The following is a 72,089-nucleotide window of genomic DNA, read 5'->3' as shown; positions in this document are numbered from 1 at the left end:
GGCCAAGTTTCACTGTTTGTTCCAGCTGGGACATGCGCTTCCTCCAACACCTTCATTAGAGTCTGGCGGCGTTGAGGTGAACTTTGCAGCAATGCCAGCACTGATATTTGGGTCGGTGTCTTCTTTAAATGCTCAACAATGAAGTATTCTTTCGGCTGCATTCGACGCCAAAATCTTCGGCTTCACCTTCAGTGATAGTCTTTTTCTGATTTCCCTCCCTTCAGGGTACTCCTTGGGTCAGGTCTTCAGGAGTATAACATCTTTCTGATCTTGTGATATCATGTGCGGCGAAAACTTGGACTACAAACTCTTTGCGAGGTGGCGCTGGAGCTACTTGAGCAATGTGTGTTGTCACCGATATCGGGATTAATACCTTAAATTGGGGGCGCTCTTGCAGGGACAGTGACGCTACTGTGCGTTCAAGTTCTTTCACAAAATCGCGGATTGTGGGCCTTCCTGCGACCCGGTCTTCTTCTCTCTCAATCATGTGAATCAGTTGCCATGGTTTGGCAAAGGATTGGTGTTCACATTTGGAGAGGCCGGTTGGAGCACAATTTCTTTTTGGTCAATCAGATCATGTATCTTGTACTTGAGATTAATGCAATCCTTCTGTGTTGTGCCCTATGCCATTGGAGTGATAGGCATATGTTTGGTCAGCTCGGTAAAATCGGTTCTTTGGATCGACGGCCTTTGGCGGAAGCACTTGAATCATCCCAGCCGCACTTAATCTTTTAAACAAATCAATCCGAGATTCCATCAGTGGAGTGAATACCTGAGGGGGTTTCTTCTCAATATTAGGGTGTGGTGCATTATTAGAATTTGGTGGGGGTTGATTCTGATAGGTATTGGGTTGGTTATTTTGTGGGGTACGGTAAATGGGTGAGGGAGTTCGATAATTTAGCTGTGGAGCTTGGTAATTTAAGGGAGGTGATTGGAAGGCATTTGGTGGAGCTTGGTAGTTTTGGGGTGGTGATTGGAAGGTCGGTTGCGCGTAATATACGGGCACCGTGTTGTGGGGGGTAGGTACATAGGTATGTGGAGGAGGTGAAGCATATGCTTCCATCAGGATCTTCCCTTCTTTTGGGTTTAGGGGTGTGGGATATGCTAGCCACGTCTTCTTTCTTCTTGTGTGCGAACCCGGTAGAGCCTGACCCAACAGGTTTTCTAGTCATGCTTATAATTCGGCCAATTTTGTAGAACGTCTTCTATGGCCTCGCCCATTTTGACCAATTCAGAGAAAGGTCTCCCCGCCATTGAAAACATTCTATCATAGAAAAATGTTTCTTGTGAACGGATGAAAACAGACACAAGTTCTTCTTCACCCAATGGAGGTTGTACTCAGGCAGTTTCTGTTCTCCACATGCTTGCGTATTCGCGGAAGTTCTCGGTGGACTTCTGTTTTACTTTCTCCAAATAGTATTTATCTGGCACTGTCTCCATGTTAAAGTAGAATCTTTCCATGAAAGCAGCAGCCATGTCCTCCCATGTGACCCAACAGCGTATATCTTACGTCGTGAACTATTCTGAGGCTTCTCCTGTCAAACCCCGGCTGAACAACCTCATGATGAGCGCTTAATTGTCTCAGACAACGACCAATTGGTCGCAATAGGCCCGCAAATGCGCTTTAGGATTGCCCGTCCCTTTAAAAAATTCGAAGCTGGGTACTTTAAAGCCCTCGGGTAAATCCAATTGGGATGCATGCACAAATCGTCGTAGCTTAGACCTGTGCCAGTAAGAGTAGTCCTCATAGATCATTCCAACATTGCGGTCATCTTCCGCTCAAGCCTTTCTTCCCGTTTCTCTTGTTCAGCTTTCCATGCTTTTTCCATCTCCTCATAGTGGTCAATTTCCTGCTCGGGCAAGAAGGTACCTGGTGTGATAGGTATGTGGAAATAAACAACAGGGCGAATTCGGGTAATAGGGGTGCTTTTGTCAGTTGGTAGTGAGGTGATGCTAGGGTGGGTATTTTGTGGTGTTGAGTAAGAAAGGATAGAGTGGGCGATCTCGGGAATTTGGTTGGTATTAAGTGGTGGTGGGATGTGGCTTGAGGCACCAATGTGTCCATCTATCTGGGTAAATGTCATGGTGGTCATAACGGACCTAGTGGAAAAGTGGTCAGGTAATGGTGAATTCAGAGAATGAAAAAATGACGGAGGCCTTCTTTCTTCAGCAGGGGCCTCTCGGGCAGCATTAGCAGCTTTGTTTCGCGCTACTTCTTCTTGAAGATAGCCGATTTTTTCAAACTTCATTTACATGACGTCTTTAGTAGGTGATGATTCGGGCAGCTCGCGCAGAGGCGATTATCTGAGAGAGATATCAGTAGGGGTAGTTTTGTTCTCCGAAGTACCAGTCATTTTCTCTTTGCGTTTGTCTTATAGGGATAAGGATGCTATTGCAGCTTTAGACCTTGTGAAGTATGCCAGTGTGAATACGAATCAACTTCTATTTCTATAAAAAAAAGAATAACTCAAAGGCAAACAAAGTTAGTTCCTTCAGATAATGGAAAGAAAAGCAAGATATCGCACATAAATGGCGGTTTAACATTTAGCACATAAATGGTCATATGTTTGATTTAAATGCTCAATTGATCTCTTGTACCAGGTTTTGGGTACTTGGGCTTCGTATGAGTGAGGGGGATATAATATTTAATTTATAGGGACCGAGTCTTACATAGACTGCCTATGTATCCCTCCGCGGGAAGTCAGGCCCTTCCGTAGTTCGGTCTGCATAAAAATAAACTTAAACTTACACGTGACCAGGCCTGATAGAGGCTTCCTGCGTATCCGTTCTTGGGACATCAGGTCAGCGCAGTTCCGTTACACAAAATGGGGGGGGGGGGGGGGGGGGGGGGACAAATTTGTGTTAAATACAAAAAATGGGATCCCCCTAAAACTACCAAAAGCGACCTTTCTTTTGAGGTCAATACAGGTTGTTTGTCCGTTCAACCTTTCCTGGCCCTAAGGCTCCCAAATCCTAATACTGAGAAGGGAGCACCAACCAAAGGGCGCCCTTGTGGACCAAATTTTCCAACACAAACTTGAACGCATCGCATTCTTCTATGTGATGCCCTAAAGCTCCAGAATGATACAGACACATTTTGCGGCGGCCAACTCTTTCAGTTTGGGCGCTCCTGGTTCTGATGGGGCTAATCTTCCTAATACTGACCAATTTCTGGAAGATGTTGGCATAAGAGTCCCCAAATACTATGAAGTCGTAATGCCAAATACGAGTGTTCCGGGTAATCCCTTCAGCTGGAATGTTGTTGTTATGGACTAATAATGAATGTGGCCCCCACATCTTGGTGATGTTTTTCTTATCTATCAACCTGATGAGTCTCCTTTTGAAGTCTAAGAATTCATTGAGGGTATGCCCTGCCTGATCTTGGTGATAAGAGCATCTCTTATGTGCGAAGACCAGAGAGCAAGACAGCAACATGTCGAAGCAAACACTAACTATTCCTTTGCTTCGAAACTTGGTCATCATCTCCTCATTCGTAACCTGCTTAGGTGAGACTCAATAGGGACAATCCAATGCCTTGACTGAAATAGCCCACCATTCGGGTGAAGCTGGTCGAGCATACTCCATTTGTTCCATAGGCTCCTCCCTAGGGCTCGGTAATGCAGCAGAAGCTCCTTCCTTTTTAGGACTCGACGGTGCAGCATAGGTTTCGTTCTTTTTTATGTTTGAGGGTGCAGCGGAGGCAGCACCCTTTGTTGGCCATGTGGGCTCCTATGGGTCCGACTCCATTTCTTCTTCCTCGGACTCTTCCATTATTGGGATGTACTCGGGACGGATTTCTTTTCCCTTGTCAAGGATATTTTCTCCTTGAGCTTCGACAGGTTTTTCAAGTGAGCTTTCTGTCGAATCCAATAACTCATCCGCCTCCTTAATCTTGGCCTTACTATCCTGATCTACTTTTCGAGATCTTGAATCTTTCATCTTAGTCAAACCTCATTCGTACTCATGACCCCGAGCTCAGGTGCAGTCTTGTTGTTCATCTTCAGGTTCTGAGAAAATCGTTAGGCTTAGTGCGGGTATTTTTTGTTCATTATTTTCCTTTGGGTGAGTGGACAGTACTTGAGACCAACTGAGCATTTAAACGAAACATATGGAAGAAAATAAAGTCACACAAAGCAGTTTATAAGATTATACTACGCGCGTTCTTAAGCATACTAAACGTTTGAAACATAAATGTGCCATTTGAATCAAACTATTGCCCCATAATCATTAATAATAATATTTTTCCCCGCAGGGGTACAAAAGATAAAGCAAAGACAGTGCATAAAAATAAATCAGCAGAAATGTCCTCTAGTAATGGATGATAAAGCCCGATCCCTATCAGTCTTGACTTTCTTTGCTTTCCGGAGGGTAGTCTGGATATGAAGTTGGGCTGACGTCAAAGTCGCCTCCATAAGAAACCCTTTTTGTGTGAAGCTCAGGGGAGCGACGTCGTTGAAAATATTTTTCATTCAGTCGTCTAGCTTAACTAAACAATCATTGGTAAGCTCTAATTTGTGCCTCAGACTATCTATGACGGCCTTGTCATGCTCAATTTTCTCCAAATACTTAGCATCCCTGTCGTCGGCTCTCTTTTGAATCAAACGGGCTCGGATCTCGGCTTGCGAATCCTTATCTTGGACACAGGTGTAGAGAATAGGCCTAGGAGAAAGTGTGCCTTGCAAATTGGCCCTCAACCAATCCTTATATGCCACGACACAACCCGGACGGAACCTATCTTCGGCTAAGGCATTGGGACCCCAAATCATGCAACCCTTCCATTCTCGGACATAATCTAAAGCCCTCGGTGGTCTATCAATGTCGTAGTCGATGATGAAATCTCCCATGCCTCTAATCTGGGGAACGACTTGAATTTTCCCAATTGTCTCAGAACCCGAGCAGGAGCATAAGGGCGAATCCCTCGAATTCCCATAAGCGGCAAAAATGGATACTTTCTTCCCTTAACAACAACTTCAGTGGATACGAAGTCATGAAACATCCATTGAATGCTTTCTTCCATCAATCTGGAGAAGGTGAATGTCCAACTTTGTCAGTTTTGTTCTCTGAAGTTCGGGCGAAAATCTCGAAGGTTGTCTCTTTCTGCCGGCTTACTTAAGTGTTGTTCACCCCTAACCTTGACCATATGTTTGAGGATCCACCATTGCAGGAGTAAATTACTACCTTGGAAGTATTTTTAATGATTACGGCAGAGACTCAGGGCTCGGTACAAATCGGCTAGTATGATCGGGGTTATGTCAAAGTATTTGTTTTTTTCTTTTTGGGTTATACCGTAAAAGATGGCATGGCTGACTGAAATGACTCGGGTATTTATGGCTAAGGACCAATCTTTGGGAAAGACCATAGTTCCTAAAAAGCAAATGGCGAAATCCAAGGGTTTGGTGGTCGTCCAGTCGACATAAGTCTTAAATTATCCGGGATGTTCCACAAATCCATCCGGGCTTCCAAACCTTCTGTACAACTCCCTAAAGGATATAGTGGGACCATGGGCTCAATTGGCATAGTTTAAAGAAAGCATCCCACAAATTTGGGAGTGGGTGGGTTTTTTCGGGATCAAAGCATTTTGGTCAGGTTTCTTTCTTCTTTTCAACCTGAGCTTACGCTAGTCAGTACGTCCCTAAGCTCCTCCAGTGTTGGTGTTATTTTAATGTCATTCCCAAATCTAAAAACCATCCGGTCTCTATCCCAGAATCCGATAATTACTTCCATCAGTTCCTTGCAACTGATCAGAGTCATTATGGATGTCAAATTTCCTAGATGACATAAAATTCCTCTTTTCTCCTCCGGGGAAATTTGGCCCCACCAAATCCGCAGCAACTCAGGTGAAGTCAGGACCATATCGAAACTCAAATTGATCGACATCTACAAGACAAAACGCAAGGTTAATTGGCCCCACTAGGCAATGGTTTCATTCATAGGCACATTTAAATGTTTCCAAATAGCACATAATATGATATGCGGTGTTTTTCGGGTCATAGACCGTACTTGACACGGGGTAGTCTCCTTATCGGGTTTGGATATGTCTAAAATATCCAAACCACCCAGTCTACTTCTCATTTGGATTTGGCTTAGCTCTAATCTTAGGCTTATACAAGAGTGGGTTTTTTCAAATTGACCTTGGACCAGAGCGGACTACTCGGGGTGAACCGTTGTCGGCCGTTGGGTGACCGCACACCAACTTAACGTTCAACGTGTTCCAAAGAAAAGGTGTTTTGGGTTTTTAGTGAAGGCTAGACCGCGATCCCGCGTGTCCCCTTTGAAACCATGCATTTTGCCAGGAGTGACAGAGTTTATGATATGATGCATGCTAATTTAAATTGCAAAAAGTAACACATAAACAAATAATTGTAAAATAAACGCTATTATAGTGAAACCCTTATTGTTAGAACCTAAGTATATCCCTAGTGGTGTCGTCATATGTTACGGTTTGCTTTTACGCGGGTTAAGGCATAAAAGTAATCGGAGGTTGTTGGTACTCTAAATTGGATATTTTATGTTTTTAGAGTCGCCAGTTAATTTATTCAAAAGGAAAATTACGAAAACGGGTTTAAGAGTTTTTCAGACTGAGAAAAAAAATCTTATTTGGACCAGAGATCGAGGTAAGGGTTCTGGTGATCCCCCAGGGAAAGTTTTACGCACCCTGGTATTAAGGATCAGTAGAATACGGCTGACCTACGAGCTTCACTGTAAGTTTATTTATTTGCTTATGTGTTATAAAAAAATTTCGCAAATTTTAGAGTTTTAGCATCATATGAGTATAGTTTTAGAAAATTTCGGCAAAATATCCCGTTATAAATAAGGGGTTTTTGGTTTAAAAATCCGCGCAAGTGTTCAACTCACTTCGTTTTCGGACTAGGACACACCCGGAATCGCTCCCGAGTAGAGTTGCTACTATTCTAGTCCTAACGAAATGTGTTTAGTACTTATGATTTTTTATCATACTAAATATACAAAATATGGGATATATTCCCTTTTTTCTACATATATATATATATATATATAAACACATGTCTTTTTATTATTTGATCCAAATTTCAAAGTGAAGCCTATGGTTAGTATTGTATTCTAAACCCAAAGTCCATCAAACCCCCAACAGGTCCAAATTAATCTCTTTCGGTCCAATATGTCCAAGTTTTTGGTCCAATCATCCCAGTTCATAAAAATGTCACAGTTTAGCCCAATTACTCAGACGGACTTCCTGGTCCAAACCATTGTACATTTAAAGCATAACTTATGTCCTTTGGCCCAAAACTTTCACCAGTCAATATGTACTTAAGCCCAGAAAATCATACTCGAATTAACTTGAAAAAATTCCCGATTTCTTTTATCATTTAAAAACCTGCATTTAGTTTCCTTATACAAAGAAGCTTTACAGTTGAGTTACCTTATATCCTATTTTTCTCAGAAATGCTCTTAAGTTTTTGTTCAAAGCCGTGTGCCATTTTGATTAAAAAACAAACCCATTTTTACAAGTATCATCCTGTTATCAGAAAATCCATTTGTTAATCTCAGAAGAAAATTGTTTTTTTTTATTAGTTTTAAACTAAGCTAAGATTTTTGAAAATAAGGAATTTGAACTCATTTTAGATTGGTTACCTAGTTTAAACCAAGTGTTAATCCTAATTTATACATCCGCAGGGTTTCACTATTGATAAAGTTTAAGTTTTACAAACCATACAACAAATGAATCAAGTAGAGGAAAGAAAAAAAATATTTTTTGACTAATGGGCTACCCACCCCATTAGTGCTATTTTCACCATAGCTAGGCCTTCACCATTTTTTACCCATGGTTGGGCCTTTAATAATATTTGCTTCCCTTTCGCTTCACGTACTGCCTTGGCCAGAAATGGGATTGGGTGAGAAGGGTTGACCCAGAAATGCAAAGAGGAGGTTTCCAAATGAAAGGGATAAAATTTAATATCATGTATACTCATAAGAATATATAAGTCAATAACTCAATTTTAAGCAGAATGGGCCAAGGCCCAACAGTCAACAATTTAGCTTTCAAAACCCAAGACACATAATGAATCATATACATGCCATGCATACTTGGGTATACTTAGTATACACATTTATAAGGATGTTTAGAGGGTCAATATTGGAAAGCTTTTACCCCCATCTTCCCGATGCCGCAAAAGATCCAAGAAGCTTCTTTGAACCCTAGGCATGGCAGACACCAGGGAGGACTTAAGCTTGATTCATAATGACCAACTAACCTCCTACTAATGTGTTGCACCCCCTTTGGGAGGATGCCACTTACGAAACAAAAACAAATTTCATACTTCAACGTTCAGAAGAAATTTATTGGATAAGATATTCACGATAATTTAGTAGTGGAAAGAGGTCCATGTAAACAAGTTTCAACAATGCATACCTAAGTGTGTCACATTGATCACGTACAAGTTCCCAAAAGTATGCAAAATGAACATGCTCATGCAAATGTGATCTTCATCCAAGCTTCCAAATAGTCTACCTCAGTTGGCCATCCTTAAGTCTTCCTCGGAACATCACCTACGATAGTAACAAACTATCGCTAAGCATAAATCTTAGTGGCACATAAACTTAACTAACGTTTCATATCAAAAGGAGTAGGATATGTAAGGAGTACAACAATAAATTCTAGGAATGAGCATATCCAAAATCATCGTCAAGCACTTAACGAAGGTACCATGGTTTCAAGAGAACAAAATATCAAACAAGAACTAAATGAAGGTACAATCCTTTCAAGAGAATAAATATCATATAATAAAATAGTTCAAGATATCAAGAAGCTTTCCAAAGCAAATTCAAGAATTTCACCATTTGGTTCATTTAATCATGAGCTATGAATCAAATATAAGTGCAAGAAATGAGTTCAAGACATAAGCTTATCCGCTTTACAACCAAGTACTTAATCAAAGAATCACCAAACCATAAAATAGTTCAAGATACTAATATTTCAAATACCAAGTGTCAAGAAAGCCTTCGGAGCTTCAAATACCAAGTGTCAAGAAAGCTTTCAAAACTTCAAACACCAAGTGCCAAGAAAGCCTTCGAAGCTTCAAATACCAAGTGTCAAGAAAGCTTTCGAAGCTAATTCATGAAACACCATTTAGTTAGTTAATTTCGCCCAACACATACGTTATGCCATCACATCAAGCACTATCAAATATCAAGAAGGACCGAAGACTCTATCAAGAAGGACCGAAGCCCCTATCAAGAAGGGTCGTCACCCAATAATCAAGAGAATCAAGAGCCATGTTAAAAGTGGCTTTCCACTCATACTCAAGAATGGACAAAAGTCCATCATCAAGACGAAATGCAAATCCAAAGTCAAGATGGGCAAGATCCGAAATCAAGAAGGGTCGTCACCCCATAATCAAGAATGCAATAATGCTCAAGCAATCCGTAAATGTGGGCGAATTAAGTCATCTTACAAAAATGCTTCATATAACACCAATGTAATTTTAGCATACTCATAACTCAATTTACAAAATCATATTCTCAATGATAAAGTTATCATATTGAAGTGTCTCAATATATTCTTTCTCAACCCTCAAAGCAAGTAAACTATCAAAGTAGCAACAGAATCAATATGACAACAATTTAAAGTATATATTATTTCACCAAGATTCAAGCTTCTCACAATATCTCAAACCAAATAAATTGAAAGCGAAGTTCAAGTTTAGGTGCAAACCTTGGAGATTTAGAGCTTCTAAAGCTGACACAACCATCAAGAAGTTATAAATCCCCAAAGCAACGATCAAGTAAATATGTCAACTTCCTTAGCCAATTTACCTTAGCTTGTACAAGGGTATACATATGTACTCAAATACACCATCAAATATCTAATTAAGTTCAATGGTTTCAGCACGTCAAAAATAAACACGATATCAGTGAAAATCACCCTGAACTAGCAAAACAGAAATTTTGGACAGTGCTACTGTCTTGTGTTGTAACTCAGTTTCAAAGGGGTAAACGGCAAAAATAGACTTTATGGCCTTAATGAAAGTTGTAGATATATGTCTTGTGGTTTCAAAGAAATATAAATAACTCCTATAGCAGTTGTGTACAAAAAGATATGCTCAAAATACTAACAGTGGTACATGTAGGGTTTGCAAACAGAAATCTGGGCAGCACCTGTCCTGTACTTCATCACCCCTTTTCCAGTAAATAAAAGCAAAACTGGGTTTGGGAGCCTGAACGAAAGTTGTAGGGATATGAAGTGTCTTTCTAGAACATCTTGGATCACTTAAAACTAAATTCTATACAAGGAGATATATTGAAAACACTAACAACTGACCAGTTCAAAAACGGGTTCGGGACTTACTTCAATCGGGTGGAGTAGTTTATGGCTCAACCAATGATTAATTTAGTGGATGAATATTATGAGTGGAGAGAAGATTTGGGGTCTTATTTTGATGGAGGAAACGAAATTGGAGGTGGTGGAGATGATAAGAGCCCCAAAAAGGTATATATCTTACTAGATAAGGATGAAAAAAAAAGGGCTGCCCACTTTTATATATATCTATCTAATCCATTTAATAATTTACTAAGATAATAATAGTAGGAGTAGTTTACATAACTACACCATAACACTTCAAACAAGTTCCAAATATCACCAAATTCATGTTCAAGAAGCGCGAAATAAAATATATTCCAACTATCAAGATATGGTCAATCGAAAATTCAAGTGTTAGTTTAAAAATTTCGAGGTGTTACACAATGTACTAACTAAAGTATACTTGCCATATACACTCACATATACAATCAAGACAGCCTTAAACAATGTATGTAAAGAGACATCCAAAACTGGCCATACAAAGGGCAGTAATAGCATAAGAAACATGGGACACTAAACACATAACCAGTGGTTTCATTAAGATGCGTCACAATTTTACAGAGTTTGCAAAGACAGCACATGATTTCTTTAAGCTACAGTTACAGAGCAATATAGCAAGAATGCAAATTCAAGTTATGAACATAGGGACATGTTTTAAGTGAAAGAAGTGAAAGAGTTTCAGTTAGGATAGCTAATCACACACTTAAGAAGGCTTAAGATTATCATGAAGGAAGGAGATACATCACAACTAGAACTCTCAAGGTCATTTGCCTTACCTAAGCAGAGATTTCCCCATACTTCAATTCTAGGCATGGCTCAAAGTAAAATATCATGCTATTTTCCTTTAAAGAAACTCAGAATCATGTCTCATCAAGTTAGCATAATGAAAAGCCAGTCCTTAACCAAACAGTCTAGTTTCATGCAGTTTTAGACAATAACTTCCCTTCACATGTTCAATCCAAGTAAAATAACCTTGACAACACATCACACAAGCAGCCATGTGAACTCAAAACCAGATAATGTAAGTACAGAGTCCATGTTGTTTTATTATAAGATACTCAGTTAAGTCAACATGGTCCAAGGAACAGGAAAACGGGTCACATGATGAGTACATATCACAGAACTCCTCATTTACATGCTTCATTAACCAATTTGCGTACAAAGCCTGTGGGCTTGTCTAAGTGGAATCATATATGACGGGACCTAGATGTATAAGCACCTATTACAGTTTAACGATAGCATTTTTGTGACCCACCAAACATATTGGAGTTAAAATAATAACCTCAGGCTGTTCAAACTTAGGTAACGACCTTAAGTTCACTCAATCAACATTACATGATACGACTTTCTAACAAGCCCTATAGGCCATTTACATTTTGATTAGGCATGAGAGTACATAGAGATTAACATCAACTAGTCAAGCCAAACAAACTAAATCCTTCAAATCTATTGAACAACGAATAGTATAACCAGGCTAAAGCATGTTGAACTAAACCAAAACAGGAAGGTAGCTATCAGAAACTGATCATAATAAACTGAACAAACAGAGAATTAATTACCACAAATTGTACATAATAAACTTAAATAAAACAGGAAACTGACCACCCTAACCTAAACATGATAAGCTAAACAAGAATAGGGAACTGATTTCCATGGAATAAACATCATAAGCTGAATAAAACAAGAAAATTAATCACTATAGACATGATTTTTTTTTTGGTAAATAAGTTGACTTTATTACCAAGTGAACATTATAGAACAGGAAAAAACAGAACTAGACAGCCCCCAGTTCTGTAGCAAACTACTACATCTATTTCAACCTCCTACCTTATTACATAAGCTTCGAACATCATGATAACAACTTTACTACAGAACAACTATACTAAGGATAGAAGTTCAGGTTAGCTAGCAGCATAGCCAATCTTGGCCTCATTCTTCCTCTGATATGAACTTCCTGCACAATCTTCCTCACAAGTATTGGTGTTTCTCTACTCTGCCCTTTGAAAATTCTGTGGTTCCTCTCTTGCCATATGTAATACACGGTTGTAGCAAGAGCCATTCTATAAACTTCTACCCTTAGCTGCTTCCCTTTGCAGTGAGTTATAGCCCACCTTGTTTCATCTTCCCAACTATATGTTTGCCTTTGAATGTTTAACCAGTGCAGAATTTTGTGCTATAGCTGGGTTGAGAAGGAGCAACTGAAAAACAGGTGGCTGTTACTCTCCACCTCAGTCTCACATAACACACAATCAACATCATCTGCACATCCCCATCCAGCCAATCTATCCTTTGTGAGCAGCCTACAATTAAGTGTTAGATATAGTATGAAGAGCCACTTAGGACACGAAGCATTGTTACACACCAATTTCCTTCACTCCACTTTCTGGTAGTCACCCCTAAGCTTCTGGTATATCTTCTTTGTTGAGAACTTGTCAATTTGAAGGACATGGTTCTCATTCCAGCCAACATTTTCAAAGTACACAGATGCTTGGAGAATTTTCCTGACCATCCAAGATGCTTGGGGTGCCTTAACACCCCATATTGTTCCTTGCTTCCCATAGTACATATGTATCCACTGCACCCACATCTTATCCTTCTTTTTACTCAAATTCCACAACAATTTGCATATAGAAGCTCTATTCCAAGTCTGCACATCCAAAAAATTGAGCCCACCTGCGGTTTTAGGGCTGCATAGATGTTCCCATGCAATAAGTGCTTTTTTTGATAAGTCTACCCCCCCCCCCCCCCCCCCATCCACAGAAATCTTCTACACAAGCCCTCAATGCACTCAATCACTTTTTTGGGCAGTATGAACACCTGAGAGTAGAAAACTTGGACTGAGAATAAAACACTTTTGATTAGTTGGGTCCTCTCTGCATAGGACAAGAACCTAGAAGTCCAGTTTTGAATTCTACCCATTATCTTGTCAATCAAGGGTTGGAACTGTAGGATTGAAACTCTTTTAGTGCTAAGGGGTACCCCTAAATATCTGAATGGGAGATACCCTTGTGTGAATCCCAACTCTTAAAGGATTTCCTCCTGAACTTCACTGGGGACACCTCCAAAATAAATATCAGTATTAGCAACTAAACCAGAGGCTGCTGAGAATTCCAAGAACATTCCATAGAGCAACTTAACAAATCCAGCATCACCTCTATTGAAAAGCAGTAGGTCATCAGCAAAACTCAATTGAACAATATGCATTCTTTCACATTTGGGACGGTGGTTAAAATCAGGAATATGTCTCAATTGTTTGATCATTCTAGTAAGATATTCCATAGCTAGGACTAACAAGAAAGGGGACATTGGGTCACCCTGTCTTAAGCCTTTCTTAGCATGGAAAGGAGTACTAGGCTGGCCATTGAGGAGAATTGAGTATGACACTGTGCTTATACACTGAATAATCCAATTTACAAACTTAGCAGGGAGTTGTAAATGCACTAGTACCTGCTTTAGTTACTCCCACTCAACAAAGTCATAGGCTTTCTTCATGTCCACTTTTAACATGTATCTAGGGGACACATTCTTCCTACCATAACTTTTAACTAACTTATTACTCAGAATGATGTTGTCATTAATTAGTCTACTTGGCACAAAAGCATACTGGTTCTTATCTATCAACCCATCCATTACTAGTTATAGTCTATTAGTTAAAACTTTGGAGATGATTTTGTATAATAGGGTACAACAGGAAATAGCTCTATACTCAGAGATTTTGGTTGGGTGTTCAATCTTAGGGATCAGGGTCACTGTTGTGTAATTGATAGCTTTATGGAGCTTACCTAATGAAAAGAAATATAATACAACATCTGTTATTTCCTTTCCCACAGTTGGCCAAGTTTTCTTGAAGAAAAAAGCATTAAATCCATCACAGCATGGAGTTTTATCATCACTGATGCCCTTCAAAGCTAATACCACTTCTTGTCTTGAAACCTCCTCTATCAGTTGTAATTGTTAAGGTCTATTCAGAACTGGACCATCTTTCATTATCACTGACTTAACAGCAGGTAATTGAGAGGCATTTGATCCCAGTAATTTCTTGTAGAATTCAAGTATTTCAACCTCTATGGCAGTGCTGGCAGAAGCAAGTGTACCAGCTGAAGTTCATAAATGTAGGTTGTATTCCCATTCCTAACTGCAGCCATTGCACCCTTGATTTTTGCTTGACTATGCTCTCTTCAATTAGCAACCATTCTCTAGATTTAGCTTGATTTCCTTTTTTGTGTCTAATAGAACTTGAGGTTCGCCTGGCACCCTCTTGGAGCTCTGCAGCTTCTGTAATTGTTGTCTATAAAGCTTGATTCTATCCTTCACTCCTTGAAACTCTATGATATTCAATTGTTTCGCAGCTTGCTTTACATCCTTTAGTTTTTGCCAAATCCCTGACATTTTAGAAGCCTTTTGCCTCTGTTGCCATGCTACATTAACTATCTCTTGTAACTTCACATGAGCAGCTAGATGATTCAAGAACTTGAAAGGTCTAGAGTTTCTTTTCTCTTCCTGATTCATAGCAATACTCAAGGGAGAATGATCAGACCATCCTGGCTCCATTATGAGCACTTCCAGTAAGGGCATCTCAAGCATCCATCTAGCATTGACTAAAGCCCAATCAATACTACTATAAGTATGTCCATTTCTCCAAGTGTACTCCCTTCCACTACACTTCAAAATAGTCATCCCAGTATCCTCCAAGAAGGACTCAAAGTCCCTCATTTTAGCAACAGTAACAGCTACACCTACCAGTCTATCATCAGCTCTGGAGATAGCATTATAATTACCCATGGATAACCAAGGCCCCTGTTGATTATTATTAATCTGTCTAAGTCCCAACCATAAGCTCCTTCTATCTTCAATGTTGTGTAACCCATAGATGGCAGTGAAGTTAAAACTGAGATTCAAAGCATTAATCCTTATTATTGAGTGGATGTATTGCTCTGTAGTCTCCAATGGGCTGCAGGTGATGATCTGAGGGTCCCACATAATCCATATTCTTCCTCTAGCACTATATTGATAATTGTTCAGACAGGCCCAACCAGGTGCTATTTTCCCCAATACTTGTGTGGCATGATGTTCTTTCACTTTATGTTCTAAGATAGCTATAAGACTAACATTACTGGTTCTAATAAACAAAGCTACTTCCTTCTGTTTATGAGCCTTATTCAAGCCCTTAATGTTCTAAGTTACTAATTTCATTGAGGATGAGTTAAAACAGCCCCTCTTCCAGTCCCTCTACCTACACCACCTTATCCTCTACCAACCCCTGCAATGTGTCTTGTAACATGGTCATGCAGGATGCCAAATTCATTTGCAGTATTGAGTTAGGGCCTGGGAGTAGCTTGCTTCTGTCCACCTTTTGCTGCAGATTTCCCTCTCACTTCTTGCCAGTTATCAGGTTGCCCCTGCTGGTCTTGAGCAGGTTTTAGGTTCATTTCATTACTGGCCTGATTAGCTGTGATGTTCCCCACCTGATGGCCCTGTACTAACTCTGTATTCCTCTTGGCTTGCTCAATTATGTTAGTAGTGACCTGGTTGTCCACTACTTTTGAGAGTTGGCTAGCCTTTCTGGCATTTTCCTCAAGTAATGTAACTTCCTTGACATTAAATTGAATGTTATTCTTCTGTGCACCACTGTGCTCGGGTATGTCATTGGGGATTACCACTGTCCCCACCTGAGAAGTAGTAGTAGTTTTATGGTGCCACGCCTGTTGCAGTTTCCTAACTTTTGCCTTAGTTTTAGGTACATCACCCTCCTTTGGTTTACATTTGTGCCCTAAGGTCAAGCAGGCTGGATAGTACAATGGTATCCATTCATAGTCAATCTTCTGCACAAAAACTCTACCATTAGAATCCTCCACCTTCATCTCAGTAGGCATTGTCCTAGTAATATCCATCTCAATCAACATTCTAGCATAAGAGACCCTGTCAATTTGGGTTGTACACTCATCTGCATATAATGGAATTCCCAGCCCGCTACCAATTCTACCCAAAGACTGGGCACCCCAGCAATTCAGTGGAAGTTTTGGAAACTTAACCCACACAGGGATGGTTTGAATTACCTCCTTGCTAAGGTCAAACTCAGGTGACCAAATCTTCACAATAATCGGTTTGTTATTTATCATATGGGGCCCTGAATAGAGAACTTCATCCCTGTCTTTAAAACTAGTAAATATAACCAGGAAGTAGCCATCATTATGATAGTATACCTTCGGTTTCGCAATGTAATTCCATTTGGTTGCAATATATCTTTCAATAGATGTTATGGTGGGCTCAGCACCTACCACATACAGTATCAAGGCATGTTTCCATCGTTTTGTCTCGACCTCAACTTCCTATTTGCATAGTTCAACAATTGTTTTGCCATTCTGATGGTTGGGGAAACATACAGTAGTTTCATCCCTTGCGATGCCAATCGATTTCCTTGAAAGAGAGTCGACCATTTCTGTTTCGCTGGTTCCCCTGTATCTGCTTTAGCCAATTTTGGAAACAACTCAGTTGGGGTTTTCTTTGATTTTGGCGATGCTTGAGCCACCTGCATATCCTCCCCCACCATAGCATCGTCAATCAGCGGTGGGGTTTGAGCATCCAAAATTGGGGTTTTTGGCAAACCTGGCCACTATTCCGATGAAGCTGGGACTACCACCGTTGGGATTACTCCCAACTTCATGTTAGGAGTTGTGTTTCCTGTACTCACCTTGCCTCCAGCGTTGGTAGCTACCTTCCTCTGCCATCCTCTTGCCATTGCAGGCTAGGGCGCACTTTAGCTCACCTATCCATAGACATGATACACCATACAAACAGGAAACTAAGCACTATAAACTAAACATGATGAGCTAAACAAAACAACATACAACTAATTACTAGAAATTAAACACATAAATGCAAAAATAAAAGGGAAAGGGGAATTACCTTTTGAAGGTGCAGCTTGGAAGAGATTGGACTTGGAAAAAGCTTATTTCCCCACCAAAACTCAATTTACAAGCAATAAACCACACAAACAAAAATAAACCTTTTAAAATTTAAACTTAACTCAGAAAAATTAAAGGTCTCAAGTATAGAAAACCCAGGTATTTCGAGTTTTTTAGCCTTGTAAGTGAAAGAATATCAGATTACAAGTCTCAAAGTGTGTCAAATAGTGAGAAATAAGACCATATTTATAGAATCTCCACACCCTTAAAACCCTAAATAATCCGATATGGGACAATCCTCAAAATTGGGATTTTTCCTCACACTCAAGAGTTGAAGTGCCAAGAACGGGTCAACTATACATCAAGGATCAAGGTTTGACTAACAAAGATCAAATCTCAAAAGTTCATCATGAACCAATAGAACCCCAAGATTCAAAATCGCAAACAAACAAGAACCATTAAAGGATTTCAGTGTTAGACCATTTAAAAAGCAATAATAATACGAAAAATCAAATAAATAAGATTATTAGCACCTTGTTTGGTTGATTCGCGGTGGTAACGGGTGAAAACATTGAATGCTTTGCCTCTTAAGGCCATGCAAGCCTGTAGAAAGAAAAAAGCTTCTACCATTTTGCCAAATATGGCTTCACTGACAATGAAAGAGAAAGAAGAATGTGAAGGCGGTGAAGGTTTCAAACCCTTTTGGAGAGAGAGAGGGGAGGGGGGGAGAGGAGCTGGGGTGTGTTTGGAGTGAGAATGAAGGGTATTACCCCTGTTAATAATGGAAATGGGCCGGGTCTGGTCCTATTTGGACTGGGCCTGGCCATTTTTTTAAAAAGGAAATGGGGCTGGGCTGAATATATATGTATATACACGATATACGTGTATTCTTACATGTATATCTGTGTATATACGTGTATATATGCCGGATTTTAATACTCAATTTAATAAATAACAAAATTTAGATGATGAGCAATCAATTTAAATCCTAAATATGGTTAAACAAGATTAGTTTTAATATCCAAGAATTAATTTTTACGTAATCTATCCTTTAATTGACTTGATCCAAAAACCAGCTATTTCAATCATAGCCTCGTTTGGTCCAATTGGTCTTTTTAAAGTGATTACTTGCAAAAATAGCCCCTGATAGGACTAGTTTTACAATAATTACCCCAATTACGAGAAATTCTTTCTAATTGGGCCACCATTGGGCTATTAATTGATTATTTCAATTATAGCCAATAAATGAGCAATTTTTTAGAATTAATCATAATTAAATACTTACTTAATTATGATAAATTCTAATAATTTGACTAAATGGTGATTGAGGGGTGAAAGGATTAATTTATTTAATTAATCAAATTCCTTGAATTTTAAACAGAGTCCAATAACTTACAATTTTGTCAATTTTACCAATTAAGCAATTAAATAAATAATTGTTGCAATTTTATAAAATGTCCAAATTAATTTATAAATGATTTGTAATGTTTATAGAAATTATTTTACCAATTATAATGGTAAAATATTTTCCTGAATAACTTTTATAAAATCATTTTAGCTTCAAAAAATAGGTATTTTACTATGTTTGGGATTCAAGGACTCTAAATGACTAAATGAATCCTGCGAGGTAAAAAATTAGGTGTCAACAGAGTGCATAAGCCACTTTAGGGATAACTGTTGACACCCAATTTTGTCCCTCTTTTATTTAATTTACTCGGGCTTCTAAATTTATTGACGAGCTAAATACTTTATTTTTTACAATATTTTATTGTCACTACTACTAATATCATTACTTTTATTTTCAACATTACAAGTATTACTTTACCACAAATTTTAGATGATTCGTCATCATTTCATTTTTCGGGTTTGGACTCGTTAAATTAATTACAAGACAACACTTTGCAAAATATTTTTTTTTATTGTCTTTACATAATATATATTATACCAGTTATTAAATTAGAAGCCCAAAAATAATTAAATAGCGGAGGAAGGATCAACAATTTTCAACCAAATTAATGGCCCAAAATACCAATACAATATTATTTCCCTACCCAAGTAAATAACCTACATTTTAATACCCAACCCACATTTTTAACCCAACTAAAATACTAAACGGACCAGCCCATTTTCTACCCTACCTGATCCAGCCCAATTCTATTTTTTCTTTACCCTAAGCCCTCACTCTCCTCTCTTTCTTTTCCCCCATTTTTCTCCGCCTCCCCCAGCCCCTTCAGCTCTCTCTCTTCTCTCCAACCCTACCCGTTTCACCTGCTCCTCTTTTCCTCACACCCCCTCCACTCACCGCTGTCCCCCACACTCCCTGCCACTCCCACTCGCCGCTGCCCCCCACGCTTGTCCCCCACTCCTTCGTCTCTATCATACGCTCCTCTCTTTTCTTAAACCAAACGAAACCCTATAAATTCGGGGCGAATTGTTCTGTTAAGGGGAAAAAGGGAGGAATCCTAACATCGACAAAGATCTTGGAACCACGACAATCTCCTACAAAACACAAGTTTTAATCAACAAAAAAAAAAACAGCCAACAATTACTCTATTTTCCTATCCTTTTCTGTTTAAAACTCTAGTTATCTTAATCGGGTTCAGGTTCGGATTCTTCGAGTTCGAGTGTAGATTCGAGACTCGACGCTCCATTTCACTGCACCCACAAAAGGTCAGTGTGTTCTCTTCATTTCGAAGATAAAGTCTATGATATGTTCGTGTATGTTGTCGTTTTCAGTTTGGTTGAATTTCAGTTTAGCAGCCTAGTAGTATTATGTATGTTCAAGTTTCAGTTAATATAATTTCGGTTTAATAATGAATAATGTTTATATATTCGGGTCTTAGTTCGGTTTAATTTCTGGTCAATAGTTGAATAGTATTCTGTATGTTCCTGTTAATCGGTCTACTTTCGGTTTGTTAGTTGATAACATTTATAGGTTCATGTGTTAGTTTGGTTTAGCTTAATCTCGTCTTGTTGAGTTCTGTAGTTGTTTAGCTTTAGGTGCAGTTGGATGAATGGTTATGTAGATTTTAAACTTGTTTGTGTATTTTTGATGAAGTCATAAGCCAGTTTCATATCAGCATCCTCCTTATCTCAACTCACTTAAGCTTAGTATGAACGTAAGGGCATGTCTAGCCTTGAAAATGTCAATGTGTTTGTTAGTGTTGGTCTGTATAATTACGTAATGTCCTCCTGTACCCCCTGAATCTATCACTGACTTGTTCAAGCCATTCCGATTGGTCTGTATGTTGTCATATCCTTGTAGGATTTGATAATGACTCTGCTCTAATATTTGTTTATTTTGAATCAAAGTACCTGTGTCTTAGTCTGAGTATATGATTACTGGATTTATGAAACTGAAAATGATAGGAAATCTGTATTAGTTCTTCATATGAGAACCATGTCCACTTTGCACTTCATGTTAATGTTTGAAAATGTCTTTAAGGCCTACTGTCAACTTTATGCATCTAATGTGTTTTAATAATAAACAGAAGATCAGCTATGTCCATTTATGCCTTCTTTATAGTGGTGAATGAAATGTTTATCATGAACCAAAAGGGTGATCCTGCAATGCTTGCATTACACTGCCCTCAGATCTGCCCTGTTCCTGCCTCATACTTTCGAACTTCAGTAAAGAGAACTTATCTAATCTGCTGGGATTGTTGATAATCTGTTAAAACTCTTGGAGTATAAACATATAAAAGGAATCATGTTTTTGATGTCTCATTGTTACCATTTCCCTCAAAATTTGTTCCTACTGTTACTGTTAGATTGGTTTAGATATTAGCACATCTTCAATGTTTGTCATTACTGTATGTCCTTGTTTTAGCATATGTTGCATGTTTTTTTTTATTGATGTTTTAGGTTGAATTTTAAGTATGAAGTCATATTTCATCATTCTTGTCTCGTCGAATTAGTTTAGCATGAATCTATGTATGTGTTTGGCTTCTGTTTGATTAGTAGATATCAAGCATGTCATTTAGGCTTAGGACTGGTCCATTGGTTTTGTTTAAATTCGATATGAGCTTAAGGCTCGGCACGTTCTGTTTAAGTTGGGTTTGAATTCCTACAGTTGGGTTTCGAGATAATACAATCTATGGAATATTACATTTGAAAGTTCCTGCATTTTCTAATAGTGGGCAGAATGCATTAAATCATTAACTGGTGCATTTTGAAAGGCTAGCTGGCGTGTTTCTTGAGAGGAATGACTGCTGCATTGTTGCTGAAATTAAGCTACTGTGTTAGGCTGTGAACTAATTATTTCTACCTTTAAACCGATTCTTGCTTTTGTTGCGGGAAGTTTAGAGCAGATCATTACCACTTTCTTGAGGATATTTGCTGCTTTCTAAAACTATATGAGGTGGATATAGAATTGTTTCTCTGTTAGTTATTGTTTGTTGCCTTCTTACCTTCGGAACTGTCATGAAATCCTTAGAATTTCCAATATAATCTTGTATATACATCTTTATGAATGTATAAGATATGTCGAAATATACGCGATATATACACAATCTACTGATATGTTTTTTGAATGTATATTTTGTGTGTTTAGTCTTATTCGTTGATCGTATACTAATCCTTTTCTTTTCATTTTTTTTGCATGATATCTCGCATACGAGTCCAAATGACTCGTCATCTCCCGCATTCGGTGTTGGGCTAAAAGCCCAACAAAATTCTTCTCGAATCAGCCCATCCGCGACAATATATGTTGAGCAGCTTTACTTGTCTGAAGCCCAGTAGCAACAGTCTGCAACATTTGTTAAAATTTCGCTGGGCCGAAGCCCAACAGTAGCGGATAGCAGCATTTCTAAATGGGCTGAGCCCATTTAAATGACTTTACGCCTCCGTTTTATTTTATTTATCTTTCTTTTATGCAATTAACTCTTATTGTATGATTGACACTTTATTTGTTAATTTAGACGCCTTAGAAAAATTTAAGGGGTTTAGTTAGTAATGGGTAGTTAAACCACCAATTAACTCTACAGGCTTTTTTTTTACATCGAAATGATTTTTAATATTTTACCTCTAGAACAATTTGTTTTAATTAGCATGACTATATGTTTTAAAGCTAAAGAATCGAGATTTACTCTTACTATCTTAGAACACTCGAAATACATATTTGTCAAAACATTAATATTAATCTTGCAATAACTTTACAAATACAATTTAATTTGCTAGTTGGCGTAATTCATATTCCAAATATATATAAACATTACTCATTTCATTTCTTTCGGTTTATTTATAGCTAAATTCTTTTATGCATTCACTACTTTCTACAAGTTTTACTTTAAACAACATCCTACTTCTATCTATAACTTTAGTAATACTTTCAAAATATTTTCTTAAATATTAAAAACACTATATTTACACTTAGCCTAACTAATTATAAGTCCGGTCGGTTAACCATTGTTAATGGGTCTTAAAGGATGACTAATACCTTCCCTTTAGACTAATTGAACTCTTACCTAAAATCTTAAGTTTCGCAGACCTTAAACAGAGTTAACTTTAAAAAATAACTTTAAATAACCTTTAGGTGTCCTAATTCACCATAAATAATTAGGTGGCGACTCCTTAACACAAACAAAGAACAGGAATCTCCAATATGTTGTACTTCTAATTTAACCCGGTTAAAATGGGGTATAACAGCTTGGCGACTCTGTTGGGTATCACTTAGGTTCTAACCATAACGGACTTAGTTCAAATAGGCTTTGTGTGCTTATTTTAATTACTTTATTTATTTGTTAACAGTTTTTACATGCTATTAATTGTGTGTTTGATATAAATTGTTTATGTGTTACTTGCTTTGATAAAACTGTCATTCCGTTCATATTTCTTCCACTCCTGGAATACTCGCACATATTCACACACTTAAAACGGCTTCGCGGTTCGCGCCCGTGCACTACTAAATTACCCCTTTTAGTTGGATTGATCTTGTGGATTTAGTCGATCGGCGGTGCAGTCGACGGCCACGGACTTTTCACTCCCAAGTTGTCCACTTGGGGGAACCTTGTGTCATAGGAAGCCAACTCTTAGTCAGCCTAAGATAGAGCTAAACCAACACCTTTATTAGGAGCATACATCTCATGACCTAGGAGGTTTAATACCCTTGGTGTATTAAACCCATTAGACGACTTTACCCAAACGTCCAAGCGGGTTCACGACCCCGAGTGACACAAACCATACTTTATGTGCATGTTTGAAGGATAACTGTGCCTAAATATTGACTATTTGCTCTAATTAATTAAACTTTAGGAGGGACGGAATGACTAACGTTTCTATGACAGGTATGGATTTGCATTGGAGTACAATGAATGACGAAGATCAATGACATCACAAAACGGAGCTGATATTTAGACATAGGAAATTGTATTTACTTTACTTAGATTAGGAAACACTTTGTGTTTTATTCATTTGACATGTAAAATATATTACACTGCTTTTGTACTTTATATTGGGGAAATAGAATTTGTTTAATTAATCAAAGCAACGGGATGACGTATTATGGCACACTTTACCCTTCAAACAAACGTTAGGCCTACCTCTGGCATAAAGAGGTCACATGCATATTAGGACGCGTTATTATTATAATCATTTACATTTGTTTGACAACTTGTTTGACTTTATTTGACGAATTATTTGCTACATGATCATGACTTTACCTAGATATGTTGTGAGACTAACACCATTTACACTATTGTGTTTCTTTTTATTTTTATTCCCAACAAAAGAGTTGATTCGTGTTGACTCTCGATGGCCGACCATCCTTACATCACAAGGTCAAAGACGTCATCGTTACCTGAACGTAGTTGGGTTGTTCAAGGAAATGAAATTACTATGTCTGATCCGGCTGCACCTATTTCAACTGGTGTGGAAAACATCGTGATCTCTGGTGATCCCCCCGAGACTTCCGAACATGGAACTACTATTCAACGCGATGAACATATCGCCCGCCTGACTCAAGAAATTGAGGATCTACGTGGAGAACTGAATCGGGTTAGGGACTTGACCAATTTATCCCTCACACTCCAAAGTCCACCCCCTGAACCTAGAAATACTGCACCAAACCCACCTCGTTTCCCATCACTCGAATCTCCAGTTCGTGAGCATTTTCCTCCACAAAACAATGCACCTACCAACAACAACTTACCTCCGATCACCCCCGCAAATCCACCAAATCCATCATCCCTCTATACCCCTCCACAAAATCAACCACCCACCTATACTACCTATGCTACTCCTAATCCACCACCCGTCAACCCACCAAATCAATCGCTAGTTCACACTCCCTATGTTACTTTGCCCACCAACACTAATCCACCACCTGCAACTACTCCGCTAAATCTACCAAATCAACCACCTACAAACACCACTTATAACACACCACCTCCAGTCCAAAACACTCCCACCGTCCAAACTTATCCAACCCAGCATCTACAAGGGACACATTTTGTCACTCCAAATACACAGTATGTGCCTCCGGTATATGCAGCAGAAACACAAGCCTTTACCAACCCAGTAACGGTCAGGTTCCAACCCGAGGTGGATCAATACGAGGAAATGGAAAAAGATGCAAAAGAAGGGGCAGATAACATATTGCTAAAAGAGATCCACAGTCTCAAAGAAGCGATGAGAAACCTTCAAGTCACCAGGGGAAGCAAAAGTGTAGAATACGAAGATCTGTGTGTTCAGCCTGACGTCGATTTGCCCGTAGGCTACAAGCCGCCGAAATTTGATACATTTAATGGGACAGGCGACCCTCATATGCATTTAAGGGCTTATTGCGACAAACTGGTTGGAGTAGGTAGAGACCAGAACATAAGGATGAAGCTCTTCATAAGAAGCTTGTCTGGTGAGGCTCTTACTTGGTATACACAACAGGACGTCCGTAAATGGCGTGGCTGGAGTGACATGGCACAAGACTTTATGGACAGATTCAGTTTTAACACCGATATCACGCCAGATAGAGTCTACATGACTAAGTTAACCAAGAAGTCAACTGAGACGTTCCGCGAGTATGCGTTACGTTGGAGGTCAGAAGCGGCCAGGGTTCAACCTCCGATGAATGATAGAGAAATGACTGCTACCTTCATTGAATGCCAGGCTGGCGTATTTTATGAGAAAATGATAGGTATGATGGGACAAAAATTCACAGAAGTTGTCCGAATGGGAGAAGCCTTAGAAGAAGGAATCAAATCGGGAAACATTCAAGATCTTATTGCTTTGCAAGCATTAAACAAAGCTATTCAATCTGGTTCTGTCGGCGGGGTTAAAAAGAAGAAGGAAGATGTCGCTGCAGTCATGAACGTCCAAGAGCATAAGCCGATCCAAGCCATTACATACTTTAACCACCCACAACAACCTTTCTATCCTTACTACTACCCTGAACCCTACCAAGCTCCACCATCTCCTTACCCTGTCTACAACGCCCAAGCAAACTACTACCAACCCCGAGCACCTCCACATTAAAACCCACGTCCATATCAACCCGTCCAAGCCCCAACTTACCAAAATCGACCACATGCTATACCCAGAGCCCGTCCAAACCCTGACACCAAAAACACCCGTAATTACACTCGGTTCGTTGAACCCTTGGCTCAATTGTTTGAAAGAATGAAAGCAGCGGGCGTAATACAACCGATTGAAGGAAAAATTCCCGATCCTATCCCAAAATGGTTTGATGGTTCCAAGCGCTGTGCATACCATTCTGGAGTTATTGGGCACGCCACTGAAGACTGCTATGGGCTTACAAACAAAATCGAAGCCCTGATTAAGGAAGGAGTAGTCCAGCTCGCTGAATCTAAACCTAATGTGGTCAACAATCCTTTACCTGCTCACGAAGATGCCAAGATTTGAAAGAGTCCAGTGTGTCAATTGGAAGGGTGGAAAGGGACATGTCATCAACTTTTGTCGCTCCCGTGAACAATTCGAAGACAAACACACATGAAGATTATTGCTACAACTACTCACAACACCAAGGCACTGACAATACGGGATGCTGAACCAGGAGACTCTCTGAAGAATTGGACTTGTACTCCGTCCCTGATTCACCGGGATTCTTGGTAGACTGATCATGCAGTGAAATTTTATTTTTAAAGGCTGGAATCATGCTCAAAACTTTTGTTACTTTGCTTCATCTTTTGGATTGCAAACCTATGAATGCATTTCTGATTTTTTCCTTAATCATATATTATTGTTATTTTCTACTTTATTTATCAAAACTGTCAACTCTACGATCGTGACATAAAATGAACGAATCAATAACATACATCTCAAGAGAATAACAAAGAATTTAGAGGATAAGACAAAATTCTATTTGAAAGAAAATGAAATAACCGATAGGTGGTGACATAAACCTGAAAGCTAGCGATTCAAGAAGAAATCAAAGTACGACATTAGGTTAGACAGCCTAGTTTGCAACCTTTCCTTTAACGTACGAACTACGCTCCGACCTGATTCCCATGGGGGGATACGTAGGCAGCCCACATAGGGTTCGGTTGCATTACGACAAAGAATCCAAAAATCCTTATACAAGGAAAACTACATATGGCCTGATTCCCTCGGCGAGATTCATAGACTATTAACATATGGCTCAGTCATGTTTAGTTAGAAATCCAACAAACCTTTATCATTTACATAACAGAACTACGCTGACCTGATTCCTTTGGTGGGATACGTAGGCAATCCACATCGGGTTCGGTCCCTTTATTAGAAAATTTCAGACCATTCTTGTATACCTTACGAACTACGTTCTGACCTGATTCCTTGGCGGATACGTAGGCAACCTATACAAGGTTCGGTCACACCATAACATAGGTTTAGTACACCCTGCTGAATCAAAACTGGGGCATATTTTGAAAGTTTAGGCTACCAGACAGGAAGTATTATAGACCAATTACTTTAGAAGTGTCACAATCTGAAGTTGGCAGAAATATTTTACAACTTACATACATATATTTACATATATATCTTTCCTTACATACATATACTCACGTATATATCTTTCCTTATACATATACTTGCATACATACCTTTCAAATGAAACACTTTCTTTCAATTGTTTCACTACTGTTCATCTACCAAGGTTTGAACGGAGATCACGAGATCCAAACAAACAGGACGAATGGAGCGCCAACAATGTCAAGCTTCGAGTCAACACGAATCAACTTCCCCCTCCCAAACTAAGAATTTTCTTTGAGTGCAGGAACCAAAAGGCTGCGAGATCAACAGTCAAGTCTATCGATCACGGCTAAAAGCATCGCTTGGCCATTAGAGCCTCGCTTTAAAAGCGAAACGGCTTTATTTCCAACTTTATCTTTAATTTTATTTTTATCACAATAACTTTATGACTTTATATACCTGTTTTGTAGGTTGACGAAATTTAAGGCGGATTAAATCAGGATCACGTGTCATTAATTCAGCCTGTCACGATACCATCAACATCATTAGCCAAACGGCTGCTCTATCACTTTACTCCATACTTTATCAATTATTTTATCATTCACTTTACCTACTTTAACCACTTTACCCTGAACTCTACAGGAATCAACATTAAATCTCCGAAGACAACCGGAGGCATCATTTGGCTATTTAGCCTCTTCCGCATTAGCCAAACGGCTACACTCTTACTTTACCCCTACTTTATCCATCACTTTATCATTTACTTTACCAACTTTAACGACTCTATCTTGAACTTTGCAGGGATTATCATTAAGTCTCCGAAGACAACCGGGGGCATCATTCGGCTATACAGCCTCATATGCATAAGCCAGATGGCTACACTATCACTCTACTCTATCAATTACTTTATTATTTACTTTACCAACTTTAACAACTTTATCCTGAACTTTGCAGGGATTATCATCAAGTCTCTGAAGACAATCGGGGGCATCATTCGGGTATACAGCCTCACATGCATAAGCCGGACGGCTACACTACGACTTTACTCTCTACTTTATTATTTACTTTACCAACTTTAACAACTTTACCCTGAACTTTACAGGAATTATCATCGAGCCTCCGAAGACAACCAGAGACATCATCCACTTTACGACTTTACCCCGGACTGTACGAGAATCTTCATCAAATCTCCGAAGACAACTGGAGATGTCATATCATCAAGTTCCGGCAACAACCGGAGACATCACATGGCTACACAACCTCACCTGCATAAGCCAAACGGCTATACACTTACTTTACTCCCTACTTTATTACTTTACTTTATCATCCACTCTACCTACTTTGACGACTTTACCTTGAATTCCGCAGATATCATTTATCATCGGGTCCCGGAAGACAGTCGGAGACCCTATTACTATCATTAAAATCTCCAAATACAACGGGAGATATTATTACATCCTTAGCATACGCACCGCACATTCATTCAAGTCCTTGAAGACAACCAGAGACAACATTTGGCCACACGACCTCATTATAAGCCACACGGCTTCATCTTCAATCCCACACTCATATTTATTATCATTTTACACTCTTTATAAATTTCGTACTTTCAACTTTATCCAGACTTTATTACTAATTGTGACATAAATTTCAGCTTTGACAGAAAATACAATGTACGTGCAGAGACACAGCGCAACGTGGAACTTTATCTTACGCAGTGAACTGGGGCAAATACGCTGAAGAGGAATATCAAACTCATAAGCAAAGGTCACGAATCTACTCTCGAACTCGACTCCGCCTACGTCCACAAACATGTGATGCGTAGGTTATCCAAAATTTCCTTTCATATCCACCGCTAAAACTCTATTCAATCAACTCTTGTCGCAATCTCGTATCCTTTTCTACATCCCCAGCGTCTCCATAATTCGACACTGGCGCATTTTTGATGATTTACATAGTGTCTAATAGAGTCCTACTTAAAGGGGTGTTGCGCGCCACACTTATAATTAGGAGGCTATAAGCATATGTTCAATTCCTGAACATTCTCGTCACCCGTCTACAACCCTTGCAAAATCATAAATCCATAAATAACATTCGCTCAACAGGTTCGACCATAATTCCTTTGGTCCTCACAATATTTTCCATCAATTTTCCTAAACCGTACTTTCTTACAAGTTCATATTCATTGGTCCAAACAAAATTGGATACTACGTCAACTTCTTCGCCCGAAGATTCTTACATCATCTCCAGTCGAAGAGAGGCATCTGTTGACACCCAATTTTGTCCCTCTTTTATTTAATTTACTCGGGCTTCTAAATTTATTGACGAGCTAAATACTTTATTTTTTACAATATTTTATTGTCACTACTACTAATATCATTACTTTTATTTTCAACATTACAAGTATTACTTTACCACAAATTTTAGATGATTCGTCATCATTTCATTTTTCGGGTTTGGACTCGTTAAATTAATTACAAGACAACACTTTGCAAAATATTTTTTTTTATTGTCTTTACATAATATATATTATACCAGTTATTAAATTAGAAGCCCAAAAATAATTAAATAGCGGAGGAAGGATCAACAATTTTCAGCCAAATTAATGGCCCAAAATACCAATACAATATTATTTCCCTACCCAAGTAAATAACCTACATTTTAATACCCAACCCACATTTTTAACCCAACTAAAATACTAAACGGACCAGCCCATTTTCTACCCTACCTGATCCAGCCCAATTCTATTTTTTCTTTACCCTAAGCCCTCACTCTCCTCTCTTTCTTTTCCCTCATTTTTCTCCGCCTCCCCCAGCCCCTTCAGCTCTCTCTCTTCTCTCCAACCCTACCCGCTTCACCTGCTCCTCTTTTCCTCACACCCCCTCCACTCACCGCTGTCCCCCACACTCCTTGCCACTCCCATTCGCCGCTGCCCCCCCCCCCCCCCCACGCTTGTCCCCCACTCCTTCGTCTCTATCATACGCTCCTCTCTTTTCTTAAACCAAACGAAGCCCTATAAATTCGGGGTGAATTGTTCTGTTAAGGGGAAAAAGGGAGGAATCCTAACATCGACAAAGATCTTGGAACCACGACAATCTCCTACAAAACACAAGTTTTAATCAACAAAAAAAAAAACAGCCAACAATTACTCTATTTTCCTTTCCTTTTCTGTTTAAAACTCTAGTTATCTTAATCGGGTTCAGGTTCGGATTCTTCGAGTTCGAGTGTAGATTCGAGACTCGACGCTCCATTTCACTGCACCCACAAAAGGTCAGTGTGTTCTCTTCATTTCGAAGATAAAGTCTATGATATGTTCGTGTATGTTGTCGTTTTCAGTTTGGTTGAATTTCAGTTTAGCAGCCTAGTAGTATTATGTATGTTCAAGTTTCAGTTAATCTAATTTCGGTTTAATAATGAATAATGTTTATATATTCGGGTCTTAGTTCGGTTTAATTTCTGGTCAATAGTTGAATAGTATTCTGTATGTTCCTGTTAATCAGTCTACTTTCGGTTTGTTAGTTGATAACATTTATAGGTTCATGTGTTAGTTTGGTTTAGCTTAATCTCGTCTTGTTGAGTTCTGTAGTTGTTTAGCTTTAGGTGCAGTTGGATGAATGGTTATGTAGATTTTAAACTTGTTTGTGTATTTTTTATGAAGTCATAAGCCAGTTTCATATCAGCATCCTCCTTATCTCAACTCACTTAAGCTTAGTATGAACGTAAGGGCCTGTCTAGCCTTGCAAATGTCAATGTGTTTGTTAGTGTTGGTCTGTATAATTACGTAATGTCCTCCTGTACCCCCTGAATCTATCACTGACTTGTTCAAGCCATTCCGATTGGTCTCTATGTTGTCATATCCTTGTAGGATTTGATAATGACTCTGCTCTAATATTTGTTTATTTTGAATCAAAGTACCTGTGTCTTAGTCTGAGTATATGATTACTGGATTTATGAAACTGAAAATGATAGGAAATCTGTATTAGTTCTTCATATGAGAACCATGTCCACTTTGCACTTCATGTTAATGTTTGAAAATGTCTTTAAGGCCTACTGTCAACTTTATGCATCTAATGTGTTTTAATAATAAACAGAAGATCAGCTATGTCCATTTATGCCTTCTTTATAGTGGTGAATGAAATGTTTATCATGAACCAAAAGGGTGATCCTGCAATGCTTGCATTACACTGCCCTCAGATCTGCCCTGTTCCTGCCTCATACTTTCGAACTTCAGTAAAGAGAACTTATCTAATCTGTTGGGATTGTTGATAATCTGTTAAAACTCTTGGAGTATAAACATATAAAAGGAATCATGTTTTTGATGTCTCATTGTTACCATTTCCCTCAAAATTTGTTCCTACTGTTACTGTTAGATTGGTTTAGATATTAGCACATCTTCAATGTTTGTCATTACTGTATGCCCTTGTTTTAGCATATGTTACATGTTTTTTTTTTTATTGATGTTTTAGGTTGAATTTTAAGTATGAAGTCATATTTCATCATTCTTGTCTCGTCGAATTAGTTTAGCATGAATCTATGTATGTGTTTGGCTTCTGTTTGATTAGTAGATATCAAGCATGTCATTTAGGCTTAGGACTGGTCCATTGGTTTTGTTTAAATTCGATATGAGCTTAAGGCTCGGCACGTTCTGTTTAAGTTGGGTTTGAATTCCTACAGTTGGGTTTCGAGATAATACAATCTATGGAATATTACATTTGAAAGTTCCTGCATTTTCTAATAGTGGGCAGAATGCATTAAATCATTAACTGGTGCATTTTGAAAGGCTAGCTGGCGTGTTTCTTGAGAGGAATGACTGCTGCATTGTTGCTGAAATTAAGCTACTGTGTTAGGCTGTGAACTAATTATTTCTACCTTTAAACCGATTCTTTCTTTTGTTGCGGGAAGTTTAGAGCAGATCATTACCACTTTCTTGAGGATATTTGCTGCTTTCTAAAACTATATGAGGTGGATATAGAATTGTTTCTCTGTTAGTTATTGTTTGTTGCCTTCTTACCTTCGGAACTGTCATGAAATCCTTAGAATTTCCAATATAATCTTGTATATACATCTTTATGAATGTATAAGATATGTCGAAATATACGCGATATATACACAATCTACTGATATGTTTTTTGAATGTATATTTTGTGTGTTTAGTCTTATTCGTTGATCGTATACTAATCCTTTTCTTTTCATTTTTTTTGCATGATATCTCGCATACGAGTCCAAATGACTCGTCATCTCCCGCATTCGGTGTTGGGCTAAAAGCCCAACAAAATTCTTCTCGAATCAGCCCATCCGCGACAATATATGTTGAGCAGCTATACTTGTCTGAAGCCCAGTAGCAACAGTCTGCAACATTTGTTAAAATTTCGCTGGGCCGAAGCCCAACAGTAGCGGATAGCAGCATTTCTAAATGGGCTGAGCCCATTTAAATGACTTTACGCCTCCGTTTTATTTTATTTATCTTTCTTTTATGCAATTAACTCTTATTGTATGATTGACACTTTATTTGTTAATTTAGACGCCTTAGAAAAATTTAAGGGGTTTAGTTAGTAATGGGTAGTTAAACCACCAATTAACTCTACAGGCTTTTTTTTTTACATCGAAATGATTTTTAATATTTTACCTCTAGAACAATTTTTTTTAATTAGCATGACTATATGTTTTAAAGCTAAAGAATCGAGATTTACTCTTACTATCTTAGAACACTCGAAATACATATTTGTCAAAACATTAATATTAATCTTGCAATAACTTTACAAATACAATTTAATTTGCTAGTTGGCGTAATTCATATTCCAAATATATATAAACATTACTCATTTCATTTCTTTCGGTTTATTTATAGCTAAATTCTTTTATGCATTCACTACTTTCTACAAGTTTTACTTTAAACAACATCCTACTTCTATCTATAACTTTAGTAATACTTTCAAAATATTTTCTTAAATATTAAAAACACTATATTTACACTTAGCCTAACTAATTATAAGTCCGGTCGGTTAACCATTGTTAATGGGTCTTAAAGGATGACTAATACCTTCCCTTTAGACTAATTGAACTCTTACCTAAAATCTTAAGTTTCGCAGACCTTAAACAGAGTTAACTTTAAAAAATAACTTTAAATAACCTTTAGGTGTCCTAATTCACCATAAATAATTAGGTGGCGACTCCTTAACACAAACAAAGAACAGGAATCTCCAATATGTTGTACTTCTAATTTAACCCGGTTAAAATGGGGTATAACAATAACGATTTAAACCGCCGCTACACTTATTTCGGTTTAGCAAACTCTGATTTAATTTCATCCAAGCCATCTCTCACAAATTAGAATCATCAGTGTCAACGTTGGATGTGATGACGTAGCCACTTTGGATTGCTTCTTGGATTGTAAGTAGGAGTCCATTTTCATTGTTGATTTTGATCTTAAAAAGATCCCCAATGATAATGCTACTGTGAAGTAAGTAACCCTACAAAAAAAAAAGTTGAAATTATGACGATTTTTATACGACGGTTTGGTAAAGACGCCAGAATACGCAACATATTATGACAGTTTACCGAACGTCGTATTTATTACTTATTTAACAGCAGTTTCGAGTATATAACAACGATTTAAACCGTCGCTACACTTATTTTGGTTTTTAGCATTCAAGTCCCTCCTTTCGCTCCTGGCTTCGTCGTTTAGTGGTAACAAGTGGAGTGCATAAGCCACTTTAGGGATAACGATTTAAACCGCCGCTACACTTATTTTGTTTTTTAGCAAACTCTGATTTAATTCCATCCAAGCCATCTCTCACAAATTAGAATCATCTTCTTACACTCTCCCGCCCCAATAAATCCTTTGACCCTCTCTTTGATCAGATTGGAGGTTTGAACGAACATCGTCCTTTCCTCAAATTAGGGCTTGAAATCATGATTTCTTCAATTGTTATGATTTCGTGATTTCCATTTTCAATTGTATAAACGCCATTTTTGTTGCTTTGCTTCTTAGGAGAAGCCTATATCGGGCAACAAAAATGAGGTTCGTGAAATGGCCACGAAAAGGTACGTAAACCTTAGCGAACTTTTACCTAATTTTTTTTAATAATCTCAGTGTTCTGTTTAATGAATTATACTGTGTGGTTTCGATTGCTTATCAATTTTTCTTTGTCTCAATTTTTCTTTGTCTTTCGGTAATGTTAAATCGTTGACAATATCCATGAAGATCTGCTTGTTTCGACGTGTTCTAATACTGTGTTTCTCTGAGTTGTTTTTTCGAGTCAGAAATCGAAGATAATGAAGTTTTTCATCTGTTAATGTGATATACTGAAGGTATATAAAGGCAAGTGTATTTTTATAAGGTTAAAATGTTTATATTTTTTTTTTCAAAGTTTGCTATACTAAAGATAGTAATAGCTGGTAGAAGGAATTTTTGGTTAAAAATGGTCAGTGATCTCGTCACTGTTAAGAAAGGATAACTGAATGTTAAAGTTAATTAAATACTCCATCAATTTCAAAAGAATTAAATTTCTAGCATTTTTGTATGTTCCAAAATAAATGAATTTTACAAAGTCCAAAGATGTATTAGGCAATTTTTCCAAAATTATCCTTCTCTCTAGTGTTTTTTCAACTCCTAATATTGACTATCTCTAGTTTTAAGAAAAATTGGGGAAAGTACAAGGGTAATATTGACAAATTACCCTTTGATTGATGTCATTAATTAACTCTCTTAATGGGTGTACCACACCTCAAAAATTTATTTATTTTGGAATGGAAAGAGTATTATTTTATATGTTTAAGGTATGTTTTCTTTTTTTTAATTACATAGGGGGTAGGGGCTTAGTAACTCGGTTGGTTTGCTACTTGTGCAAAGCATATGCGAGTTAACTATGGTTAAGCATTAATGATTGGAGATTGATGATGACGTCACATACCGTATTGGTGCAGGGTGGATGAAATGGAGGTTTGCCTCTGAAGTGTTGTGCGACAAGAAGGTGCCACCAAAACTCAAAGGTAAGTTCTACAAAGTGATGGTTAGGCCGACTATGTTGTATGGGGCGGAGTGTTGGCCAGTCAAAAAGTCTCACATTCAGAAGAAAGTGGCGGAAATGAGAATGCTGCGATGGATGTGTGGGAACACTAGGAGCGATAGGATTAGGAATGAAGTTATCCGAGATAAGGTAGGAGTAGCTTCAGTGGAGGACAAGATGCGGGAAGCGAGGCTGAGATGGTTTAGGCATGTGATGCGGAGAGACACAAATGCCCCAGTGCGGATGTGCGAGAGGCTGGCTATGGAAGATTTCAGAAGAGGTAGAGGTAGGCCGAAGAAGTATTGGGGAGAGGTGATTAGACAGGACATGGCGCATCTTCAGCTTACCGAGGACATGACCTTAGATAAGAGGGTATGGAGGACTCAGATTAGGATAGAAGGCTAGTAGGTAGTCGCGTAGGACTCAGATTAGGGTAAAAGGCTAGTAGGTAGTCGTGTTTATCCTTTCTTGCGAGTAGTTGCATTGATCCTTAGTTTCTTGCCCCTTGATTTGTGCGAGTATCTGTTTGCACAGAATGATTTATCATAGCTTATTCACTTTAGTTGTTTTCATTTTCATAATTGCTCTTGGATTGTTTACCCATATCTAACCTTTCCTATGTTTTTTCTTGAGCCGAGGGTCTTTCGGAAACAGCCTCCCTACCTAAGGTAGGGATAAGGTCTGTGTACAATCTACCCTCCCCAGACCCCACATTGTGGGACTCACTGGGCATGTTGTTGTTGATTGTAGTTAAAGAAAACAATAAGTGTCATTTGTTTATTGATTTAGTTTAAACACCTGGTGCAGATAAATTTTACCATCATAATATTATGAACATTGCTAGAAGAATTGTACCGAGAATTTTATACACCTCCATCTTAATTGGTGGAATAATCATATCAGTCATAATTTCATTCTCCTTTAATTAGTTAAAAACTCATATTTCAATGCATAATAATTTACAATGTTGGGCTTCTACAACAACACAAATCTAACTCAGAAGTTCAAGCTATAATACAGAAACCCATATCCTCTCTTTACAAATGATAACATCAGAAATTATCCAAATAATACCACTATCAGTTCACCTCACCACACTTTCTTAGGGGTCATAAGCCCAAGAACTTCTTCCCAAAGCCCAACACTTCCCACATCAGAAAGCCCAATTACACTTGGACTACAGGCTGCTACTGTCCAATAACCAGCTTTAATCTCATCCCTCAACTGATCTCTTTCCCATCCACAATACCCATCAAAGAACCTAAAATTGTCAAGCCCAACTATATCCCTTTTTACCATTTCAGAAGCACAACCCACACTCTCTTTTGTCCCATAAAACAAACCCTTCATTACTTCATCAAAAACCCCACTTTTTCCAAGCCCGTCTTCACCTCCTTCTTTTGGGCTCACTAAAAACAGCCCTTCTTCTAAAGGCCCACCAAAGAACAAAGGCCTATTCGCAAACGTCTCAGCCATATCCAATACGGACGATCTCATTTCCTTTATCGACATAAGCGAAGGCCTGTTGAGAATTAAGCCCGTTGGGCCTATTGGGCCCATTGACATTAAGAGAACTACGGTCCGCTCAAAAATGTGGACACCATCGAGCTTTTCAGTGGCTATGAGCAAGCAACCTTTCTCGGGTTCGTGGATCGTGTGGGCCCATTTGCTACCTGATGGTGAATATAACATAAATTACAGTTGAAAAATAAACTGAACAATAATAATTAAATATTATTCAAGTTGAGGGCGGATATCTCAACAGTACCAACTGTGATGGCCGGAAGAGGTGGAAGATCGTCGATGGTGTCGGGATTGACGACGGAGGAGGGCTCTTCCGACCGGGAAGCTCGTTCTCCTGCGACCAATCTTGCTCGAAATGATCGCCAATCAATTTCAGCAAAAGGTTTTTCTTCATCTTGAGGTGAAGGGGATGGCAATGAGGAGTTTGCTTGGCAACCTACAAGTACAACATTTTCTCAATATAGGTTTCCCAGAAAATACTCTCTCCATCCAATTCTACTTGTCATGTATTGACTTGACACGCTTATTAAAGAGTCAAAAATAAAATGACAATTTCGCCATATTATCTCTAACTATTGCTAAATAATCTACTGATTGAAATCAATTAAAGCAAACCACAAAAACTATGCAGCCAACTAATTGAATATTGGGTTCCAACAATTCACGTATTCCCTATAAAAAAATAGTTCTAGAGCCAAAATTTTCATGTCTTTTCATCTTATACAAAGTGTTGGAAAAAGGAATTGATTTTTTAATCATAATTCCAAAATGTTGAAAAAAAGAATTGGAAAATCTGACTTATTAATACTAAGGATATTATAGAAACAAAATGGTAAATTATCTTTTGGTATTCTGAACTGGACAAGTAAATATGTACAACAATTTTTAGTATACAAAGACAAGTAAAAATTGACGAAGGGAGTACCATTTTTATAGCTTAATTTGAAAATTGCGTAAAAATTTCAGTGCATACTGTTATTTTGATAGCTTTCCCAAAAAGGAAAAAAAGAAACTTTTCTTGTCTCAATTTCCGTGACACAATGACCATTTGAAAGGTAAAAAGAAGTTTTGTTTGATCAAAATTTTTTAAGAATATTTTAAATATTCAATTATTGTGAATAGTATTTTTTTTTATGTAGTTTCTATAAATATAAATTTTATTTCAAATAAAACTTGAAAATTTTAGAATTCACATTGAAAATTAGATAGTTAAGCCCTGGTACTTCGAATCCTATCGGATAAAGTAGAATAGAGGAATAGCTTATTTCTTTTTTAAACTCCTTAGTTAATCAAAATGCTGTCGAGCATATAAGATGGAATAGATTGAACCCTTTTTTTTTTTTTTTTTCAAGAAAGGAATTTTATTTTAGCAATTTCCCGCCGAGCCAAAAATTAGAGGTTCCAGCTGGACAGTAATAATCATGAGGCCATTGAGAATCACTGTAATGTCTCATTAATTAGAAGTTAGAACCATGGGCTGAGCTAGGTAGCGGAAGATGTTAGTCTCTTTGAAAAATTATACTACTCAACTGCATATATAATATCAAATTTTTTTTTTTTCTATAGATGTTAAATCCTTTAACTTCTTCATATATATACTTTATATTTTGAATATTTCTAATAAAAATTATAAATCCGCCAATAAATTTAGAACCCAGCGAAAATACCATTGAGATACAAAAGCACGAAAATAAGAAACAGGGCACTTACAGGTCACTGACAAAGGAGTGCCAACTTTTTTGAGCTGGTGAAATTGACTAACAAATAGCAACCTTCTTCTTGTAGAATAAGAAATTCTTGATCCTAATGGAGGTAAGAGTTTCTCTGAGAAGGACTTTGAAGTGACAAAGCAAGCTTCCATATTTGGTTTGAGAATTTATTTGGTTTATTAGCCAAACAGTACTGCAGTTGCAGATTCAAAAAGGATTCTTGCTATAAGAAGAACTGATCAGTGTTATATTGGATAAGTGGATATAGCTAAAAAGGGTTGAAATCATTTTGTTATATATGGAGAATGTGGTTAAATGTAGACCACATGAAGTTTTCGAACCAATCCAGTACAAGTAGGATGCTTTTTCAGTGTTAGCAGAGTGACTCTCCCAAAACCATGGGCCAATAGACAGGCCAACAGTTATACGATTACACGTGTATTTATCTAAAAATTGTTTGGTTGGTATAAGTTAGAATTGGCTAAGGTTTAATCTGAGGAAATCTAGTGCACTTTTATGAGTGATGTGTTGTGATTTTAGCCACAGACTGTCAGTATGGCTTCTTTGTTTCTTTATCCCTTTTTTTTTTGTCGTTTCATTCTTTCTTTCTTGATTTGATATTAAATTTTTTTAAAATCGTTTATATTCGGTTTGATTTGATTGTTTGGTCAAGAGGAGTTTCGAGAAAAATTTAATTGAAGATTTAGTTGAAAATATTTTGATACTTCTTTTACTTTCCTTCCTCATTTTTTTTTAAAGTGTCATTCGGTGATTCAACAAGTTCCCACTTCATAAGCAAAAAACTAATTAAATAAGCTCCCCACTAAAAGGGAATATTATCAAATTAAATGAGTATTATTTGGTTCAAGTGCTACATTACATGCCAGCAGCCCAGCACAGAAGCTTCTCCAATATAAGCCACTACGACCTAAAAGATCAATTACATAAGCATAATGCTTTAATTCAGAAATAACCCCATAATCACAAATAAGATATCCTTTTCCACCAAACAGCATAACTCTATCATATCGAGGTGTGTGGTGGAATAGTTGAAATTCCTTCACTCCTAATTAGAAATGTTGAACTAAAACTTCAGGAAAGGATAACCTTTTGACAAGGAGCGCTTCTTGAATAACCTTTTGACAAGGAGCGCTTTACTCCCCTTAGTGGATTTGAAATACCTCTGCATCTACTATAACTTAGTGAGTTAGTAGCAATTGGTTTGAATTTAATATTGAATGTGTATTTTTAAAAACAATTGAGCTATATACATAAAGCTCAAGATACACTAACATAACATCTACTCCCCTATGCAACATGCATGCATTAGCTGTATTGTTCTGAACAATAATCTTCCTCAACTCTCACAAGTGTTGGTATTTGGCCATGATCAATAAAATCAATCTTGTTCAATCTAACACAACCAAGCACTCTCTCTGGCAGCTCCTCTGGCTTCTGTGCCTGTGGAATTTAGTGAATAACCAGTGAGCATACACCATTTTTTAAAGCCAAAAGTAAGTCAGAACTAATCAGCAACACTTTTTCTTTCTGAAAAAAATGGGGAAATGAGAAACCTGAATTGTTAGACCAAAATCAAGTATTCCATGTTGTAAACGTTCTCTAAAAGCATCAAAACCCTTTCTTGCTATGTAACTGAAGCGATGAATGTCAAGATCAACTTCAAAGTAATTGGGGCCCTATAATAAGCAGAGACCTTGAGAATGAATATTGTGGTGTTCAAAAACAGCAAAGATGATAGTACTAAATTAAAAGTGAAAATCATTAGAGTATCCACCCGATAAAAATTGTGTTGAGGGCGGGAAAGCACAGGCTTTTCATTGTAAGCATTCAAAAGCTTCCTTTCAGTTGAACTTGAAACAAGCTCATCTGGATTAACCAACCCGACCATAATCTTCAACCTCTCTCTGAAAGGAACAATTGATTCTTTTGCAAATCCTTTCACCTTTTCCATGTCATCCTCGATGAATCTCTACCACAAAAAACCAGTTGCATGTATAAAGGAAAAATAATAGGAGAAGAATGGTGTTATTTTTGCTTCAGAAAGTTGACATAAAGTACCTTGATGGAGTCCTGAAACTGAGGAGAGATTTCCTCCTCAAAACTTTCAGAAAGTTTGAAATATATTACAAGGCTCAAGCCTTCTCCATCAGCATCACCAACAAACATGGGAGCAGGATAAGCGGGCAACTGACACAGAAGAAAAACTTTATTAATTAGAATAGAATGTTATATCAAATAGAAACTCCTTTGGTTAGTTGGGAGAGACTTGTCTAATACCTGAATGTTAACAATTAGTAATGGAGGTATTCTTTCATCTCCTTTTATAGAAGGAAGCTCAATATGTTGTGCTATATGATTGATCTTTCTTGGGCAAGCAAATAAGTCGACCCCAATTGGAGCATAAGGAGATACATTAGGAGCAGGGGTTTTCCTCTTATCTCTGCAGATCAAACGAAAAATGCAAAGAAGGCATGTTTAAAGTCCATTACAAAGGTCCAACGACAGTAATTAATTGACAAAAAAATGTAAGTTAAGAGCGTACTTGAAATAACTATCACCACGGAGCTTAAAGTTTGAGGGCTCAATCTTTGACCAACTTCCTGAAATAGACGTTTCTTCTGTGCAACAAGGAATTGAAAGCCCAGCCATGGGGCGGCGAAGATACTTTCTTGAAGAACCTACAAGAATACCACTATGTTTAGTGCATTATTAACTAGCTTTTCGACCTTCCATTTTGAGCACTCTAGAACAGGAAATCTAATCATGAAGGTATCGGCATCACGATTTCAATAAGATTTAGCTAGTAATTAGATTTGAAAATAATGAGAATAAAAGCGGCATGGAACAAATCCATATAATGGGGTTCTCAAATCAGACAGAATTTATGCTGAAAGTAAAATAAACAAATGGGGCGAGGTACTCACGAAATTCATTTGTTTCTTCTCCATCAACAGATGTCCTCTTCAGAGAGAGCCGTATAATAGTTGACTTCTTTACTTGAGAATGTGGAGCTGAATTTGATCCATTTATGATTTTGTCGTTGAAACTCAAGGAATTTACCAGCTTCGGTAAAACAGACTTGAAAACATTCTCCTGAGTTTTCTCCTGCATCTGAAATATCTCCTTTTTAACATTTTTAAAACTTGCAAAGGCACGATCCAAATTCTTCTTCTTTTTGGTATTCCCTAGGGATGGAAGTTCATTGTACTTGAGTTTGCTATCAATAAAGCATGATGAAGTTTCATACTGAAGTACTTGTCCACTTGAAGTGTTGGGGAAAATATCTACAAAAAACGAGAAGTAATACAATGAAAAAATCATAACTTAGCACTCAGTTCATTAAACTTAAGAACGAATAATTCTATCAGCTAGTTTGCTAATTAAACATTGATGTCATGATGTTGTTATAGATTCCTATCAGTTTGTGATATTCTGGAAAAGATATAAGATTGATCTGCTAAAGAGAATATTATCAGTTATGAACCAATAATGTCTAATTCCAAAAAATTCCTAAAGGAAAACTTGGGTAGCTAAAGTCAACTAAGCAAATACAGAAAAGATTAAGAATTTTGTGATTTCTTAAATTTTAGCAAAAAGAAAGGGACAAAAATTGACAAATTATGAAGTTATCTGTTCCTACCTAAGCATAGGGTAATGATTAAGGTCGTAGTCATTCTTTTCTTTTCTCAAGAATGATAGCCTTCTTAATCTATAGATAGAAGAAGTCATCAATTATAAGTACAACAACAAAAAACTGATGATCATTACCTCCATGAACACTACTAAAGTCGTCATCTGAGTCGGACTCAAACATGCTGTGGGTGTCAAACCATGCTTCTTCTTGGCAGAGAACTGTAAGAATGTAAATCTCGTCATTTTCAAGCTTCCAGTTCAAGAAATTTACATTATCAGCTGCTTAAGCACACAAAACTTCATTTGCTAAGATGTCAGAATGCAAATTTTTGTCCTTCTTGTGAACAGAGAAAACACCAGAATTAACATAACCACTAGAAAAGGTAAATAAGTACCAGAATGCAAAACAGATATACTCTTTCCTACCAGTGGCCTAGCTGAATGAAATGTAATCTTCCCAACAAGAATATAGGTACCCCAGAAGATATTGAAAAGAATTTTTCATAGGATCAAATGGAGAATATCATTTTAGTGGAGTATACTAACAGTTCGCCTGTCTAGAACATTTCCTTCAAAAAGGAGATTGATATAACTTTTTCCTGATAAACGCTTTCAGCATGATTGGGATTTTTTCATTTTTTGGCCGTCGGCCGAAATTAATTACAGGTGCTAGCCAAAATATACAAAACCTATACATTGATTATGTATATTGTTGTATACATATGTATATTATACGTAAATTCGTACCCAATATACATTACATAGACATTTTCTGGCCATTATTTTTAGAGCGGTCCAAAATGGTAATTATCCCATGATGTAATCACGTAGGTTACCATTGAGCATTGGCATATCAAAATATAAGGTTCAAAATAGAAACAGAGAAGTATACCGTTAGCATCTATTTGACTATGCTGCCACTGCAACTGAGTAAGATGAAATGTGGAATTGGAGACCTCAGATGTTCTGCAGGTTGTAGTAGTATGAACAAACTCACTAACAGCAATATCTGTCACCCGCGAATCGCTGTTTCTTTTCCTGCTGGTTACTACTAGACCTGAGTTTGAATTCTTTCTATGGTTTTTTCTATGGCGGAGATGGTTTTTCTTCCTTACCCTGATTGTGGTTGCTGGAGTTGATACACAGCCGCCCATTATTATGACTCAACTTACAAATCTCAGTGCTAATTGCTGCTCTACCATGCGAAGATGCAAATTCCAAGTGGAGCACGAGAAATTAAGTATACCTGGCACGCAAACAAGATAAACTTGAAATTGAAATCTCTGATTATGCAACACTATAGCATTTCAAAATGTGACAATTGACAATAAGAACGTATAATAATCAGTCCAACGTCTATGTCAAAGAGAAGTTACAATCACGTGATTACAACGATGTTATTAGTAAATGACCTGAAATTTGATCCAATACATTATATGCATTCGTGGTTACTGGAGTACAAAAGGTTACCTTAAAGGAGGACTAACAACTGGAGCTAACAGTACAATCTAACAAGAGCTACTTTCGCAAGAGTGAACAAGAGAAAGAACTGGGAGCTGATTGGTACATAAGATGATCTTGATTTAGCAGTTCTCAAATCTTATATACTAGAATAAAAACTTAAAAAGATAGGACAAAAGCTGTTTTTAACAGGCTTAAAAGCAGTGAACCTCATAAGACAGATGTAATAAGGAATTACCAAGAATATTACTGACAGGAAAAGCAACAAAGAGAACAAAGATGGCTAAGTGCGAAGGAACTATGAAACAAACTTTAATAATTTCATGTGATTGCAGATAAGAAAAAAGCAAAAATATTGGAGACATAACTGAAAAGGTGAATATAAAGCAGCAGGATCAAATATATGATAAACTACTTTTCTTTTTTTCTTTTTTAAAATATTTCTTCTTGTCTTTCCTTTTTGAAATCGTTAATGATGAAAAAGGATGGAATGAACATGACCTTGTTTACTCTTTCAGAGACTGAATTGGACAAAACAATGTCAGATTAGGCATAAGAGAATGAATCAAAACGGGTCCATATTAAAATCATACTATCTAACAAGCAAACAAACAAAAGAATAACATCAAAATTGTTGTTTAAAAAAGAAACAGAAAAAGAGAAATAAATTTAACAATGCAATTGCGTATAAAGGCACAAATAGCCAAAATATAAAGAATGAAAACAAATAAAATAATGTGGGAAACAGAGATCAGAAGGAAAAAGCTCACAATACAACAAGCTACTAATCAAAAGGCCAGGAAATACCTAGGAAGATGGAAGAAGACATTAACAAAAGTTACAAAAAAAATAAAAATGTAAAGCCTCGTTCTTGGAGCAAATAAAAAAATCAATGAACGATGAAAATTTCAAAAGAACCCATCTTTAAGCAGCAGAAAAATACATAATAAAAAATCATACCAAGCTCCAACACCCCAACTCTAAAGTAAATTATGACAAAGCAACAACAACAACTACATCTCAATCCCAAACACACTAGTTATAGCCGCTGTGCAAATTTTTTTTATTTATTCTTTATGTGGATCCAATGTAGCTATGTTTAAATAATTTACCGGGAACCAAATGATTTACTTTTTTTTTTTAGAATTTAGAACAACTCAAAATTCCAGCTCCGACCTCCTACGGTATATATATGTCTATAAAAATACAGTATGTACCTTTTTGGTATTGAATGAAGAAAAGACCATTAACCATGAAGTTGGGTGAATGTAGGTCTCATTCTCTTGTGAAAAAAAAAAAGAAGCAGCAAAGTTTCAAGAACCAGATAGAGAAATAGAGAGGGAGAAAGAGCGAATGGGTCCAACGTGTCGGATCCAAGCTCCTTTCCAAAAAAAAAAAATATCTCCTTTTTCAAGCAGCTATTTCTATATTTGTGATTTTTTTTCTTGATATAGTTTTCATGTTTTTTATGTATGGATTTGACAGATATAGAGATATACAGGCAGAATTCAGAGGGAGAAGAAGAAGGAGAGGAGGGACAAGAAGGTCATTTGAAGTATGTCTGAGAGTGCGTGCGAGCGTTTTGTTTATTGATATTTTTATAGTATAGTCCGTCTGGTTGTCCCCAACCAAATCATTATTACAAGCTTCCGTCCTTTTCTCTGCCACACCAACACTGTCGAGATATTATTACGGGAATTAATTTCTTTAGTGAAAAAACACTAATTATCTTTGCTGTACACCAAAAAAGAAGAAAAAGACTTCATGTACTACGCTGCTATCCACCAATTTGAAAAGAGGTATTATTACAGTAATTTAGTAGGCTTTTGAATATGCGGATTCAAAATTAAAATTTTATGAATTAAAATTTAATAAATTTTTACACGTATATTTATATTTCGCGTCGAAAATTAGGAGTTCAATTGAACCCCCACCTTGAATGCTACATACAATATCCTTGGGCTTTTGGCCATAGCAATCAAATATTTTTCACTTTATTTAAAATTCTTGAAGTAGAAGATAGAGTTATGTTTGATTATAGTTTAAAAAAAAAAATACTCCATTTGATTGTTTGAATGTACATACTGAAAGCAAAAAAACCGAAAACAGTGAATAATTCTCATAGTCAAACGAGCCATAAATTCTTTATATTAGAAAACATCAATAATCCTTATCGTAAACAAAAAAGATAAAGACTTCATTTACTGCAATGCTATCCACGAATTTGAAACAAACTAGTATACCGACGTTATTTTACTTAAAGTTTTCTTTGTTAGGATTTATAACGTCTTTTGTTGGTTTATCACGTCACCTGACATCAATTTCTTTCGGTCTCGAGTTCGTTCATATGACGGAATGAACCACTTTAAGTTAGTTGAGATGGTATTATTTATTATGGGCAATTCAGTCATAAACTTATGCATATAATTCGAGTAAAAATAATAAATTCAATTAATCGGTATTAAATTAGTCCATATTGACGAAGAAATAGCCGAGTCGAGAGTTCCCCACTAGCATTGAGTCTGTGAGCACATGTACGTTACATTGTATAGGTTGAATTCATTTCGTTCAGCCAAGAAATAAAACCATGCATGTGCGTCGCCATGCACATGTTACACCCTAAATTTAAGCTAGTTCAGTGTCAAATAAATAATTAACCTTTTACTTGTTGCTGTTATTATAATAGAAATTATGGCTATTCCAACAACATTATTTGGACCCAAATATATATAAACCACTCAAATCTATCGAACGTGAGACTTCATTGATACAACTTAGGTTCTATATTGCAATTATCAGATGGTATTAGACTGTGACTCCATCGACAACGTCAAACAATAATTAAGCCGACCGAGAAAAAAAAAGGATTATCAAGAGAAATATTATTTGTTTTTAATTATAATCCTTCCAGATGTCTCTTAAATGCTAGAAAAAGATACATCTAATTAAACCAGGGAACAAAAGTACATTAGAGAAGAATTGCATGTCCAAAAAATATGAGATATCTTCCTTTAATTTGCAAAAGACCAATTAAGGGAATATTTTAAATCTTCCTTCTTCAAAGCAATGAACTACATTCGTAGTTTTATCTTATACTAGCTCATTTATAATTTTATTGGTTTAAGGGAAAAAAAATAGGAGAACTTATAAAGCTTAAAATTAACCACGCATGTTCATAAAGTTTATCTATGCATGGGTACAAGTTTTATCGCATATGATCTGATTAACCAAACTGTATTAATTAAAGGGATTTAATTACGTTGATATCATGAGACTTTTAGTCAATAATATAAAAGAGCATGTTTCCAACACTACAAGTATTTCACAAACCTTTAAGTATGAACAAAATGTTGTTTATATTCCTCTAATTAAGTAAAGGGGAGGCAAAAGCAAAAGGTTACATGAAGATAGTGCTACATTGCGTCACCTCATACGAAAGCATTCATAGCTAATTAGAGATACTTCAGCAAAAAAAATATCATGCTTTTCACTTGGAGCTGACAATGACACAGAGCGATAAATGGGTAAGAAATTTGACACAAACCAACCTTTTGGAGAAAACTAATAGAAGTATTTAATTATATATACTCTTATCATCCCATATTTTTACTCAATCAAGCAATTTAATTTAATCAATTAAAAATTAAGAATACATGTTATCTAAAATCATGTTTAAGTGATATATATTCATGTGTATAAAAAGTAGGTATTTTGCATTCATTAATTTGGTATATAAGTTTAATGTCATTCTTGTAGTTAGAAACCACTAAAGGTTTTAAGCAAGCAGCATGAAATACCACTACGTTTAATGTTTTATTATGACTATTCGTTTGGACTTAGTATATATGGGGTTAGTTTCTTAAATATATCACTCAATATTTATTTTATTTATTTATCATTAAATTTTCTTTAGCAACGAAAAAAGTCATACAACTTCATTTGAATGCCGTAAAACTTACCAAATTATGTTTTATATAATAAAAATTCACCTCAACTTGCCTAAACATCATATAAAAAGTCACCAACATAGCATAAGTAAGACATTTTCTACTTGTTTTTTCGTCTTCTCTCTCTAAGTATATAATCTGAGTGGGAGATATAGCAAATAGGCCTTTAAGTAATATATATCCATGCCATGATCGTGGTAGTATTTAAATGACAAAGTGGAGAAATTCCGTCGGAATGTAGGTAGCATTTGGAATATTTGGAAATTATCGAAGGAACACAGACGCATCATGTGATGGATAACCAATTATCTTCTCAAGGCTTTTGATTAATGATACTTTTCTGGAAATAAAGCAACAGTTTTATATACATTTTTGCTCACGTGTACGTAGCATTGTTTCTTTAATTGCTTAACTAGTGTACTTAATAGTCATCACTTTTCATCTTTGGGATCTCGACCTTTAATTTTCTCAACCTTAATAATTAAAAGGGTTAATAGCATTTTTTATCTCTGAATTATTGATAAATTTTGATTGTAATTTTTTATATCGGACTAAGCTAGCACGTACATTGAATCTTCAATTAGTTGATTTGTGCATGTTTTATTTCTTTAGTAGTCAATATTCACTAATTTATCATAATTAGTAATCGTTCAAGCACTTAATCGAGTATACATGTGCTTTTTTTATTATTATTATTCTTCGATATTTGACGATAATGTAGTTCTACAAAGAGTAAATACAACGTACTACTATGTTACATATGAAAGGTCAAAAAATAAACATTTTAGTTAATTGAAAGTTAAATATGTTATATATCACAAGGATCAAAAGTAGAATTTATTGATAACTTAGGGATAAAAATTACGTGCTATTATCCCTTAATAAAATACCATATTTTATTTTCAGCGACAGTGTAAAAAATTATTGGAGTAGCAATTATAATTTAATAAACTATATGTCACGACCCAACCCCGTAGGCCGTGACTAGTGCCCGAGCTGGACACTCGTATGTACCTGTTAACTGTAATCATCCGCAACTAGCATAATACAGACTTATTAATACCAAGGCAAGACGTCGTCTCAAAACTGTCGCATTATTTAGACGTATCACAACAACCTGTCTCCTGGGGAGTTACACCTTTTAACAGACATTATGGTACATAAGCCGACAAGGCTTTCATAATATATAAGGGAACATCCCCGCCATACACGAGCCGACAAGGCTATCATAACACATTACTTCTCAAAACATATACATATATATATCTAAGCAAGCCGACAAGGCTGCCACTACGAATGGGAATGTCCCAAAACATAAGCCATATAGACACAACTGAACAACATTGATACACAACCCACACATATGTCTACAGACCTCTAAGAGTAACAACAGTATCATATGACGGGATAGGGCCCCGCCGTACCCCTGAATAGACACATATATACAACAGGAGAATCTGTACCAAAAAAGTTAGGCTCCAGGACAAGGGAGCACTCCAAGATAGCTGAATAGGACTCCTAAGCTGGCGGGTTACCAACATGAGCATCTGTACCTGCGGGCATGAACGCAGCCCCCCGAAGAAAGAGGGTCAGTACGGAATATGTACTGAGCATGTAAAGCATAAATACAATAAACAGGATCATACTGAAGTGAGGAGTACAGAAAACCAGTACAATAACCAGAAAACCACAAGGCTTACCTGTGAATCATAAATCATGGTGTCAATATCAGACTTAACTCGTTATGAAACTTAATGTCAACATTAGAGAATCATCCTGTTTATGTGCATATGTATAACGTGTCCCGGCCCTCTAGTGAGGGACTCGGTAAATAAAATCATATCATCATCATGTATATATATATAACGTGTCCCGGCCCTCTAGTGAGGGACTCGGTGAATAAGATCATCATGTGCCGTCCTGGCCGCCATCCCCATATCATCATATCATCATGTCATCATATACATATGCATAACGTGTCCCGGCCCTCTAGTGAGGGACTCGGTGAACAATGCAGTGAAGCTGTGCACGAAAACGTGTCCTGGCCCGGGACTCAGTGAATGACATATTGAGGTATGCACGAGCAGAGTAGTGAGAAACTATATGCAGTTTAAAACATTCTCAAAGACTCAGTAGGATAATCAACACGAATTACCATTTGAAAATCAGGACAATAGTCGTATTAAATACCTTTTGAATATCACACGGAACTTATTAAACATCCCTTGAATGTCATCATAAGTATATCACAAAGCCTTAAGGATCATAGTCATATGTCACTATAGTATGAAACACCTTATAGAAATCCAGTCACTAGTTATCATAGAGTTCCTAAGAATAGGAACGGATATATATCGACTATTAATCAACGTACAAAAAAAACTGAAGAGGGAGGCTCAATCACTTGAGAATTGTAATATCAAGAAGTGAATAAGAATCATAAATATCACTCAGAGCTTATGAATGGAATTTCCCCAAAGTTCATATCAGTCATCACTTAAATCTAAGACATGCCGAAAGAAAGAAAGGACAGCTTTACATACCTGTCGGCGACTATTCGTGAATCCTTTTTGCCTCGTCGCTCTTTTCGCCTAATTATATAAAAGTGACGTTATCGTTAGTAACTACATTTTCTAGTTCGCAAATCTATAGTTCATTCTTTTATAGGACCTACATTTCAGTCTATATATATTCTCGCTTAGGTTTTCTATTATCTAAAATTTTAGCGAAAATTCGGCAGCACTTCCCCTATATGTTCACCTATCCCAAATTTCCAATTGCTCTCCTGTTGACACAGAAATACCAATAACAATATATGGATACAATTATATTTCCAATTCCTTCAATTCAACAAGAACAACAACATGTTCGTATCAACACAATTTCAATTTTTGCTTTCTAAACCCTTCGTCATACAATCCATGATAATCACAACCATAATGCAACTTAAAATAAATTTTCCATGCCTATTTAGAACAGCCCCTACACGGCTCAATTCATCTTTCAAGTTCGACAAGGATAACAACAACACATTCTTTTCTTCCGATTTCATGAACTACACCAACAATCCACACGTTACAATATTATTCATATAAATGTAAGAAACTATATTAACATCATATTAGCTTCTACAACAGCCCGCAAACAATTACAACTCCAACTTGAACCATTAAGCCTTCATTCTCACCATGCAATCCATAACAACAACAACCAAAATTTTAAGTAAAATCAGTCCATTTTTTTTCCTAGAACAGTCCACGGCTTGGACAACTTTCCCAACTACACCATTTTTTGTTTACACATCTAATTCATGTTTACATATGTTTACAATGCATCCAAACTCACCCCAAAACATATAGGAAGTGATTAATTCTTACCTTACCACTTGACCCTTCAACGGCTAGGATTGCCAATTTGAAATTAACACTTGTTCTTGTTGCCTTAAGGAACACTTTTACATTACAATTGTCCTTCCAATTCAGCTAGAACACCTTGAAAATCAATTAGAATCAAGATCATAGGCTTGCAAGAAAATCAACCATGGCCGAGAGCCATGTTCTCTCCATCTCCAAGTTTTCTTTTCCTTCACCTTAGAATTTTTATCAAGCAACAAAATTTAATTTTTTTTTCCCTTCAATAGTCATGCTGGCCGAATGCAGCCATGGCCATATTTTCTTTCTCTACAATTTAATTTGCAACAAATGAATGGAAATGGTCATCTTGTTCATGACTTAACCATATATATATGGTTTCCTATTTCCCTACACGTGCCCCCCCCCCCTATGTTGAGTCACCATTGTATTGTTTCATTATTATTATTATAAGTTTTAATTTTTTTTTTGAAGATTAATCGGGTGGGACCCACAAAAACCGAATTAAGCTAATAAATTCTTAATTAATCATTAAATATTTTCTAATACTCTAATCACAATTAATTAATTCTCAATCTCCAATAATAAAATTTTTACACTAATTACAATTTATAAATAATTTATGTTCTAATTAAAATTGAAAATTAAAAGTTTCTATTTCGTGTCCAGGAAGGGTTCCGTCTTTACTCGCGTCGATTCTTTTGCGAAAAATCTCGGCGTATAAAAATACGGGGTATAACACTATATATACTCCAATTAGCTATCTAGGTTACGTACCGTAATATAGATGCTTGTTACCAAGAATTACATGTCATGTAATATGGCCTTCATTTTGATATAGGCATAAGCCTATTAGCAATGAACTTGGGCACCAAGTTTTAATATGTGTAGTGGATACACTTGTTCGTGACATTACCCATGGCATCACAAACTTGGAGACCAAGTACTTCTTGCTATAAATAGAAGAGCTTCCCATAGTTGAAGACACACCAAAAACAATTTGAAGAGCTTCTCTTTCTCTTTGTATTCTTCTCTTCTTTTAGAGTATTATTGTAAGAGAGTTGCGTGTTGGGAAACATTTGTGTGAACCCTTTATTGGAGTGATCTTGTGAGGTTATTCTCTTGGGGGTTTTGGGATATTAGAGTATTTAATTACTCTAATTTTGTACTCTCTTTTGTATCCGTTGGTGTTAGTAAATTTGCTCCTCTTTTGGTTGGTGAAGGTGAAGTTGACCGAACCACGTAAAATTTGTCTCCTATTATCCTTGTTATTGTGTTTAATTGACTGTTTTGTCTAATCTTTCGAACTCCCGATCATAACAAATTGGTATCAGAGCCTAGTTAATTCGGGTTTTGTTCTAGTAATCATTATGACGATAACGAAGATTTATGTTGAGAAATTTGATAGAAGTGCAAACTTCGGTATGTGGCAGCTGAAAATGGAAGCTATCCTGGTTCAGGATGGTTCAGATATGGCGTTGTAAGGCAAGGAGAACAAATCAGAAAGAATGACGGACGAGGAGTTTGCTAGCCTTGATAAAAGGGTGAGATCTAGTATTATACTAAATCTCTCTGATGATGTATTGTTTAAAGTAGCTTCGGAAACCACTGCTAAAGGCATGTGGGAAAAGTTAAAAGGCATGTATATGAAAAGGACAGTAGAGAACAGACTCTACTTGAAGCAGAAGCTTTACATGTTTCGCATGGATGAAAGTACTTCCATACTCTCACATCTTGACGCTTTTGATTCCATTCTTATGGATTTGAGTATTATAGATGTTAGGATTGAGGAAGAGGATCAAGTCGTTTTGTTAATATGTTCCCTACCCCAATCGTTTAAGCATTTTGAGAGATACTATACTTTATGGGAAAGAAATTATCTCTTATAGAAAAATCAAATTTATGCTGAAATCTAAAGAGCAGATAGATAGAGATATTACTGGGAAAGGTAATGGAAATCAGGCGGCTGGTTTATTGGTTAGGAGTAAATCTGATGCAATGTCCAGATACAACAATTTAGTGTGCCATTATTGTCATAAAAAGGGCCACATTAAGTTTGAGTGTCCTAAGTTGAAAAAATAAAAAGAAAAGAAAAATGAGCACAGGGATTCTGACATTGTTGAAGCAAGTGTTGCAGCTGATGAGATTGAAGGAGCTATATACTTAGTAGCTGAAAAAAAATTTAGTTCTAACGATGAGTGAATTTTAGATTCGGGTTGTTCGCATCATAGTGTCCCAACAAGGACTTGTTTTCTAAATATGATTCTATTGAAGGTGGAGTTGTTTTGATGGCCAATAATGCTGCCTGCAAAATTTTTGGAAAAGGTACAGTCCGAATCAAAATGCACGATGGTGTGGTGGGAACTCTCACCAATGTTAGATATGTTCCTGAGTTGAAGAAAAATCTCATCTCTTTGGGCACTCTAGAATCTCTTGGGTGCAAATACACAGGTGAAGGTAGAGTTCTTGAAGTCTCCCAAGGTACTCTTGTGGTTATGAAGGCACGTAAGTCTGGCACGTTGTATACGTTGTTGGGATCTGCTATTACAGGTGTTGCTACTATTTCGACATTTGGCGGAGATCCGTTTGATTCTGACATCATGAAATTGTGAAATTTGCCCCTTGGGGTGTTTTGAAGAAGGTGGAGCAAAATTACTATATCACCCAAAATTAGGCCAAGGTGGAGATTTGTAATATGGCCTTCAATTTGATATAGGCATAAGCCTATTAGCAATGAACTTGGGCACCAAGTTTTAATATGTGTAGTGGATACATTTGTTCGTGACATTACCCATGGCATCACAAACTTGGAGACCAAGTACTTCTTGCAATAAATAGAAAAGCTTCCCATAGTTGAAGACACACCAAAAACAATTTGAAGAGCTTCTCTTTCTCTTTGTCTTTTTTTTTTTTTTTTAGAGTATTATTGTAAGAGAGTTGTGTGTTGGGAAACACTTGTGTGAACCCTTTATTAGAGTGATCTTGTGAGATTATTCTCTTGGGGGTTTTGGGTTATTAGAGTATTTAATTACTCTAATTTTGTACTCTCTTTTGTATCCGTTGGTGTTAGTAAATTTGCTTCTCTTTTGGTTGTGGATGTAGGTGAAGTTGACCGAACCACGTTAAATATTTGTCTACTATAATCGTTGTTCTTGTCTTTAATTGATTGTTTTGTCTAATTCCGCACTATTTTGTACTCCCGATCCTAACATGTTACGTAGTTGAGTCGCACTTAAAATGTAGTGCAAAAGAATTAATAGTTTATTGTTGACACCCAATTATGTCCCTCCTTTATTTAATTTTATTTACTCGGGCTTCTAAATTTACTGACAAGCTAAATACTTTATTTTCACTAATATTTTTTTTAATTTTATTGCTACTACTATTAATATCGCTACTTTTATTTTCAACATTACTAGTATTACTTTATCACAAATTTTAAATAGTTCGTCATCGTTTCATTTTCGGGTTTGAACTCGTTAAATTAATTACAAGACAGCGCTTTGTTAAATCCTTTTTTTTTTATTTAATTATTAATTTTCTTCACATAGTAAATATTGTACTAGTTAAAGGCCCAAAAATAATTAAAATGAAGGAGGAATGACCATATTTTCAGCAAAATAAATGGCCCAAACGACTGAGCCCAATCTGTATGAAGTTTAAATTACATCAGCCCACACTCTAATCCCTTAACCTTTCAGCCCATTACCCACATCCTCAATAATTTACCCGTCCGGCCCAAATAATTCGGCCCCATCATCCACCACCCGACCGGCCCACCTTTTTGTTCTTCTACTCTAAACCTAATGAAACAAAAAAGAAGCCTAAGGGAAACAAGATAGCCGCACAGCCCTCTCTCTCTCATCTCTTCTCTTTTTAAAAAAAAAAAGGGGGCTCCATTTTTCAACAATGGCAGATTCTTGTCGCCCCACTTTCGTGCAATCTTCCTCATTTTCGTGCTATCTTCAACGCTCCGGTCAACAAAAATGGTAAAAAAAAAAAAAATACTTTCCCACTTTTTCCGAAACAAACCAACTTTAACGATTCGATTCTTGACTTCCAAACGGCTCCTTCAACTTTGTTTGGAGCCAAAATCTCACGTTCAAAAAGAAACCCTAACATTTTCCTATAAATACATCTCTAGTTCTTACCCGAAGGGGGAGGGGGGGGGGGGGGGAGACACGAATATTTTATCTCAATACAGTCTTTAGCTTCCCTTTGTTTTAATCTGGTTTTGAACTTTAAAAATCAGGAAAACACTTTTGTGGAAACATGAGAATTGTGACGAAAGATTAAATTCTTGAGTAGTCGATTAACTTTCATCGTTGCTCCGCAAGAACTTTAACTACGACAAAGGTGCTTTAATTTTTGACTCGAGTTTCGAATCTGTCAATACGAGAGTAGATTCGAGACCTCGACGCCCCATTTCACTGCACCAACAAAAGGTCAGCGTATTTTCTTTTACTTCAGTTCTAAATTTCTGATGTATTCATGTTCTGTTGTGCGTTGAGGTTGTTGGTTTCCTTCAGATTTTTTATTTGTTAAGTATCATGAAATGTCAGTGTCTGCTTTCTGGTTGCTGATGATGTTTAAATATAAGATATAAATCTGTGTCAATGGTTTTTTTTTTCTTTTCGACTCCGTAGTTTGATTATGTACACATTGAGAAAGTGTTGTTAATTTTCCTTTTACGTTAAAGGTATTCCGCATTAGCATGCTTAATGTTAGTCTTTGGTCGTGTTTAACTCGTATTTGTCATCCTGTGTTCATTACTTCGCTAGAAGTCAGGAATTAAGTATTTAATAGATGTGTATGTTATTAGAAATCATGTGCTAGCACCCCTTCTCTTTGGTTGTTTGTAGGATTACTACTTGGGTTCGGCTCATGTAATAAACTATTACTTGCTTAATTACTGCTTAGTTGTTATTCATGGTTAACTTACGATGCTATTTATGGTTGACTTAGGAAATATATATATATATATATGACGTATGTTCCGAAACCTTGCTCAAGTTTTCCTTTTCTTCACAATCTGCACACCATGTCCAAGTATGTAGTTTGACTTAAAATCCATATTTTTCTCGCGAGCAATTTTTTATTTTTTTTTTAATTATGTCAACCCAATGGTTAAAGTAAATGAGTTATGTCCTCTGAAGCTTTTGTGTGTCAAAACTTTTAACAGAGCAAAGAGTGTTTACTTTATGAAAGTAATATCCTTATCTTTTATATTTTACCCTCATTTAGAAATCATGTTCGTAGGATTTCAAATATCTCATAAGAAAACAGATTGTGACCAACTAAATGCACACTTATGTTAATAAATGTCTCTATTTGTTATTAATCTAAGGTGACGTTAGATGGAGGTGAAACATATTTTTTGTCCGCTCATAGATTAAAATGGGAACAACATTGTATGATTCTTTTGAAGTGATGATCTCATTGTTTTTGAAATCTGGTTTGTTGTACCTGATAGCAAGCCTTAATGCTCTTGTGTTTGATGTTATATAAAAGTATCTTGAGTGTCCATTAGGCTACAAAGTCAATAAATCAGTGCTATTCTTGTTTTGTGTATCTCATTCTTTTGTGAGAGCTACGTCTATTCCTCTAATTTCCTTTTGTTTTTTTCTTTTTCTTTCTTCTTTTTCTTTTTCTTTGTTTGCATATGCACTTGGAGCGAGATCGAGTCTTGGTACAAGACTAACCACCATACCCGGGCATGGAGTCGACATCTCTTAAATACATCGAATCTACCAAGAGGAATGAGCAAAATTCGCTCGGGACCTTCCATGGCAACCTTCTCTTTACCAGTCATGCCATCTTCATTGTTTCCCCTTTTAAATATAATTGCTGGTTTACTTGTTTGGTTTATCCCAGTTTGGGATTGCAGGATAAACTTACAGTCAACATAGGTTGTTTAATCATTTAGACTATCCCACTTTAGTTAATAGCTAGTGAAGTACTTCCTTTTCCCCGTAGAATGTGCCTTATAAGCTGCAGATCTTTAAAAGTATCAACTGGGCACGGCTAGAAGTGAACAATGAAAAAGGACTTTTTCACAAAGTGTTTTGGTGCATCTCTGAAAAAAAAAAACAAGTTTACAATGTTTTGGAAGCCTCTTTTCTCGCCAAGTTACTTTTTTTAACAAAGAAAGATATTGCTTATAAAGTTACTTTTCAAATTTACATTAGCTAATCTGCACAATTACCTATCTTATTTGATCACTCTGAGCAATTTAAATCAATTGACACTTTATCATTGAATTATTTCAAAGGCATATTAGTATATTGACTAATACAACATATTTTCTAGTATAACATGGCTAAAGTCTTTTCTATAAATTACTTCCTCATTTAATTTAAAAAGCCGCCTTATATTCTCTATTTTTGAAACTTCGACAATATTTACAAACTATTTTCCTAAATATTTAAAATGTTATATTTGCATTTTTAGGCCTTGATTAATTAACCTAAGTCCGGTCGGTTAACCATTGTTAATGGGTCTTAAAGGGTGCCTAATACCTTCCCTTTAAACTAATTGAACCCTTACCTAGAATCTTAAGTTTCGCAGACTTTTAAAACAGAGTTAACTTTAAAATAACTTTAATAAACTTTAGGTGTCCTAATTCACCATAAATAATTAGGTGACGACTCCTTAAAAACAACATAAAAATAGGAATCTCCAATACGTCGTACTTCTAATTTTAACCTCCGGGTAAAAATGGGGTGTGACAGCTTGGCGACTCCGCTGGGGAATCACTTAGGTTCTAACCATAACGGACTTAGTCTAATAGGCTTTGTGTGCTTATTTGAAATTACTTTATTTATTTGTTAACTGTTTTTTACATGCTATTAATTGTTTGTTGATATAAACTGTTTGTTTGATATAAACTGTTTAAGTGTTACTGCTTTGATAAATTGTCATTCCGTTCATATTTCCTCCATTTCTGGAAACCTCACACTATCACACGTACACGCGAGGTGTGTTTTGCGCACCCGCAAATTTCTTTCGTAGAATCCAAATTTTAGGAGAGTTGGCGTATGCGCGGGGTGCCCGAGTAACGGGGACCGCGTAGCCTTCTCACTCGAGTAGTCCGCTCGGGAACCTTGCGTCTAGTAAACCCACTCTTAGTCAACCTAGGATAGAGCTAAACCAATACCTTTTATTAAGAGCATACACTTCATATCCTAGGAGGTTTAATACCCTTGGTGTATTAAATCCATTAGATGACTTTACCAAAACGTCCAAGTGGGTTCACGACCCCGAGTGACATCAATCATACTTATGTGCATATTTGAAGGATAACTGTGCCTAAATATTGACTATTTGCTCTAATTAATTAAACTTTAGGAAGGAGAGAATGACTAACGTTTCTATGACAGGTATGCATTTGCATCGGAGTACAACAAATGACGAAGATCAAGGGCATCACAAATGGAGCTAGAAGTTAGGCATAGAAATTTTATTTACTTTATTTAGATTAGGAAACACTTTATGTTGTATTCATTTGACATGTAATAAATATTACATTATTTTGTACTTTATTTTTTGAGAAATAGAATTTGTTTAATTAATCAAAGCAACGGGATGACATATTATGGCACATTTTATCCTTTAAACAACGTTAGGCCCACCTCTGGCACGAAGAGGTCACATGCATATTAGGACGCGTTATTTATTTTGATATAATCGTTTACATTTGTTTAACAACTTGTTTGACTCTACTTGATTAGTTATTTGCTACATGCCTTACTTGACTTTACGTGATCATGACTTTACCTAGATATGTTCATGAAATTAACATCGTTTATACTGTATGTTTATTTATCTTATTCCCAAAAAAAGAGTTGATTCGTGTTGACACTCAATGGCCGACCATCCTTATGTCACAAGGTCAAAGACGGCATCGTTACCTGAGCGTAGCAGGGTTGTTCAAGGAAATGAAATTACCATGTCTGATCCGGCCGCATCAATTCCAACTGGTGTAGAAAACATCGTGATCTCAAGCGATCCGCCCGAGACTTCCGAACACGGAACTACTATTCAACGGGATGAACATATCGCCCGCCTGACTCAAGAAATTGAGAATCTACGTGGAGAACTAAATCGGGTTAGAGACTTGACCAATTTATCCATCACACTCCAAAATTCACCTTCTGAACCTAGCAATACTGCATCAGAACCACCTCGTTTCCCATCACTCGAATCCCCAGTTCCCGAGCATTTTCCTCCCCAAAACAATGCACCTACCAACAACAACTTACCTCCGATCATCCCCGCAAATCCACAAAATCCATCATCCGCCTATACTCCCCCGCAAAGTCAACCGCCCACTTACACTAACTATACTCTCCCACAAAGTCAACCACCCACTTACACTAGTTATAGCCCTCCACAAAATCAACCACCCACCTACACTACCTATGCTACTCATAATCCACCACCCGTCAACCCACCAAGTCAATCGCCAGTTCGCACTCCCTATGTTCCTTTACCCACCAACACCAATCCACTACCCACAACCATTCATCTAAACCCACCAAATCAACCACCTATAAACACTACTTATAACATACCACCTCCGGCCCAAAACACTCTCATCGCCCAAACTTATCCAACCCAGCATATACACGGGGCACACTTTGTCACCCCTAATGCACAATATGTTCCTCCAGTATATGCCGCAGAAACACAAGCCTTTACCAATCCAGTAACGGTCAGGTTCCAAACCGAAGTGGATCAGTACGAAGAAATGGAAAAGGATGCAAAGGCAGGGCAGATAACATGTTGCTAAAAGAGATCCACAGTCTCAAAGAAGCAATGAGAAACCTTCAAGTTGCTAGGGGAACTAAGAGTGTAGAGTATGAAGATCTCTGTGTTCAACCTGACGTCGATTTACCCGTAGGCTACAAACCGCCAAAATTTGATACATTCAATGGAACAGGCGACCCTCATACACACTTAAGGGCTTATTGTGACAAACTCGTTGGAGTGGGCAGAGACCAGAGCATAAGGATGAAGCTCTTCATAAGAAGCTTATCTGGCGAAGCACTTACTTGGTATACACAACAGGATGTCCGTAAATGGCGTGGTTGGAGTGACATGGCACAAGACTTTATGGACAGGTTCAGTTTTAACACCGATATCACGCCAGATAGATTTTACATGACTAAGTTAACCAGGAAGTCAACTGAGACGTTCCGCGAATATGCGTTACGTTGGAGGTCAGAAGCGGCCAGGGTTCAACCTCCGATGAATGATAAGGAAATGACTGCTACCTTCATTGAATGCCACGCTGGCATATTTTACGAGAAAATGATAGGTATGATGGGACAAAAATTCACAGAAGTTGTTCGAATGGGAGAAGCCTTGGAAGAAGGAATCAAATCGGGGAAAATTCAGGATCTTATTGCTTTACAAGCAATGAACAAAGCTATACAATCTGGTTCTATCAACGGGGTTAAAAAGAAGAAGGAAGATGTCACTGCAGTCATGAACGTCCAAAAGCAGGAGCCGAGCCAAGCCATTCCATACTTTAACCACCCACAACAACCATTCTACCCTTACCACTACTCTGAACCCTACCAAGCTCCGCTATCTCCTCACCCTGTCTACAACACTCAAGCTAACTACTACCAACCCCGAGCACCTCCACATCAAAACTCACGTCCATATCAACCCGTCCAAGCTCCAACTTACCAAAGTCGACCACATGCTGCACCTAGAACTCGTCCAAACCTTGATACCAAAAACACCCGTAACTACACTCCGATCGCTAAACCCTTGGCTCAATTGTTTGAAAGAATGAAAGCAGCGGGCGTAATACAACCGATTGAAGGGAAAATTCCCGATCCTATCCCAAAATGGTTTGATGGTTCCAAGCGTTGTGCCTACCATTCTGGAGTTGCTGGGCACGCCATTGAAGATTGTTATGGGTTTAAAAACAAAATCGAAGCCCTGATTAAGGAAGGAGTAATCCAGCTCGCTGAAGCTAAGCCCAATGTGGTCAACAATCCTTTGCCTACTCACGAAGATACCAAGATTTAAATGAATCCAGCATGTCGATTGGAGGGTGGAAAAGAGACATGACATCAACTTTTGTCGTTCCCATAAACAATCCAAAGACAAACACACATGAAGATTCCTGCTACAGCTACTCACAACGCCGAGACACCTATCGCATGAAGTGCCGAACCAGGGAAATTCTAAAGAATTGGATTTGTACTCCGTCCCCGATTCGCCAGGAGTCTTGGTACCATGAACATGTAGTGAACTTGTTTTCTTTTATTGATGATTTGAACCGTACCCAAAATTTGTTTGTTTTGCTTCATCTTGTGGAAGCTTGAATTGCAAAAACCATGAATGCATTTCTGATTTTCCTTAATCATCTATTTTCTACTTTATTTATCAAGACTGCCAACTCTACGATTGTGACATAAAATGTACGAATAAGACGACATACAAAGAAACTAGGGAACAAGATGAGATTTCACTCAAAAGAACTTGAATAGCCAATAGGTGATGACATAAGCCTGAGAGCTAGCAATCCAAGAAGAAATCAAAGGACGACATTAGGTAAGACAATTTGCAACCTTTCCTTTAACAACCATACAAACTACGCTGACTTGATTCTCATGGTGCGATACGTCGGCAGCCCACATAGGGTTCGGTTGCGCTATAACAGAAAATAAAAAATAAAAAATAATAATAAAAAAAAAATCCTTACACAAAGACTATCAACATACAGACCTGTCACCCCCAGATAAAATCCAACAAACCCTTTACCATAGATATAGCAGAACTACGCCGACCTGATTCCCTTGGTGGGATACGTAGGCAATCCACATCGGGTTCGGTCCCTTTATCAGAAAACTTTAGACCATTCACCATTACGAACTACGTTCTGACCTGATTCCTCGGCGGATACGTAGGCAATCTATATAAGGTTCGGTCACACCGCAACATAAATTTAGTACACCCTTCAGAACCAAAACTGGGGCATATTTTTTTTTGAGAAAAAAAATATAGACAAAAGAACGGGGACATTGACAAGATTAAGGCTACCAGACAGGAAATATTATAAACCAATTGCTTTAGAAATGTCACAGTCCGAAGTTGGCAGAATATTTTACAACTTACATATATTTACATATATCTATACAATACACTTACATTTACATATCTCACAACTTATATACATATAGTCACATCTCCTTATACATATACCTACATACCTACCTTTCAAATCAAACACTTGCAATTGTTTCACTACTGTTCACCTACCGAGGCTTGAACTGAGATCACAAGAAACAAGACGAATGGAGCACCAACAACGTCAAGCTTCGAGTCAACACGAATCAACTTCCCCCTCCCATACTAAGAATTTTTCTTTGAGTGCAGGAATTAAAGGACCGCAAGATCAATAATCAAGTCTATCAATCACGACAAAAAGCATCATCTGGCTCATTAGGGCCTCATCTCAAAAGCCAAACGGCTTTATTCCTAACCCTATCTTTAATTTTATTTTATCACAACAACTTTATAACTTCATACATTTTTTTATTGTTGTAGGTTAAAGACGAATCAAATCAGGATTACGCGTCATTAATTCAGCCTGTCACAATACCGTCGACATCATCAGTCAAATGGATATGATATTACTTTACTCCATACTTTATTGCTTTCTTTACCTGCTTTAACCACTTTGCCCTGAACATTACAGGAATCAACATTAAGTCTCCGAAGACAACCGGAGAGACATAGCATCAAGTCTCCGAAGACAACCGGAGACATCATTCGGCTATACAGCCTCACATGCATAAGCCGGACGGCTACACTACAACTTTACCTCATACTTTATCATTTACTTTACCGATTTTAACAACTTTACCCTGAACTTTACAGGAATTATCATTGAGCCTCCGAAAACAACCGGAGACATCATCCACTTTACAACTTTATCCTGAACTTTACAGGAATTAGCATCAAGTCCCCGAAAACAACCGGAGACATAACATCAAGTCCCCGAAGACAACCGGAGACACGGCATCAAGTCCCGAAGACAACCGGAGACATTGCATGGCTATACAGCCTCTCATGCATAAGCCGGACGGCTACACTATGACTTTACCCTTTTTTTTCCTGAACTTTACAGGAATTAGCATTAAGTCCCCGAAGACAACCGGAGACCTAGCATTAAGTCCCCGAAAACAACCGGAGACATAGCATCAAGTCTCCGAAGACAACCGGAGACATCATTCGGCTATACAGCCTCACATGCATGAGTCGGACGGCTACACTACGACTTTACCTCATACTTCATCATTTACTTTACTGATTTTAACAACTTTACCCTGAACTTTACAGGAATTATCATTGAGCCTCCGAAAACAACCGGAGACATCATCCACTTTACAACTTTATCCTGGACTTTACGGGAATCATCATAAAATCTCTGAAAACAACCGGAGACATAGCATCAAGTCCCCGAAAACAACCGGAGACATAGCAACAAGTCCCCGAAAACAACCGGAGACATAGCATCAAGTCCCGAAAACAACCGGAGACATAGCATCAAGTCCCCGAAGACAACCGGAGACATCGCATGGCTACACGGCCTCACCTGCATAAAGTCAAACGGCTATACACTTATTTTTACTCCTTACTTCATTCCTTTATTTCATCATCTACCTTACCACTTTAATAAATTTACCTTAAAATTCGCAGATATCATTTATCATCGAGTCCCGGAAGACAGCCGGAGACCTTATCACTATCATCTTCCAATGCAACTAGAGATATTATCACGCCCCCAGCATACACATCACACATTCATTCAAGTCCTTGAAGACAACGAGAGACAACATTGGCCACACGGCTTCCTTTTCATTTTCACACTCATATTTACTGTCATTTTACACTCTTTATAATTTTACACTCTTTATAATTTTACACTCTCAACTTTATTATAATTTTGACAAGAATTTCAGTTTTGGCATAAAATACAACCTGCAGGGACGCAACACAACGTGGAACTTTATCTTACGCAGTGAACTGGGGCAAATTTGCTAAAGAGGAATATCAAACTCACAAGCAAAGGTCACGGATCTACTCTCGAACTCGACTCCGCCTACGTCCACAAACATGTGATACGTAGGTTATCCAAAAACTTTCTTTCATATACACCGCTAAGACTCTACTCAACCAACTCCTCTCAAAATCTTGTAAGCTTGTTTATATCCCAGTGTCTCCATAATTCAACACTGGGGCATTTTGGAGAATTTACATCGTGTCTAGTAGAGCCCTACTTATGGGTGTGTTGTGCATCACATTTATAATTAGGAGGCTATAAACATACGGTCCATTCTCAAACACTGTCGTCATCTGTCTTCGACCCGTGAGGATACAAATGACATCTCATCCAACATCTTTTCCAATCATTAACACCTCTCAATACTCCGTCAATCTTTGCTTCCCGACATCCTAAATTCCTTCTACCCACATAAATATTTTCCACCAATTCTCTAAAACCATATTTCCTTACAAATTCGTATTTTGTTGGTCGGAACAAAATTGGCTACTACATCAACTTCTTCGCTCGGAGACTCTTACATCATCTTCGGTCGAAGAGGGGCATCTGTTGACACCCAATTTTGTCCCTCCTTTATTTAATTTTATTTACTCGGGCTTCTAAATTTACTTACGAGCTAAATACTTTATTTTCACTATTTTTTTTTTTAATTTTATTGCTACTACTATTAATATCGCTACTTTTATTTTCAACATTACTAGTATTACTTTATCACAAATTTTAAATAGTTCGTCATCGTTTCATTTTCGGGTTTGAACTCGTTAAATTAATTACAAGACAGCGCTTTGTTAAATCCTTTTTTTTTATTTAATTATTAATTTTCTTCACATAGTAAATATTGTACTAGTTAAAGGCCCAAAAATAATTAAAATGAAGGAGGAATGACCATATTTTCAGCTAAATAAATGGCCCAAACGACTGAGCCCAATCTGTATGAAGTTTAAATTACATCAGCCCACACTCTAATCCCTTAACCTTTCAGCCCATTACCCACATCCTCAATAATTTACCCGTCCGGCCCAAATAATTCGGCCCCATCATCCACCACCCGACCGGCCCACCTTTTTGTTCTTCTACTCTAAACCTAATGAAACAAAAAAGAAGCCTAAGGGAAACAAGATAGCCGCACAGCCCTCTCTCTCTCATCTCTTCTCTTTTAAAAAAGAAAAAGGCTCCATTTTTCAACAATGGCAGATTCTTGTCGCCCCACTTTCGTGCAATCTTCCTCATTTTCGTGCTATCTTCAACGCTCCGGTCAACAAAAATGGCAAAAAAAAAAAAAAATACTTTCCCACTTTTTCCGAAACAAACCAACTTTAACGATTCGATTCTTGACTTCCAAACGGCTCCTTGAACTTTGTTTGGAGCCAAAATCTCACGTTCAAAAAGAAACCCTAACCTTTTCCTATAAATACATCTCTAGTTCTTACCCGAAGGGGGAGGGGGGGGAGACACGAATATTTTATCTCAATACAGTCTTTAGCTTCCCTTTGTTTTAATCTGGTTTTGAACTTTAAAAATCAGGAAAACACTTTTGTGGAAACATGAGAATTGTGACGAAAGATTAAATTCTTGAGTAGTCGATTAACTTTCATCGTTGCTCCGCAAGAACTTTAACTACGACAAAGGTGCTTTAATTTTTGACTCGAGTTTCGAATCTGTCAATACGAGAGTAGATTCGAGACCTCGACGCCCCATTTCACTGCACCAACAAAAGGTCAGCGTATTTTCTTTTACTTCAGTTCTAAATTTCTGATGTATTCATGTTCTGTTGTGCGTTGAGGTTGTTGGTTTCCTTCAGATTTTTTATTTGTTAAGTATCATGAAATGTCAGTGTCTGCTTTCTGGTTGCTGATGATGTTTAAATATAAAATATAAATCTGTGTCAATGGTTTTTTTTTCTTTTCGACTCCGTAGTTTGATTATGTACACATTGAGAAAGTATTGTTAATTTTCCTTTTACGTTAAAGGTATTCCGCATTAGCATGCTTAATGTTAGTCTTTGGTCGTGTTTAACTCGTATTTGTCATCATGTGTTCATTACTTCGCTAGAAGTCAGGAATTAAGTATTTAATAGATGTGTATGTTATTAGAAATCATGTGCTAGCACCCCTTCTCTTTGGTTGTTTGTAGGATTACTACTTGGGTTCGGCTCATGTAATAAACTATTACTTGCTTAATTACTGCTTAGTTGTTATTCATGGTTAACTTACGATGCTATTTATGGTTGACTTAGGAAATATATATATATATATATATGACGTATGTTCCGAAACCTTGCTCAAGTTTTCCTTTTCTTCACAATCTGCACACCATGTCCAAGCATGTAGTTTGACTTAAAATCCATATTTTTCTCGCGAGCAATTTTTTATTTTTTTTTTAATTATGTCAACCCAATGGTTAAAGTAAATGAGTTATGTCCTCTGAAGCTTTTGTGTGTCAAAACTTTTAACAGAGCAAAGAGTGTTTACTTTATGAAAGTAATATCCTTATCTTTTATATTTTACCCTCATTTAGAAATCATGTTCGTAGGATTTCAAATATCTCATAAGAAAACAGATTGTGACCAACTAAATGCACACTTATGTTAATAAATGTCTCTATTTGTTATTAATCTAAGGTGACGTTAGATGGAGGTGAAACATATTTTTTGTCCGCTCATAGATTAAAATGGGAACAACATTGTATGATTCTTTTGAAGTGATGATCTCATTGTTTTTGAAATCTGGTTTGTTGTACCTGATAGCAAGCCTTAATGCTCTTGTGTTTGATGTTATATAAAAGTATCTTGAGTGTCCATTAGGCTACAAAGTCAATAAATCAGTGCTATTCTTGTTTTGTGTATCTCATTCTTTTGTGAGAGCTACGTCTATTCCTCTAATTTCCTTTTGTTTTTTTCTTTTTCTTTCTTCTTTTTCTTTTTCTTTGTTTGCATATGCACTTGGAGCGAGATCGAGTCTTGGTACAAGACTAACCACCATACCCGGGCATGGAGTCGACATCTCTTAAATACATCGAATCTACCAAGAGGAATGAGCAAAATTCGCTCGGGACCTTCCATGGCAACCTTCTCTTTACCAGTCATGCCATCTTCATTGTTTCCCCTTTTAAATATAATTGCTGGTTTACTTGTTTGGTTTATCCCAGTTTGGGATTGCAGGATAAACTTACAGTCAACATAGGTTGTTTAATCATTTAGACTATCCCACTTTAGTTAATAGCTAGTGAAGTACTTCCTTTTCCCCGTAGAATGTGCCTTATAAGCTGCAGATCTTTAAAAGTATCAACTGGGCACGGCTAGAAGTGAACAATGAAAAAGGACTTTTTCACAAAGTGTTTTGGTGCATCTCTGGAAAAAAAAAAACAAGTTTACAATGTTTTGGAAGCCTCTTTTCTCGCCAAGTTACTTTTTTTAACAAAGAAAGATATTGCTTATAAAGTTACTTTTCAAATTTACATTAGCTAATCTGCACAATTACCTGTCTTATTTGATCACTCTGAGCAATTTAAATCAATTGACACTTTATCATTGAATTATTTCAAAGGCATATTAGTATATTGACTAATACAACATATTTTCTAGTATAACATGGCTAAAGTCTTTTCTATAAATTACTTCCTCATTTAATTTAAAAAGCCGCCTTATATTCTCTATTTTTGAAACTTCGACAATATTTACAAACTATTTTCCTAAATATTTAAAATGTTATATTTGCATTTTTAGGCCTTGATTAATTAACCTAAGTCCGGTCGGTTAACCATTGTTAATGGGTCTTAAAGGGTGCCTAATACCTTCCCTTTAAACTAATTGAACCCTTGCCTAGAATCTTAAGTTTCGCAAACTTTTAAAACAGAGTTAACTTTAAAATAACTTTAATAAACTTTAGGTGTCCTAATTCACCATAAATAATTAGGTGGCGACTCCTTAAAAACAACATAAAAATAGGAATCTCCAATACGTCGTACTTCTAATTTTAACCTCCGGGTAAAAATGGGGTGTGACATTTATCCTTATAGAAAAATTAAATTCGAAAATATTATAAGACTATGTCTGTGTTTACCCAGAATTTGGATAATCAATTAAATTTGTGAGTGGGTATAATATATGTGGTTAAGACTCAATCTACTTGATAAAAGAAAGATATAAATATAGATATAATACGACGGGAGCAATGATAATCGATGGTTTGCTATATACTTGTATGTTCACTAATGTGTGAGTGCTATTCGATTGAAGTGATGCAAGAAATGAACACAACAAATGTGACCGAAATCAGGTGTTTGAGAGAGAGATCTTGTATATATATTTCTATTACAAAGTGTTCTTGGTGTAAGGAAGCCAACCCCCATAAGGAGAGGGATGATCTCTATTTATAGTGTTGCCTCCATGGGATTCATACAATGCTAATCATTAAAAAATAAGAGAAAGGACGACTCTGAGTGGGTTAGGTTGGCTGTACTGTCTGACACACGCATGGTGGGTGGTTGACCATGGCAGGACGCTACCAACGCATGGCTCACGCGCAACGGCTCTTCCGGACCAACGACCACGGATAATCGGACTAACGGCCTCGACCGACCCGGTGATGAAGAAACCAGATCAAATGGTGCCTCTGCTTAGCCCCGGTCATAGCGCTCCTCCGGTTCAGAATGGAAGTCTTCGTGTATGCTCTTGTCCTCTTCTTCCTTCAGATCCTTGTCTCACCGGTTTACACTTATCCGGTTTTTACCGTATACAGTTAGTCCCCACACTTTCCGAACCGAAGTTTTATCGGAGTAACGGGAAGTGGAAGAATCAAGAAACTGGTGATTCCCTTAAGCCATAGTTATCTTCTTCATTTTGGCGGGAACAGTTGCGTCACATTCCCCCTTTATCGGCCACGTGTCTTATCCCGGATGGCCGATTCTGACAACCGTCGTACGCACGTCGTTACAAGTCATTCCACATTAATTATGGGGCACGTGGCGCTACCCGGTTGGTTGGGGAATCGTAACCGTCATAGCCCTTACCTATATAAGGCTCTTTCACCTCTTCACTTTGTCACTTTCACGATCCGTTCCCTCTTCATTTTATCCCCTTACTGCACTTCTTCATCTTCACCACGTACAATCTCCATTCACAGCAAGTTTTTCGTTGATGTATTGCATCAATTACGTAAAAAAGAAACAACTTTGCTACCATCTTTGCTAGCTACTTAGGCTCGAGTGTCGCTGCTTCCTACTCCGCCATTTCTTGAATCATCTGTTCCTTCTCTCTTTTTTAACTTCCTTTCTGACTCTACTGAACTTCTCTTTTTCACATTTCCAAATGTCTGAAACCATTTCCCATGATATTCCCTCGGTTTCATCCCCGGGAACCGAGGCTGCGTCTTGGCTAAAGCGAAGAGCTCTTTTGAGCCTACGGCTTCGGACATAATACTGGCCAAACCCAACTTTAATAAAGACCTCAAGGTTGAAAAACCTTCGTCGGTGTCCGACAGGGGATTCGATGTGAGGCGATACCCCTCCTCCATTACCGAGGATAAGCTCGACCTGGTCCGGGCTGACTGCGGGTGGCATACGCGTTCGGTTCAAGTCTTCGCCCCTGGGCCGGACGAATCAGTCACCGACCACCGGAAAGGCTTTTTGTACGTTTATACTTACCCCTTCACTCTCAAACTCGACCCTCCGATCGACCCGGTCATCTTGGACATGTGTCGGACTTACGGCGTGACCTTGGCTCAAATCGGCCCGATTGTTTGGAGGGTCGTGGCGTGCCTCCGGTTACTGGCCAATAACGCCGAGAAAGAGTTCACGTTGGCCCATTTGATACGCATATATTCCCCGAGGCTATTCCGGGGCGGCGTAATAAAATTAGCAAAATGCAGCCGGAACCCCTTTTTCTCGAAGATGGATGAAGACAGAGACTGAGGCTGGTTGGAGCGGTTCGTCCGGGTGCGGACCTCGGACATCATCCCGAATGATTTCATGCCCCTCCCGGAAGAGTGGAACAACAAGCGTAAGTCTGAACTTCGATTTATTGCCTTTGTACGTTTTTTCATTCTTCGGTCTTATTTCCGCACTGCTTTTCTTATATTTATTAGCCAACGGATATATTCCTCCGGCCGTCCGTAACCTGAGTGAATGGGTCACGGCACTCCTCAGCCAGTATGACCACGACAATCGGACATGGGCCCACCTGGCACGCGGCTGATGGGTCGCCCAAAATCACGGTAGTGTTTTGCTTTTACCCGTGTTTACTGCATTTTTCACTATCCGTACTCATTGTCTCTTAGGCTTTCAGGTTTGCCCAAGGGCTCTGTGGATCCCAGACCGGAGTCGGGCGCCGAACCCACAGCGTCGGCATCTGAGTTCGATTCAGCGGGTGCGTCTCGTGCCCTTGCTGCTGCTGCTGCTGCTGCTGCCAAAAGAAAGAGGCCCTCGGAGAGAGGGCAAAAGTCGACGAAGAGGGCGAGGAGCGTCGCCCGGACCTCCCGGGATGAAGCAGAGCTCGATATCATTATTCGGAGAGTTGATGCCGATTCTCCCGTGGCTCCGATCCCCGAGGAGGCTGTTGCCGTTTCACCTCTTCCTTCTGCTGCTGAAGGACTTCTGGTTCCGGTCTCACAAACAGGTGCGGAAGAAATTCTTTCCCCAGCTCCTCTAAGGTCGATTGACTTTGTCGACATTACAGGTGAAACTTCTTCTGAAGAAGCTCCCCTGCAAAGGATAAGGAAGTCCGGGGAGGCGGCCGCTGCTGAAGCCGGTCAAAGGACTAGGCCAGTCCCGGAGATCGAAGTCCCCGTTGGCGTCAATCTGACGCCAGAGCACGAGCCTACCGCAACTACGGAACCCCCGAGCTATGCCGAAGATATTGAGGCTGCTCCAAGTTCCTCTGCCTCGGCTCCACGGCCTGACGATTTCGACGATATGTTCTCGGGCACCTCTCCCGCTACCGGCGAAGCTACTGGATTCGGGCATCTCCCTATCCCTCGGGCCACGAGGTCGGCCAGCCGATCCTCCGAATCCGGGGCTAGGGACAGCTTGGTGCATATTTTCCCGGCGCCAAGCGTGGAACCTAGGAGAACAAAGTCGGTTGTGGTCACCGTCCCCGAGGACTGCAGCTTCCTTTCTCGCCCGGTGGGCGTAGCGAGCTATCTGAGGCCTCTTGTCTCGGATTTGGACAAGCGGAAGATGACCGGGGTCACCTGGCAATGCCTCATCAACGAGGGTATGCATGCGGGCAACCGGGTAGGATTTTAAGCCGTTTCTGCTCACCTTTACTGAGGATTTTAACCCTGTCCCGTTAAAGTTTTTAACTTGCTTTCTTTTGCAGAGTGTGGTGCTTGTAAACGAGGCCTTCGTCCGCGCCCAGCAAGAGATGGATGATCTTAAGGGCCAATTGGATGCCCAGGGCCGGGAAACGGAGAAGTATCTGCACCTTCTTCGGGAGAAGGAGGAGGAGTTGAGCCGAGCAGTCGCTCTTTCCAATCTTCAGCCCGAGCTTGACGCAGCGAAGGCCGAGAACCGTCAGCTGAGGAGTGAACTGGTCATCATGACCGAATACAATCGGAGCCTCGAAGCTGAGAAGATCGGCCTTAACCGGGATAACGCTCAAATTTCCTCGAGGCTCGGTGAGCTTGTGACCACTTTCTCCCAACTCCGGGAGGAGCTAGATTTGGTGAAGTCGGACGCTGCGGGCTTGGCCAAGAGGAACCGGTTGCTCGAATCCGAGAGTGCCCGGCATCAAGAGCGTGCTAAGGTGTTCGAAGAGAAAGCGGAGAGCAGGGCCCGGATGTGCGATGATCTGAAGAACGAACTTAAGGAAACGGCCGATGCAAATGACACCCTCGAGGCCGAGCTTCAATCGGCCATCCAGATGCAGAATGTTCTTGGGGAGGCTCGGGATGCCCTAGCAGCGAAGTTAGCCCAGGCCGAGGCTAATTTGGACGAGGCTCTAAAGAGCGTCGAGGCCACCGAGGCTCAGGCTACTATTGTTGCTGAGTACGAAAAGTGGAAGTCTCGGAGGATTACTCTTGAGCAAGCCGAGCATGGCTTTACCGATCTTCCAGCCCTTATTGCCGAGGCTAAAAGGGTCGAAGGAGAGGCTAAGGATGCTCTTGGTTCCGACTCCGATGACTCTGAGCGGATAGAGTCTGAGCGCTCCGGTTCCATCCATTCCGAGTAGATTAGGGCTTGCACTTGGCTTT

General features: G+C 37.9%; 3 protein-coding genes across 3 annotated transcripts; 1 reads left to right on the top strand and 2 right to left on the bottom strand.

Annotated features, from left to right (window-relative positions):
* The first annotated feature begins 33,865 nt into the window (after positions 1–33,865).
* Positions 33,866–36,490, top strand: LOC132621465 (uncharacterized). Its single transcript, XM_060335743.1, has 2 exons — positions 33,866–34,182; positions 35,065–36,490. The coding sequence occupies exons 1-2, from the start codon at positions 34,155–34,157 to the stop codon at positions 35,550–35,552; spliced, it is 516 nt and encodes a 171-aa protein (XP_060191726.1). The 5' UTR covers positions 33,866–34,154; the 3' UTR covers positions 35,553–36,490.
* Positions 36,047–38,743, bottom strand: LOC132621464 (uncharacterized). The gene is made up of 3 exons (XM_060335742.1): positions 38,382–38,743; positions 36,916–37,107; positions 36,047–36,820 (listed from the first exon to the last, which is right to left on the bottom strand). The coding sequence occupies exons 1-3, from the start codon at positions 38,530–38,532 to the stop codon at positions 36,237–36,239; spliced, it is 927 nt and encodes a 308-aa protein (XP_060191725.1). The 5' UTR covers positions 38,533–38,743; the 3' UTR covers positions 36,047–36,236.
* Positions 38,744–39,320: 577 nt separating this feature from the next.
* LOC132621463 (uncharacterized) lies at positions 39,321–45,210 on the bottom strand. The gene is made up of 10 exons (XM_060335741.1): positions 44,713–45,210; positions 42,927–43,280; positions 42,170–42,253; positions 41,326–41,685; positions 40,944–41,079; positions 40,679–40,841; positions 40,460–40,588; positions 40,176–40,370; positions 39,955–40,077; positions 39,321–39,841 (listed from the first exon to the last, which is right to left on the bottom strand). The coding sequence occupies exons 2-10, from the start codon at positions 43,186–43,188 to the stop codon at positions 39,707–39,709; spliced, it is 1,587 nt and encodes a 528-aa protein (XP_060191724.1). The 5' UTR covers positions 43,189–43,280; positions 44,713–45,210; the 3' UTR covers positions 39,321–39,706.
* Between the last annotated feature and the right edge of the window lie 26,879 nt (positions 45,211–72,089).

The sequence above is a fragment of the Lycium barbarum genome, chromosome 12, assembly GCF_019175385.1.
Source record: "Lycium barbarum isolate Lr01 chromosome 12, ASM1917538v2, whole genome shotgun sequence".
NCBI classification, from domain to species: Eukaryota; Viridiplantae; Streptophyta; class Magnoliopsida; order Solanales; family Solanaceae; genus Lycium; species Lycium barbarum.
Note: the sequence above shows the minus strand (reverse complement) of the source record. Positions and strands in the feature narration are given on the sequence as shown.

Coding starts and splice junctions, on each gene's coding strand:
- LOC132621465 (XM_060335743.1), top strand. CDS start 34,155: ATGAGGTTCGTGAAATGGCCACGAAAAG. Junction 34,183..35,064: donor CGTGAAATGGCCACGAAAAG/GTACGTAAACCT, acceptor GTATTGGTGCAG/GGTGGATGAAATGGAGGTTT.
- LOC132621464 (XM_060335742.1), bottom strand. CDS start 38,532: ATGGAAGCTTGCTTTGTCACTTCAAAGTCCTTCTCAGAGAAACTCTTA. Junction 37,108..38,381: donor CACTCCTTTGTCAGTGACCT/GTAAGTGCCCTG, acceptor TTGTACTTGTAG/GTTGCCAAGCAAACTCCTCA. Junction 36,821..36,915: donor TCTTCCGGCCATCACAGTTG/GTACTGTTGAGA, acceptor ATTCACCATCAG/GTAGCAAATGGGCCCACACG.
- LOC132621463 (XM_060335741.1), bottom strand. CDS start 43,188: ATGGGCGGCTGTGTATCAACTCCAGCAACCACAATCAGGGTAAGGAAG. Junction 42,254..42,926: donor TAGTCAAATAGATGCTAACG/GTATACTTCTCT, acceptor ACATTCTTACAG/TTCTCTGCCAAGAAGAAGCA. Junction 39,842..39,954: donor ATTTTGGTCTAACAATTCAG/GTTTCTCATTTC, acceptor TAAATTCCACAG/GCACAGAAGCCAGAGGAGCT.